Consider the following 72,089-nt stretch of genomic DNA (forward strand, 5'->3'; position numbering starts at 1 on the left):
TGTATATATATATATACATATATACATATGTACTAGCTGGAGTTACCCGGCGTTGCCCGGGCCAATATTTAAAAGTAAATGAGCATCTGGAACTTTGTTATACTAATTTTGGGCTATGCACAGTAAGATTGTGCAATATTTTTGAGTGTTGCACAATAATCCCACAAAATGTGACCCTGTTGGTTGAAGCTATGAAATAACTGAAAGACATTAAGGAAGAAAAAGACATTTTGTTTATTTTCCACTTAAAAACAACAAATTAAGAATTTCCAAAAGAACATTTACTCAAATTTTTCAATTAAATTGTTCTCTCACACTGGAAAAAAAAGTTGAACATGTTACAAAAGTTAAATCATGGGTAATTTCTTCACATTGGATTGTTATTGTTTTCTTTTAATAGGACTTCTTTAAAGAGGATTTCTTTCACTGAAGAGCCTTCTGATAGACGATGTTCTTGGTTTTTTCTTCTGGAGTCAAAATGAAAAGATTTCGTGGAGATCCAACTCTGGAGCATGCAACATAGAGCTGGCCGTGAGAAAAGCAGGGCTGTTCCAAATTGATACCAGCCACTTTGAGTGACTGTCCCTGCGCTTTGTTAATGGTCATGGCAAAAGCCAGCCTGACTGGAAACTGGAGGCGCTTGAAACTGAATGGGAGGTCATTGGGAATCATTGGAATCCTTGGAATGAAGACATTCTCACCTTTGCCACATCCAGTCAGTATAGTTGCTTCAATCAAGTTTAAAAGGATAGCTTTGATGATGAGTCGAGTTCCATTGCAGAGCTTGGGACTGTTGAGGTTGCGAAGGAGAATGATTGGTGCTCCAACTTTCAGGTGACGAATGTGAGGAGGACATCCAGATGGTTCTAAAGAGTTCAGAAATTCTGTTGGATAGTTGACAGCTTCACTGGGGTCCATAACCATGTCAATGGAGTTGTAGGACTTTTCATTGCCTGGGAGCATTTTCTGGATCTGCATATTGATCTTGGTGACAGACTCATTTTTGGGAGCCAGAATAGCTCTCTCACAGATCCAGTCATGTCTGGTGAAACTCTGCTGGATGTTGGGAAACACCTTGACAATGAGTTCCTCTGCAGAATCCACCAGTGTGCAAAAGTTGGCAGGGAATTTAATGAGCCTTGTCTGCACATCAACTGGTGCCTCACCATTGCCCAAGGCAAGGAGCTGATTGGAAAAGGCTCCTGCTGACAGATCACCAGAAAACTTTACCCTCATGTTTGTTGTCAAATGAAGTGTTCTGACACTCCTCCACAGGTAGGAAGCTTTTAGGTTTTGCCAAATTGCACGGCTGAGGCTGCAGAGCCACACTGGATCCCATCTTTGGGCCCCCCTGACCCCGGGGGTCGGGGTACGGGGTCAAAACCCAGCTAAGAAACTTCTCCCCCTCGAGGACTACCTCCATGCCAAATTTCATTGAGATCGGTCCGGCGGTTTGGATTTCTATAGAGAACAAACAAACAAACAAACACACACACAAACACACATTGCTCTTTATATATACCTAGCTGGAGTTACCCGGGCCAATATTTAAACTGGCTTACCTGATATCTGTACACAAAAATGGGCCCAAAAATGGGCCCAAAAAATGGTCCCCCCTAACCCCGGGGGTCGGGGTACGGGGTCAAAACCCAGCTAAGAACCTTCTCCTCCTCGAGGACTACTCCCATGCCAAATTTCATCGAGATCGGTCCGGCGGTTTGGGTTTCTATAGAGAACAAACAAACAAACACACACACATTGCCCTTTATATATATTATTAAGATTATTAAGATAATAAACTGTTGCTATACATCAGTTTCTCTCTAGCAATCTAATTAGCCATCTTTGCTTAAATTTTTAAATTTTAAAGTTGCTTAAATTTGAAAAGCTTTAATATAACAATTTATAATACAATGAAAGATTAAATAAGTATATTTTAGAAAAAGCGCATTACACAAGACACAAACAAAATCACATATCCTAAAATGTCATTAAAAAACTCTAAACTTCCAACTTCTGCTTTCTCCAAAAATTTATTGGCGAATACTTCAGAATTGATTTTACAGCTTCATAAATCCCTGTTTCATCTTGGTATCTTTTTAAGACACTTTCTAAAATATAAAATTCAAACTTCTTGCGTAAATGGTATTTTTAAAAATCTGCATACGTAAAAAGTTTAAACAAAACATATTACCAACTAAAACACGATATAATTTTGTCTTTGAAAAAACTAGCTTTTTTTTGGTTTTGTTCGTGAAATTGGTTTGCCCCTTCATGTTTAAGAAACAGCGCAACTCAATCGTTAGCAGCCTAAAAAGTTAGTAATTATTTGAATCAATATTTACAATATTTTACAATGCGACGTTCATGTTACAGGAAAGAAAGCATATAATGATATGCTTAAAAAAGCGTATAATTATATTTAATATAATAAATATATTTCGCAAACACTTTTTAAATAATCCATTAACAACCATTGCCATTTCGGCAATGGTTGTTAATGGTGCTTGCAAAGGTATAGAAAGTTGACCTATTGCTCAATAACACGTTTTACATTATCTTTTAAGTTAACTCCACTAATTTTGGCTATTTGCGATTTCTGCTTTCAAAAAAACTTTAATCAATGTTTAAATAATTATATAATTAAAGCAATCTTTTATAAAGTCTTATACAATTTTAAACAAATTAAAAAACATTAAAAGTTGAATAAACAAAAAGTAATTATGTATAGAATGACAAATTATAATAATTAAAATTAAATTATAGTGTTTAATCAACTTTTCAGTAAATAATATAAATGAACTTATCATGACAACATAAAAAAAATAATTTAAACCAGCAATAGCAACAGGGCAACTTACCCATTTAGAAAAAATGACACTGTCATTTAACGTAATATCTAGCTCAATAAGTTGTTCTATTGAACTCAATGCATTTATTTGCAGATCTTCAGATACAACTGAAGAAACATTTTAAAGATCCTTTACCATATTTTAATTTCTAAAAGTTGTTTAAAAACCTTTTTCTGAAATTCTAAGAAAAAAAAGCAATTAATTAAGCGTGTATGCTAAATAACCACTTTTTCAGACCTCTCTGCCCTTTCTGTGCAGTTATGACAATTTTCACCTTGCTGCATAAGTACACATTTCCTTAACACAAATTGATACCACCTGTATAATTTTAAAATGTTCAAAACAAACAAGATTAAAAATAATAAATAATATATACCGTCAAAGGGGGTTACTTTGGCCAGCATGGGTAACTTTGGCCACACTTCGGTAAAAAGATTAATTAGCTTATAACTCGATTAAATATATATTTTTTCCCACTTTCATACATGCAAATCATAGATTACACTTTAACTTTAATTATTATGTGGGTATTTCATTTTTCAGCTTTTTTTAGGTTGGCACTACTGGCAGTAAAAGTTTTGTTGTTATGGTTACATCAATATTTACCTTCCAAACTTTTTAATGTACACTTCTTAAAGTCACTGACCTGTCATAAAAAAAGTTGTGTTATGTTGAGAGAGGATAACAATATAAAACTGATGATTTTGGGAAAAAATATATATTTAATGGAGTTATAAGCTAAATAATCTTTTTACCGAAGTGTGGCCAAAGTTACCCACGCTGGCCAAAGTAACCCCCTTTGTCGGTATATATATACATATATATATATATATATATATATATATGTATATATATATATATATATATATATATATATATATATATATATATATATATATATATATATATATATATTTTAAATAAAAAAAAATTTCAATATATCATTTATTGTTTTTGAAATACATAACTTAATTCAATTTATTGCAAATAGTTAACTTTTTTTTTTTTTTTTTTTTTTTAAAAATTTTGTATATTTTTATTTTAATAAATTAAAATGATGTTTATTTGACATTTTATATAAGGTATTAAATTACAACAAATAAACCTCTTTATTATAAAATTATACATACTGAAATGCTATAATAATTTTGAGGATTAAATTTACAACCATTATTTAAAAAAATAATTAATAATATAATGCAATTATAAAATAATATTAATAAGATTGTTAACAAAAAGTGTTAAAGCCATAAATAAAAATATATTTGCTAAATAAGGTAATAAAAGTAATAATTTAGTTAGTACTTTGAAAAAAAAATATTTTTAAACCATAATATAAAGATAAACACGTTTTCTATTGAATAAGCCTAAATTTTAAAGATTATAGCTTGTAACTACCATGATACATAATGACAATGATATAAAATTATTTTTAGAAAAATATATGTATTCAAATAAAGAAAAATCATTTTAAAAAAAACATACGATGGACACAGTGGTTAAAGATCTTAAGAAAAATGCATTGTTTTGTGTTTAAAAAAAGAAATCCTATTTTAGAAAAATTCATAAAAGAGATAATCTGCATACTTCCTGTCTTTAACACCCCTCCTCCTTTTGTATACTTTTGGGTGATTCTCTCTTCCCCCAAAGCTGCATATGGACTAACTTAAAATATGAATTAAAACTAGAACATTAAAAAAATAATACTTACTTTCAGTACTTAAAGGAAACTGAGAAGATGTACCAAACGACTGTGTAGAAGTTCCGGCAATTAGTTGTAACGCTTTTAGGATGAAGAGGTAATTTGGGTGATTTTGAATTATTTATTTCAAAGTTGACTATCTTTGATTGAACAATCGGTGAGCGTGAACGATCTCTTGTTGAATTTGCTACATCAGGATGAACTCGTGATCTTAAATGATTTTCCTGAGTGTTTAATATATATGCTTAGAGATAAAAATTAAATACATATTTATTATTAAATAAATAAAGTTTTTTTTTAATTCTTTATCATATAAAAAACAAAGAAAAGACAAACCCAAAGAGAAACACAATTATTCACAAACATAATTACTCGCATTCTTCTTCAGAGTCCTCCGTAGTTGTGAAATTATATCCTTCACATACTTCTTTATCTATTAGTATTTATTTAGTGAAATAAATATAAACAATAATGTAAAAACTAAAATGCAGAATAAGTGCAAACAGATCACAAAAAATATCTAGGCAATAATAAAAAAATAAACAGATTTAAAATATTACTTATCCCAAATTGGAATAAAAATAGTTTATTTGATATTTACTTCACTAATAATATAAAACATTACCAATAGTTAATGTTTTATATTAATAGTGAATTCATATTAAACAATTAAAATAGCAATGAATACAGTAAAATTTAATGACCTCCAGTTACTTTAATTCTTTTAACTCTAAACTTGTTCCAAGAATCATCAATTGGAAACTTTTTATAGACAAATAGCTTTCCTGTTTTGAAAATGTTTATGAAGCAGACATTGAAAAACTTTACTGCACAGGATGTCTGACCAGAAAATTTTTGTAACAATTTATTACTTGGAAAATTAATTTTAAAATGTCCAAATTTTGCCACTGACTGAATTGAAATTCATTTTGTATAGATATATTTATATATATTTATGTGAAATTAAAAAAAAAAGCATGTAAATTTTATACAGACAAACAAACACATAATGTCTCCAAAATTTAGTCTGTTTACAGAATAAATTTAGTCTAAAATATTTTATTTGATTTGATATTACTTTATGCAATTAAATATTATTATAATTTAAAAAAATTGAGCATTTTATTAAAAGGGTCAACTTAAAATAAAATAAAAATATAGACAAAATAACCTGAATAAATTGAATTTACCCTGAGATATATGTATATTATATACAGTTTGATATAAAATCTAAAAGTTTACAATTAGTCGCAATAAAAATAGGTTATAAAATATAACTTTAAGATATTTTTTATACCATCTGCATGCATTCTATTAAGTTTTCCTTGCTTTTCCATTACGGCAAATTATTTTTGTAATGGCTAGTTAATGAGACAATAATTGTCAATGTGCCACTTCCTCAATGTTGTTAAAGCAACGTTTTATTAACGCTGGCAAAAAAACACTTTTTCAACGTTTTTTAATTACCATTGGTATATGTAACGTTGAATAAACGTTGTTTTATAAATAGCTTAATTACGTTGAAAAAGCAGCTAATGTCTAACGTCGATAAACCTTAAACTTTGCGACGTTTTTTCAGTGATTATTTGCGTACTTTTATTCAATGTTGAATGAACGAGAATTTTTAGGAAGATAATATACGTTGAAATTTATACGCTTATTCAACGTTGAAAATGTGACGTTTAAAAAGCGGTTTGTTTTTAACGTTGATGAAGCGTAGATTTTGAATGGTCTTTAAAGTGGCTTTTTGCGTAAGTTGATTCCACGTTGAATAAACGTTTTTTTTTGAAACGCCTTAAATACGTTACAATTTCAACGCCTACTCAAGGTTTAAATTTACCGCGATTTAGTATACAAAAACAAACATTGATTCAACGTTGAAAGCGCGTTGTTTTTGTGACTGCATCGCTTTTTCTACGCTGCGACCGGTTTTCAACGTTGATTCAACGCTGAGATGTTTGCTGGGAATTCATGTATAAAATAAAACACGAACTCCAACAATATTTAATCAATATTTTTGTAAAATAGGCCATAAATACCCCACTAGATTTTACGAAAACAATTTTGCAACTCCAAAATTTAATCTAAAGTTATGTTCTTATTCCATTCAGTATCGGGGACCTTATTTTGTCGAAAAGTTTTTAACAGATTGTTCATAAAAAAAAAAAAAAAAACACTTCTGCAATTCAAAACTAATTTAAAATATAATTTAGTAAATATGGATTTTAATATTCTAAATATTGCCACTCTTTTTTAGAAGTTATCAAAATAAATTTATAATGATACATTAACTTAAACAACTTTAACATGTTAACTACCAAAAAACTAAAAATAAGAAGAAAATCAACTATTATTATTGAGAATATCAATGTCTTTATCACACTTCTTTAAAAATGTTTACTTTTGAATATTTAGTCTTGAAGTTTAAAAAGTTTTATTCTTTTGTTTTATTTCATCTAAACATGCAGTATCTTTTTGTAAATTATCTTATATTTTTGACACTTTTATATATTTTATGTTGTTGCGCATAGAATTTTATTCATTTTATTATAAAGCGACAATACGAGGCAATATGTGTGTGTGTATGTTTCATGTGCGTATGTGTGTATGTATACACATATATATTTATACATTTTATATCTTTCTTAACTAAGTTTACTTTTAATTTTTTAGTACTTTTTTGTTTTTTAACTTGACGTTTTTTAACTTTATGCTTGACGTTTTGTAAAGATTTTTTTAATATTTTACAGACTTGTAAATTACGATTGTAATGGGGCTCGGTGATAAGGCTAAGTGATGTCTTCTTCTTGCTCCAGCCATTTCCTTTTGTTATATTTGTACGTTGTATATATTCTTAACGGCGAAATAAATGAAACTGATACTAAAACTAATACTACTAATACTAGTCTTCCAACCCTCGAATACACGCCAAAGCTGAACAATCAGGAACTAAATCTAAATGTATAAAACGTGTACTAGCACAAGAAGCTAAAAGTATCTAACACTGAAATATTTCTTTTTCAGAGTATATATTTTTCACAAATAATGGTCGACAGTAATCAATTCCTGTGTACTTATAAACATATCACTGTGTACTTAAAAACATATCACCGTTTACTCTACTTAAAGGTAACGGAGGAACATCAGGATAACTATAAGTTTTGCCTTCGTACCTTCGACACAAAAAACATTTTTTAGTTAATTTTTGAATTAAATTTCTAACTTTTATAATCCAAAATTCCATTCTTAATTGGTTTAGCGTTTCTTTTACGCCGTTTTGCTTAACACATTCATGACAATGTAAAATAATTCAGTAAAAAGTCTTTCTTTTAAAGAAATATTGGAAATTTTATATTGTAATTTATTGGAGCATTTCCCAATGGCCCCCTACATCTTTTATTCCTTCGCTATCAAAGAAAAATCCTAAATCATTTTTTAGTTGTTTATAATTCTTAAAACTATATATATTTTGTTGGATAAATTTAATCCAAATTATTTTGGCGTTTTTTAATTCAAAAGAAGAAAGCAAAAGATTGTCTTTTCGTACTTGCGTTTTTTTTAAGCAAGATGCGAATTTTAGAATATAAGCTGTTACTCGTATTAAACGGGAATATGAATTAAAATAAGTTGTATCAATAAATTTTATATCTATGAACAATTCATTAGTTATAAGTAATATTTTTGTTTCCTCTAGAGGGTTCAATAATTTATTTTAATCAAAGGAAGGCCTAATCTCTGGAGTATGAAGAAATTTGGGTCCATCAAACCATAACTGATTATTAGCTAAATTTTTAATACTAGCACCTCGTGATATAATATCCGCAGGATTACGATCTGTTTCGACGTAATCCCAAAAGGAAAAGTCAAATAAATCTCTAATTTTTTCAAGAAGGTCTTGAATAAATGTTTCATAAATTTTATTAGAATTTTTTATCCAATGTAAGCAAATATAAGAATCTGAAAATAATTTAATTTTAGAAATAAGAATGATTGATGAAAGTTCCTTAACTACTTTTGACATAAGTGTTGCAAGCAGCAAGCAACCTTTTAATTCTAAACGAGGTATTGTACATTAAAAATACATCTTAAATATATATACACCCAAAGGCTTTTAAACTACCATCACTAAAACCATAAAGTTCAAATCGCGTCCAACTCGCACTCGATTTCGAAAAAAAAATAACATCTTGGTACATAAATCGATTGTACAGAACTTAAATCCTTATAAATATCTTGCCATACTTTTAATAAATCTTTATTAATTTTACATTCCCATTCTATTTTAGATATACAAATTTGTAAAAATAAAATTTTTAAAAGCACAATTACTGGGTTTATTAGTCCAAAGGGAAAAAACTGTAAAAATAACCACTTCTCTTTTTGTTCGATAAGGGATGGCAATCTTAAATTGTTCAAAAAACGAAAAAAAAAGTAAATCTAATTTCTTGTTCCATGTTAAGCCTAATACTTTAGTTATTTTTTGACTCTGAAAATTCGTTTCATTTATTAACTTATCTAACTCGACCGAATTAAATTCAAATTTTCTTAAACTAAAACTAGTTTGACCTAGCCGGGAACGACTTTTTTCATAAAACTTAAAATATTCAGTTACAGAATCAGAGCAAAAACTCAATTTGTCAACATGTATAGAATTTAGTAATCGACTTACAAATATTGGATCAGAACTTAAATAACGCTCCGCATGGCTAATTAAAGTTGCAGAAAGAAGAAACGGAGAATAAGTGACTCCAAATAAAACTCGAAATAATCCATATGTTGCTAATTCATGATCTTTAAAATTTTAAATATCTAAATTAATAATATTTTCACACTATAAAAATTGTATGAAATCGCGATGTTTCTCAAATATTGATATGTTCCAAAGAGACTTTTTCAATATCTGCTATAAATGCTATCTTATTTACACAAAAACGTATTAAAACTCCATATAGTAGAGTTGTTAAAGAAGGACCTGAATGTAAAAAATCATTTAGCGAGGGACCTGAGTTTGCCGCACTCGCATCAAATGCAGTACGCATCTTAGTTGTAACTTTATCTTCTTTTATAACTGGTCTATGAGGTAAATAATGAACAAGTCCGACCATAGATTTATTACTTAAAACTTGCTCTACCGTTCCATTTAACAATTATTCTTTTATAATACCATATGAATTAAATAATTTTGCATCATTTAAAAACTTTTTCTCTAATGATTTGAATCTCTTTAAACATAAATTATAATTATCGCATAACAAAGGATGGTTCTCCTTAAAGGGTAGTTCTACAGTATACTTATTATTTTCAACTTTAATGCTTTTGCAAAGATGTTCGACAACTAGATTGTCACTAATATTATCTTGGCTTTTATTCCAAATAGTTGAAAACTTATCTTTTAAAAACGTTTTATCATTATACAATTCTGTTTCGACTATTAAAACATGCTTAGACAAAACAGAACAATCTACTTTATTATCATTCTTAACCGTGATAGGACCACTGACTAAGTATCCTACTTTAGATTTTATTGCAATTGGGCCTTCAAACCCTCTTATTATCTTATTTTCAATTATTGACCAATAGTAATCGGCACCTAATAAAATATCAACTTCTAAATATTTATTATCTCTATGATAATCTGCTAATTTTAGGTACTTTAAATGATTATAATTTTTACACGCAGTTTCTATTAACTGGTCATTTAACGGAGAACAAATTTCTTTTACAAAACATATAATTTCAATATCAACCCCGTCATTACCTTGAACATAAACTTTTACTCTATCTAAAATTTCATTTGTATTATTTTTCCGAAAGTTTTGACATTAATTATCTTTAGAGTCTATTGTTTTTAACTTTAATTTTTTACTTAATGAAGGCGTAATGTAACTTAATTGCGAACAGTTATCAAAGAGATGACAATAATTAAATCGGGAATTATTATTTTTGACTTTTACATAGGCTGTCTGGAGTAGAACACGTTGATTAATATTAGAAAAAACATCAGTAACATCTGATAACTGTTCTGTTTTAGAGTTATTATTAAATTTATTATTCTCTTTAAAACTCACAAAATCATAATCACAAATAGATATACGGCGAGGCTTGTCACACTTAAAACATCGAAAATCTGCTCTACAATTTTTACTCGAGTGACTTTCTTTTTTCAATTAAAATATTTCTCCTAGCTAAAACATTAGTCACTAAATTACAATAATGGGATTTATAATTTTTTAAACAACAAACACATGTAATTAAATTTGTAGAAAAATTTTGATTACGGTAATTATTTTGCCTTAAATTCTGGTTAAACTTGTTACTAAACCGACTATCTGTCCCGTTTGCGTATAAAGTGTTTGCAGTTATGGGGTTTCTAAAATTTTCAAAATTACTACGCGTATTTTCTCTGGCACTTATTTCATTTTTTAATATTTCTAAAACGTTAATTATATTCTAAGCTTCACTTCCTTTTTATTTCTCTATTTATAATTAAATTTAATTCCTCTGGGAATTTGTCTAATAAGATAGGAATTAAAATTGATCTATACATATTTTCATCTACTGATAGATTTTCCAAACTCCGAATTTTTATTTCTATTGTATCAAACATTTTCCTTAATTCGCTTATATTTCTAGCATCCTTAATTTCCTCCAGTGATAACAATTCTTTCATATGAATCAAAACTAATAATTGCCCACGGAAAATCTATTTTTTAATATATTCAAAGCTACTGAATAGTTTTCATTAGATAAGGTTAATCTTGTAATTGCAAATAAGGCCTGACCTTTAACTAAATTTCTAAGATAAGTCATTTTTTGTATAGGGGTCATCCATAAATGATGTCAGTGTTTTTTCTCAATTTTTCGACTTCCCTTCCTTCCTTTGTCAAACTGTCAATTTTTGGCCAACCCCCCGTTATATATGATCTCAGTTTTTGTGTACTCCCCCCTAAAAAATAATAAAAATGCTTAAAAACCATTAATTTTTTTTCTTACTAAATTATACATTTATATAATAGTAGGTCTCATCAAATTATATTATATAATAGTCAATATCTCATTAAATAATCAACTAAGTAAGTAGTATTATATATCTTTAATATAATCTTCCCATAGGTTGTTGAAGTGATCATCGATCAAAGCAATAGGTAGTGAATGCTCTCCGCACTCTAAAAGGATATCGTTTTCTTGAGGTACAATCAAATTCGTTGCGTTAACTTCATTTTTATCTAACCACTCAGCAGTTTCCGAACTCTTCTGCAAAGCAATGACTGCCAAAAATTCTGTCTGACGCTTGGCAGCAATACGAACAGGTTGGACCCTTTTGGTTAGAGGGAGTGTTATAGCAGAAGAATGGATAAAAGCGTGCTTTTTTAACATAGCTTGAGAGGCAAAGTAGATATTGCACTTTTTACAGTTTCTATCAGCTAGGCTAGACTGGATTGATGGACAAAACGCATCGTACGGCAAAATTGGAAATCCTTTGGCAGTACGAGGAAGAATACTTTCAATGTTTGATGCGATGAGCATAAAGACGGATGATGGAAACAATACTTTTGGTCCTTCTGAGACATCTACTGCTTTGAGCCCGTCTCTCGTTTGGTTGAGTAAAGTAAGAGCTTCTAATAGTCCGACAACAAGAACGATTTTCACATTTCACAATTTGAGTAAAATACTGACTTGTACGAAGATGATCGGCAATCCAACGTTGATCTTGTAATAAAAGGCTCCTTGACTCTAGCTCTGATATATCTGGATCAATATACTCTGTAATGGTTGGATAACCATCAATTTGTTGATCAGACCAAATATCAGCCAAAGCCTGTCCAGCAAAACTAAAGTTTTGTTTTTCTAAATTTTCATCTATTGTCCTGCCTGATTTAAAAAGATATGTTGGTTATTATAGGTTCAAAACTATATTAACATTTTTACAAATTAGTTTTTGTCAATGTAATTACCTTGAGAATAAAGATGAGTTCCGTAATCTTCGTGTGGAAGAATCACCCCAAATAATTCTTTACTTAGAGGTGCTATTCGTCGCTCAGCTCTGTTGAATGCACTGCGGCCTGGAGCGTTCGTCATGATGAAAAGAGCGTCAAGGCTATTTTTTAAGAAATGGTGAATCCCGATTTCAATTACTTTCTGGTATCTGGGATTTTCGTCGGGTTTCCATCGACGCTAACCACAACGATAGGCTTAACCATACTAGTTTGAGGATCTCTGGTAATAGAGTCAAATTCTTTGATATCCAAGAGCCGCTGAAAGTCTAATCCATGAGCGAAGGCGGTCGAGGATGCGTGTTTTCCTGATCGAACAGCAGTGTAGGTAGGTCCAGAATAAGTAACAGCATCTGTTTTTCCGAGACCATCTTTTTTGATTGTAGTTCCACCGTATACAGATGGTATAAGCTTGTGTTTAGCAGCCACAACCAAGTCGTGGTCCGGGAGAGTTACCCGGTACTCCAAATGCATCAACAACGACACCTGTTTTTTGGCTGCTGTGATTCCAATTGGCACTCTAGCCTTGTCGTCTTGGCTAATGAAACACACTTCATTTGGCCTTAAAATAGAACAAACTTCTTCTACATATTTTATAGTTAAACTGCAAAAGAGTCCGACAACATGTTTTAAATGAGATTATTATGAGGACTGATCAATCTAACAGGGACTGTTTTGACGTGCCTTTTGCCTTCTAATGTTCCGTAACTTCTCGGAAGTAGACAAGTATAGAGGGCGCTCGTGTTGATTGCAAATCCAATTTTGTTCATCTCGGATGTCAATTCGTCGAGAGTTTTAATACTCTAAATAATAAAGAAATATATTTGGATATAATTAACTTTTTTACAAAAAACGGGATTTACTTCGTAAATTATATTCAAATCAAATCTTGAAATTAGTTGTTAACATTTCAAGGGTATTTACAATAGTGCAAGTACTAATAAAGAGTAAAATTCTAACAAATACAATATTAACAAGCATAGCTAAGTTATCATCACCTGAAGAACCTCTGACCGACGTCTTTTATCAGCGGACGAACCATAGAGAGAGCTATATCCATAACCGTCTTCAAAAGAAGCGGTTGATCTATTTCTAATGAAGGTCGACCAGGTTTCTTTCTGATTTTTAGTTTTTCTTTGACTTCTGGATGCTCCAAGCAGATTTCCTCCATTCTATCTTTTTTCAGTTCTCTAGTTTTCTTCTATTGAGCTTGATTATACTTTTTTTTGGCCAGCTCTTTGCATAGATGATCTAGTTTCTTCTTTTTCTTTTTCAAATCATCCTCTTTAGCTTCAGCAATGAATCTACTTCTCTTTCTAGTCTTCAGTCCAGCAGTTTCACAATTCAAAGCTGCAATCTTAGAATTGAGTCGATCTTGAACCACTGTTCTTGCATTTTTGTGATTTTTCGTGGTCAACAAACTCAAAGTTAATGCACTTTGTTGATCATCAATAACAGATCGCTCATTGGTGGGCTCAACAAACTGTGAGGAATTCTTGTCAAATTAAAGTGGAATATACGTGGGGGCAGACTGTTTTGGAGTATTGGCCGATAATGATAATTGCTTGCTCTTGAACTTCATTGCCTTTTCATTAAATAAATTGATTAAATACATTACTCTTGATTCAAGATCCTTATGCACCAGTTTCTCTTCTTTTAATGAATTCCATATACTATGGACTTCTTTCTGGATATTAGCCTTTTTTTTATCGGGATGAGCATTTCCATACGAGACCATCAATAAGTTAAGTAATGCGGTTTTATCCATATTCTAATATTGATTTATTAGTATTGTTGACATTACAATCAGAATAATGATTTTGCTCATCGTTAGCGCAAGCTTTTTAAAAGAGTTTCTTCAATCCGCTAGGGAGAAATCAGCGATTCTAATTTTCAATATTAGAAACGCTAATTTCTCCCTAAAGAAATTAGCATTTCTAATTTTCAATAGACTTTATGCATCACGTTTACAATCAACTAGAGAGCAATTAGAGTTTCGTATTTGAAATAAAGACAATTTAATTTCAAAAAAAGACAAATTTATGAGTTTACTTTTATGAGTTTACTTTAAACCACATTTTAAAATCCGCTAGGGAGCAAATAACGATTGTGAATTTTATATACAAAGAGTTAATATTTCCAACGTAATTTGATTCGCAGTCAAATGGTAATATATTAATAAAACGATAGTAATTTTTATTTTACGTTAGTAGTTGTTATTTATTTAATGTCTCTGGGAAACTTATTATATTAATTTATAATTTTGTATTATAAATAATTTAATAAAATATAATATCAAATTCCCCGTATTTAATATTAATTTCCCCACAAACAAAACATCATTTCTATACCATTTTGTAGATGTAAATACCGTTAAAATCTGCTCATTAAAACTAAAAAAATAATTTAAATTGACATCATTTTGGCCTCAACATCCCCCTCCCCATTGTCAATAAGTGTCAAACTTTCGTATCAACAAAATGTCCAGTCAAATTGAACCCTCGTAGCAAAAATAATGATAAATAATAATAGAGTTGCTCGAGTCCGTTGTTGTTTGATAGGTTACTTCAAGAGAGCGAGGCTTCGATAAGCACGCTATTTATACATATTCCCAAGATTGACATTAATTGCTTTATATAAGCAACCAATCCAAACGGTTTACGTTTATGACGAGAGATCGTCCATAAAGTACGTACGCTCGGAGAAAAAGAGGGGGTCTACAAATGGCGTATATGAGATGGGGGGGGGGCGAGGGCAGTAGGTCAATTATAAAAGTATGGAGACACTAAATTAAAAAAAAATATCATAAAATGTTAGTTTGGTAGATTAAAAGCGTTGGTACTTTTAGGGATGTAGAGGATACTCAAAATAGCGAATGGCAAAATGCGAGGGAGGAGGGCAGGGGCAACGGAGGGAGCGGCGAAAAAAAAGCTTACGTACTATATGGACAACCCCCGATTAGATTAGCGCAATAGTAATCACCCGTAGGACTGTTGATGGGTAACCGTGTACCCATCAACAGCCCTATCCCTAGATAATGTTAAATGTTTATCATAATTTATGTACAGTGCAGATTAACAATCGTGAATGTGCCAATCCTCCTTTCTTTAACTTTAAACTTAATCTAATTTCACATAGAAAGCAAACTGTTTCTAATAGATTCTAGTATAACAAAATAACGCATTTGATAATTTGTATAAACCAGGGGTTGGAAGTCTTTTAAGAAGGAAGAGCCAAAGTTCACAACTTATAAAAATTTTCCAGTTTTTAAAGAGCTACTAACATCTTGCATTCAATATTATAATAGTATTAATGCATACAATTTGATTTGCGAGCAGCAGGTTGCCGACCCCTGGTATAAGTATTTAAATAATATAGTATAGTGGGGTGAAGTGGGGGCATAACCGCATATGGAGTCGCAATTGTTTTTTAACATTTCCATTTAAACAATGTTATCTAGTATGGCAAAAAAACATACTACACGTTGGTAAAAAAATTTCTTTCATTTTGCTAATGTCAAAAAGGTATGAAACTGTATTCTTTCTAAAATCTGTCCTATGAGGCAGAACCGCATAGACGCACAGAAGGCACAACCGCATACTTATGATATTTATCAAAGTTAGGTAATTACGAATGACAATAATTACAATGGTCACACTTTAATGTGTTCATGTAAAAACTTGAATAGAAATATTTTTTTTTTTTTTTTTTTTTTTTTTTTTTTTTTGCCATATAAATTTATTAAAGTCGTAAAGCATAATATAAATACAAATAGCAGGGGCAAGAAGAAGACATAATTGGTCTTATCACCAAGCCCTTTAGTCTATACCGTAAATATAAGACAATAAAAATTAAAAAACGCAACACTATATAATATAAAACGTTTTTCTAAAGACTTAATAGAATAAAAATCAATCTTTAACAAAAAGTTAAAGTCCTACTTTAACTTTTTGTTTTTGTGTTGGTTAAGAAAAATTAATAAAAAGAGAAAAAAGAATTTGTACAAAGAAACTATATTACTAAAAAGCAAGCAAGTAAATACGCATAATCCTGAAGCTTTCTTTTTACACCAGCATGTACCTTTAAATATGTGAATAATTCTTATAAACCATAATTATATATATATATATATATATATATATATATATATATATATATATATATATATATATATATATATATATATATTTTTTTTTTTTTTTTTTCAAACCTCATTAAAACTTCAGATTTGTTTGAGGTATTGGAAATTAGGTTTCGTATTATATATATCAAATGAGAAAAGTCAGACTGTAAATACAAAGAATGTCAAAACAGTATGCAAACGTGCAACAAAATCAGCAAATATGAGCTGTGAGAATTTTAAAGAAAATGTACCACGAAAAGCGTACACCCAACAATTTTTGTGAGAGTGCTGTTGTGCCTCTCAATGAGGACAAATTTGTGTGTAATAACATTTTTCAAAAACTGTTTTATTTTTTTCTTAATTGCAACAATTTAAAGCTTAAGGTGGTTCACCCCAATTCAAAACGTTCTTTTTACATTTTTTTGAGTGTTTTTTTAAGTGATTTTATGTAATTTCAGTCATTGTAGAACATAATTAGAGCACTTTTTTTAGTTAAATTAGTATATTAGTTAATTAGTATATTAATTGATCTCTTTAGGATATATATACTTTATTTACCTAACAACACCCATAGCAACCGTTTTTCAAAGAGTATTTTAAAGTTAGCATCTCAAGAATCAATAAATACATTACAAAAATAAAACTGTTTAGTCTTACATGGGTTTTTGATAACTTTGGCTATATTTTAAAACCCTATTGCGGTATGCATTTACTGTAAAGTGATATATAGTGACAACAGCAGTACTGACATTTAAAGTTATATTTTAAATAAAAATGCCAAGATCTACTAAATATATTAAAAAAAGAGTATTTCGAGGTAACCAACATGTTAGGAATCATAGCATGTTTTAACCAAAACTGTGTTGAAAACAAAAAAGGAAGTGCAAGTGATAAAAAGTTGCAACAAAATGTTGACTTTAACGATGTAGAAAATGAGCTTGATGAGGATTATTACAATATTATAATAAACTTTAAAGTTTTAAAAACAATGTTTAATAATTGTATATGTAAAGAGTGTTGTTCAAATGATGGAAAGCTGTTACTAAAAAACAATTTACAAAACAAAAATGGGTTCTCATACGAGTTACAGTTATCATTTGATACATGTGAATTTATCTCAAAATACGATACATCTCTTCAAAGTTATAAACAAATCTTAATCTCTCCAGGAAAACCTGTTGCAGCTGTAAATTTTAATGTCATTGTAGCCTTTAGAGAGCTTGGCAAAGGTTATAAATCTTTGCATACTTTTGCAGCATTCATGAATATGCCACCTGCTATGAAGCCAAAAAACTTTAACTATTTGACTAACAAATTATACAAAGCATATGAGACTAATGCTATTCAAAGTACTACTAGAGCTGCATTCCAGACCAGAATGAATCTTTGTGTTGATCATAATGAACCTATAAATTGGCAGGTATCTGTTAATGATACCTGGCAAAAGCGTGGACATCAATCGCTAAATGGTATTGTAAACATAATTTCAAAAGAGAATGGAAAATGCTTAGATGCCATTGTTTTTTCAAAAAAATGCAGAGGTTGTTTGTACTGGAAAACAAAAACCTTTAATCCTGGATATCTTCATTGGAGTTTAAATCATTTATGTGATGCTAATCATGAAAAATCATCTGGAGCAATGGAATCATGTGGGGCGGTGATATTATTATCTCGATTGTTAATGAAGAATAATTTAAGGTACACTTCATATATTGGGGATAGTGATACCTCTTAATTTACTAATGTTGTTTCCTCAAAACCTTATGGCAATATAAATATTGAGAAACTAAAATGTGTTGGTCACGTTCAAAAACGAATGGGAACTTGTCTTCGTAACTTGTGCCAAAGTCAAAAGACAAAAAGCTTATTGATATTAAACTTGGTCAAATTAGTCTAAGTGGCACAGACAAAGCAATAAATTTGTTTCAAAACTATTATGGCATGTCCATACGACAAAATGTTGACAATCTCTACAATATGCAGAAATCTGTATGGGCTGTGCTTTTTCATAACTCTGATATTGAGGATGAAAACATCCGCCATCAATTTTGTCCAAGGACAAAAACAAGCTGGTGCTTGTGGCAGTCTGATAAACTAACTTATTTAAATATCAAAAAAAATTGAGTCTTCCATTAGCTATTCACAAAGTTTTAATTCCTATATTTAAAGATCTATCTAATCAAGATTTACTAAAAAAGTGTCTTCATGGTCAAACAGAGAATAATAATGAAAGCTTGAATGGTGTTATTTGGAAAAGATGCCCAAAAGATATATATGTTAGTAAAAGGTCTTTAGAACTATCTTTAAATTCAGCTATTATTTTGTTTAATGATGGTTTTCAAGGAGTTTTAAAAGTGTTTACAATTTTAGGTGTTAACACTGGGAGGTTTATGATTGATGCTTCTAAATTACATGATGCATTATGTATATCAAAAAAAAATTATAAATCCACCAATAAATGCAAAGTTAGAAGGCAAAAATTAAGTAATTAAAAAAGAGTTCTTAGATAAAGAAGCAGAAGAAGAACCTGTATCATTTTATGAATCTGGAGCTTTTTAAATAAAATTTTATTTTTGTTTTGTGATTTTCTCCACATAAGCTTTTTAGCGAATCAAATAAAGTTAAAAAAAGAGATCTCCTGATAGGCTTTTTCTTTGAAATTTTCCCAGTTTGTTTAAAATATATTGGAAGAGGACTGAGTAAACATGTTAGTAGCTGAAATACCAAAGGGCATTAAAAAGGGTCATTTATTTCCTGAGAAATCTCTTTTTTTTGAAACACACCAAAACAGGGAAAATGTTGAATAAATGAGGCAAATTGTAAGATTTTTATTTTTTTTTAATACTCTTTTTTAGTAAAAAACTACATAAATAGACTAACTTGCAAAATATAAAGTCAATATTAAAGAAATTCATTTAAATTGGGGTGGACCACTTTAATAATGTGGTTATTGAATTAAACTGTTAAAGAAACACATTTTGTCTTCATTTTCATATAACAATAATCCAAACGTTACGGGGGCGGTTATGCCCCCACTTCTCCTACTTACATAAATCTTTATTTCTTTTCACAGCAGACTAATAAACACAAACTTCGAAAAAAAGTGTTACGAGAAGCATCTCTGTGTTTGCTTATTTAGCTCTGTATTTTTTAAGCATATTTAAAAAAAGTAGAAATATAGTTGTCATTAAAGTTCTGAAGTTAGAGTAAATGACTAGACAAACACAAGATTACAAACGCTGCCTAATTTTCATTTTTTTAAGTAACAAAATTTATTTTAAAAAATAGCTTTATTGACGTCAACTTTCCTTGACCAGCCTCTAATTAGTTTGCATAAAAATAATAACATTTTGGATTGCTTTTTTTAAACACTTTTGTAGGTATTTTAACAAATATTGAATACTTAATTTTATCTGAAGATGACCAGTGTTATTCGAAACATGTATTTTTTAGTTATTTTTATTTTAATGGTTATAAAAATTGAAAAATGGTTATAAAAATTTATCAAATTTTGAAAAAATAACGACGTTTTCTATGGGCAGATTTTAAAGTTAATTTACTTGCTGAATCGTCATTTTGTTTTCCATTTACTATTTTCTTTAGGATACACACACACACACATTAGGAGATTTTTTTATAAAGAAATCAGTTTGTTGTTTTTAAGCTCTCTTTTTATTCACCCTTCTCAATTTATTTTTAGATTCGCCGTTGCATTAGATATTAAAAACCTTAAAAATCATAACGACATATTTTATGGGCAGATTTTAAATACTAAAGCTAGGTTGTTTGTTGAATCATCATTTTACTTTCCATTTAATATTTTCTTTAGGATATTTTTTTGTAATGTTGACAGATTGCAAATTTATTAATAATTATTGGCGCAACTACATGATCCCATACATATGGTTTAGTTGCTTTAAACTTTCTTTAGTGTTATTGACACTTATGAATATCAATAAATAAATATCACTTAGTTAAATTAGTTACGTAAGTTAATGAAACATAATTAAAATACATCTATAATGACGTGTTTCGTAAGTTTTTCTCAGAAAGCTACTGTTCCGCAAGTTATTGTTGCGAAAGAATTTATTTCAACATAAGTTTTTATTATAAAAAGTTAATTTTTATATTGTGAATATTTTACGATTTCGAAAATAACATTTAATTAAAAACATTTTAGTGATTAAAGATGTTTAATTTTTACAATTCCATCCAATTAAATAAAATTCCAGGAATTTTGTTGTTCAAGGTAATTTAGAGGCATTGGGCATACTCAAATTTCTAGTACGTTGATACTGGTGTCGAATGAGTAAAAATTAGGGTAATTGGAGCTAAACCAACCCCGCCCCGACCCCTTACTGCCCCCTTCCAAGAACTATGTCTCCTTTAATCATAAAATTTTTTTTTGTTATATCATAGACTAGATCAAAATTCATCGACAGATTTCAAATTTCATCAAAAAATCTCTTTTCGTTTAAGATTTATAACCATGCAAAGCTTAAAATTACCCCCTGAAATAACTTTAAATGGTCACAACTTTTAAACGAAAAATTTTTTTTTATATAATTTGAAATCTGTCAATGTGTTTTGATCTAGCTTAATATAAAACAAGCAAAAAATTGAAAAGTGTTTTTAGGAACTATACCCTGGGGAGGGCTATTTGGGGTCGAGAAGGGTTTGCTACAATTATTCATTACGGTAAAAAAGAAAAAATTCTGGTCTTTATGGTTAGATTATGATTAATATTTTATATTTCAAAGTCATGCTAAACGTTTGTTCATAGGAGGTTTAAAATTTTACTTTTTACAAACTACATTCCTGCAAATAGAAAGCTACTTTAAAAGTGCTTGTAGTTGGAAGCAACAACCGCGTTTTTTAGCGCCTCTATATAGTTTGGGCTGTGCTCCCCAACTTTTCTCATTTTCCAAAACTGATTGAAATCTAGATGAATGGATTCGAGAGCTTGTTCGGTCCCACACATCTTTAACATGTGTGGAGCTTAATGATTTTCCAAAACGACCATGAACTATAGAGATTTTTCAAAATCTCTAAATACATTAACATATTTGGCAGCGGAAACTCCAAGACTAGACTCTTGAAAAAACAGTTGAAACCTGTCTATGTTTTTAAGCAATTTATTACAAGCATTGCCTTCCAAACGATGCTGCCCTTGGTAGGACACTCTACAGATGTTTATTTTAGACAGATAATGGTTAACAAACTGTAATCCACACTCCTTGTTTTCAAATAAATTTTTTTCAATCTCTTTTAAAATTTTGTCTACAACACCTAGCAGTATATGTAGACCAGGAAGTTCTAGTTTTTTTTTTATTTTTGTCGCCTGTTAATAAAGGGGGATTAACAACATTTGTATACTTTTTTGCTTTTTTTAAATTTGCACCATCAGACATTCATTGGTCGTACAAATCTACATTATCTACACAAAGACTTTAGAGTATAATGATCAGCTTTTTGAAAGTCGGGAGATGCCGTCATGCAATACGGACAAGGGTGCTTTGATGTTGCAGTTTGTTTTCACACCATTTGAAGCAAAACCTTTAGATCTTCAGATACTGTGTAATCTAAGGATGAAATGTTTAACTTATCCAAAATTAACCGCATATTATGATATTTTTTTAACTTCCCTCTTCGCTTTCATTTAATTCTAATAGCAATGGAGTTTATCACAATTGAATAATTTTCCAATCATTTCGTTGTTCTCAATCAGTTTAATAATGAAACTAAATTCCACACTTTTCCGTCCTGCCTCACTTCTCAGAAAACGTTCAACTTCAATCATGTTGTGATTACTTAGAAATCATAATGAAGTTATTACAAAAATTAGCTTTAAACTCATAACAAATTTATTTTTAAAAATATTTTTAAGCAACAAAAACTAACCTGGAATGTAGTTTTAATTAAAGTTTGTTCAATTTATTTAAAGAAAAGAAAGGTTTCTTAACCTCAGTCTTTCCGAAAGAGACAGTGAGTTGCTTCGGACCAAAAGTTTTCAAAGCTAATGTGTTTCCTGAGTCATTTGTGCTGAAATCTTTGATGGAGCTAAACAGAACTTTTCCTTGCGTTGTTGAGGATGTTGATTTTACAATGGCAGTTAAATTCTTTTGTCTTTCTAATTTCGTACAGGGATGTAGAATTCCTTGTCCCACTTGGGCATAGCAATCTTGATAAATTAGTCTTTCTGCAGGTTTATTTGAAACATCTTTAGCGCCTTGATAAACAAGTTTTCCCGATACACATTCAACCATAAGGGGCAATATTTTTTCCATTTTTGATTTGCACCCATTTTCACAAATAAAACATTCACATTTTCTCCCTCTAATAACTCTGGTATTCAGGTCTAAATTTTATAGCATATGTGTAGCAACTATAATAGCTAAAATAGAGATATAGTTATAAATACCTTCATAACACGGCCGCATAGAAAAGTAAGAATCAGTCCCTGCAAGCCTTTTTCTACATATATCTTCTGATATGTATTGATAATATTGGCATAATATATCGTTCATTCCAATCAAATGTCAATATAATGGCTATAAACATGCTTTCAGTTCGTATAACAACTCGTGCAAGGAGTTATTATGCTACTGTTAACAATTAGCAACTGCTAGCTTTTACTAATTGTTAATAATTAAAGGTTACTTTGCTTTATTTTTATTTCAATAAAAATGTAAATATAAAGTAATGAAAATTACTTATCCGTCTGTAAATTTCAATGTTAAACAAACATTTTTTAAAACTTTAAAAAAAAAATTGATAAACCTATCACAAACATTTCTGAAAATCTAAATACAGGGGCATGGGCATGATTTTGTGGTGTTTCGAAACGATACCCCGAATCTCCCCTAGGGTATGGTTCCTAAAAACACTTTTCAATTTTTTCCTTGTTTTATATTAAGCTAGATAAAAACTCATCGACAGATTTCAAATTACATAAAAAAAAATTTTTCGTTTAAAAGTTGAGACCATTTAAAGTTATTTCAGGGGGTAATTTTAAGCTTTGCATGATTATAAATCTTAAACGAAAAGAAATTTTTTAATGAAACTTGAAATCTGTCGATGAATTTTGATCTTGTTTATGATAAAACAAAAAAAAAATTTTACGATTAAAGGAGACGTAGTTCTAGGAAGGGGGCAGTAAGGGGTCGGGGCGGGGTTGGTTTAGCTCCAATTACCCTAATTTTTTGCAAGTCATACTCATTCGACACTAGTATCAACATACTAGAAATTTGAGTATGCCCCATGCCTCTTAGTTACCTATCTTGAACAACAAAATTCCTGGAATTTTTTCTTTTCTGGACATTCCCCAAAAATATGTGATTCTCCCCAGGCTCCCACTGAAAAAGCTGTCGTTTACATTTTTTGAATAAGGAAATGTTTTCTAATGATAATCAAAAAAAAATGTCTGGGATTGTGTTGCAAGGTCTTAGAGTATATTCCTATGCACCGTGAGCAAAAAAAAGCTTTATTTTAAAATTCAACTTGCGAAACGCTTTATTTCGGAATCAGTACTTGCGAAATGAACATCGGCAGTTATAAATTTTTTGTTTTCTTCGTTAAGAAAAAAGTTTATTTCTTGTTATCTATATTCGAGAGAATTTTTTTTCCGGATATTTACAAAAGCTTTCGGTTAACAAATTTAACTGTGAAAAGTATTCTCTACCGGCAAAAAAAATATTTTCTACCGGCGAAAAAACATTATACAAGGTTTTATATTTACTGATAGCAAATTTCTCTTTCGAAAGTTTTATGCCAATTTTTCTGAGTAAAATAAGTATTTTTTTTTTATAATTATTACGCAGTCAAAAATTAAATCGTGGACGTTACGTAACTTTTAATTATTTTGATTGAAGAAGATATGGCGAAAAAGCCGTGATAATGTCATCGATATTTGGGTAGCCATGAAAGCTCGTAAAAATCCTTTTTAATTACCTTATTCATCTTTTTTTATAGTTTTTGTTGATTGTCCTTTCACTTATTGATATAAAATTAGTATGTTTATTCGAATGTCAGTTTTGATAAGTAAGCCGTTTCTTATTCCAGAGAATTAATAGTAACAAAGAAATACAATGTGTTGTGTCAGAAATTAAAAATTGCCACATTCACAAAAATTTAAATTTTAAAATTTTTTAGTTTGTAAAGGAGCACCATTCACCCTGTACATAACTAATTTGATATGGCTTTATTTTTACCTAAATAAAAATAGATATATATCTATTTTTAATTAGTTAAGTTTATAACTAAATGAAAGGTTGCATAACTAATCAGTTACGCAAACATTGATTGGTGCAACACCAATAGGTATAAAACAAAATCTATTCAACAAACAAAATTATTCAATTAGATTAGTTTCAAACGTACGCCATTTCTTACATTCAAAACCATTGTTTAACAAACTAAAAATACTATATTTAGTACTAAATCAACTGGTATCATTACACGGTTGTAATTGTTATGTATAAATTATTCCCATTTTTACTTTTTAGTAACAGTACATTTATAAAAGTGTGTTTAGCAAATAAGAAACTTGACGACAAATAAAAAAGACAACAAATCCGTTTTATTTTTATTCTTGCCATCTTTATATTTTTTAATACAAAAAATGAGCAAATGTTTTATGTGCAGTAAATATTATAGTAAATAAATAAATAAAAAAAAATTGGATTTGTGCTCAGCTGTAGAAGCAGATACATCACAGATAATCTATATCCCAAACTAAAGCGTGTTTTCGATAACCGAATATTTTTGCAGATTAAAACTAAATATTAAATTTATCTTTATTTATTTTTGAAAACATTTAATTTTTTGGCTGTGTTGAAAATGGCTTTTCCTATTCATGGAAACTTTTTATTTTGTTTTTAGTAAGGAGTGGAAAAAGTCTCAAGAAACCATTGCTAAGTAAGTAGTAACAACAGTCTCAAGAAATAAAAATGCAGCATCAGTGGCATTTAAAAATTTTACAAAGCTCACTATTTTATTTTAAATAGATGTATTTTAAATGTTTATAAACTTAATTTTTTTTTAATTTTTTTGTTTTTTTAAATTTAACTTTTAAATTATTTTTTAAATAATATTTTGTATATAAATTCATTTTTTAGTGTATTTTAAAATAATTGTATCTGTCTTTTAAAAATATAGGAATATAATAGGAATTCTATAGGAATTCTAATAGAAATTCTTTTTTTACTTAAAAATATGTAAAAAAAAAAAAAAAAAAACTTTTTATAGCAATTTCTAAAGTAATTAAAAGAGTTTCTGTAGAGGTTCTATTTAAATTCTTATAGATCATATGTTTTAATAGTGCATAAGTAATAATTGACGGTAACTAGGCTAAAGAAACCGAAATCTACAGTACGCTTTCTTATTTTGACGTCTTTTTTTACGTTTCCTTTCTTTTCTCCAAATTTATTATTTTATATTTTGTGCGGTATTTTTGTCACAGTTTTTTCGTCACAAAAACTTTTAAAGGCCTTTTACAGTTTTGTTGTCGTTAATTCAATTCTAACCAAGCTTGGGTTTAAGTTCACAGACTTGCACAAACGTTGTGCAATCCATTCAACAAAATAAATTTTGCTTAAATGAATTTTAAAAGCTTTGTTAATATAACAGTTAATGAGAACATTTGATAATGCAGAAAGTTTTGCAAACATAGCAGCTAAAGTTATTAAGTTTTTGGCTGGATAGTAGTTAAAAAACACACAAATAACCACAAAGGCATACGGTGTCCAAAGCACATAAAATAGTACGGTGGATAATGTGCAAACTCTTAAATAGTTTTTTTCCAAGAAGTCAACAGAATAATCTTTTTTTATACGATTTCTTTTTAACTCTTGTTGTTTTCTTTTAGTAATAGCTTTTTTACCGCTGTACATCGTATATAGTGTAATAACCGCTGGTAACATATAGCACAGGATAAAAGTTGTAACAATGTATGATAAGGAATTTGATTTCTGTAACCTCCAATCCAACGAGCAGCGCCTTTCGTCAATATCTATTTCATATTTAGACCAGCTGAACATTGGAAATAACGCCCATATAAATCCAAACATATAACAAATGAATAAAAAGATTGCTTTATACCAGACAACTTTTATAACTTTGAAATAAAAAATTGGAAAATTTAATGCAAAATCCCTAATCAAAGACATTACAACAATATGGTATATATTTGTGATTGTTGAGCCAAATACAAAGTACGAGCTTGCAAAGCAAAGTTGTGTTCCGAGTAATTTCTTAACATGCAGCATCATCATTTCAGGAATAAAACCAAGAAAGCATTCTAAAATGTTTGTTGCGGAGATACTTGCAATAAACAAATGTGTGAATTTTCTTTCTTTAATTTTAAAAATAATAATGTAACATGCAATTACGTTTAAGATTACAGAGGTAAAAAGTAAAACCGCAAAGTAAATGGTAAGCACAAATGTTGATATTTCCATCATTTTGAGTCTAAAAAGAGAAACTAAATATATATATATATATATATATATATATATATATATATATATATATATATATTTATATATATTTTGTTAACGACAAAAATGAGGCAAGATGATAAGACTGTTGTCTTCTACTGCTCCAGTCATATATTTCACGGTAAAATGTTGTACAAACTTATATTAATAATGACGAATATATATATATATATATATATATATATATATATATATATATATATATATATATATATATATAACCTCTAAGTCAATTATAAGGACTGGGCACTACATTATTTACTCATCGGAATTTGCACAACTAGTTTGAGATTATTTTGTAACGTTTTTTGAAATTACAGCAGTTTAAAATCAATTTAAAAATAAATAATAAAAAAACAATTTCAAAAATCATTCACTTTAAAACTATTTTTAGTGAATGATTATACAAATAATGCACGAAACATAGAAAGATAAGTTAAAACACATGCTATACGTAACTAATTTTACGGACCGTACTTCTTCTTAAAAAGAGTTTCTAAAATAAATAAGATTGAGACTTTAAATATTTTATGCGTCAAAAATAGTTTATCTTTATCTATAATTAAAGAGTTCTTTATTTTATTCATTTTCAATAATTATGTCCTGCATACAGTGCCGGCCCTACATCTCTCTAACAACATTAATGGCCTTGTAACGGCCCTACATTTCTGTAACAAAATTGGTTTGACTAATTATTTAAATAAATCAAAATTAGACTTCTTTTAAAAAATAAATAAAAACTGCAAGGGATTTTTTTTTGTATTATTGGACATGTTTTATAATTGTGATATTTTTACTTTTGTAATTATTATTTATTTAAAAGATAAAAACTTCAAAAAATATAAGTTTTTATAATTTTGCAATTAAAATTGCAAAAATAAAAAAATTAATAAAAATGCATATGCATGTATAAAATCTTGGTAAATTTTTTACTTACATTGTATATTTGTCAAGTCTGATCATATACAACATTTATGCTAAATGAATTTAAATGAAACCAATAGTGAAAATTTAATTGTATTTGTTTATTCCAATGGTTGAAGACGAAAAGATGATCACTATATAGAATAATAAATAATGCAAATCCTGTGGTAGATTATATTATTGTATTGTGTTTGTTATTGCTTAGGTTGCGATAAAGGCTTTTAATAATTGCAAACAAAACGGTGACATAAGGTGGGCGTTGTACATATTCTATCAGTACTATTAGCCCGTACCTTTATTCAACTTTTACATATATATATATATATATATATATATATATATATATATATATATATATATATATATATATATATATATATATATATATATATATATACATATATATATATATATATATAAACATATAAATTAAAAAAAAAAAAAAGAGATTTTTTTGCAAGTGTTTGGAACTCTTATTATTTAAAAATTTATTTTCTTAGTGCTCAATTATTTTAACAATTTTTAAAATGATTTTTAAGTGAGTAATTATTGAATTCTCTTTTTACACTAATTTTTATAAAGTTACTTAAAACAAACGCCTGTGGTTAAAAATTGACAACATTGCTTTATAAAACGCAATGTTTTGTAAATGTTGTCTATAATTATTGCTTATAATGTCAAGTATTAAATAAACATTATTAGGCATGTAGCATTTTGTTCAAACGGTGTCAAATACTATCATACAAAGATTATTTCACAACTATCAGGCAAGCATTAAATGATCTCACAACTACCACGCAAAACATTAAATGATCTCACAACTATCACGCAAAACATTAAATAATCTCACAGCTATCACACAAATATTAAATGATCATACAACTATCATTCAAAATTAAATAATCTCACGTAACTTACGCAAAACATTAAATGATCTCACAACCATCACGCAAATATCAAATGATCTCACAACTATCGTGTAGACATTAGGAATTAAAACATTCGAATCTACCCAGTGGTTACGGTTTCTAAACCCAGTGGTAACGGTTTCTAAACCCATTGGTTACGGTTTCTAAACCCAGTGGTTACAGTTTCTAAACAGTATAGAATGTTTAAGCCAGCTATAAGAATTATATTTATTAAAAAAGATCTCACAAACAGTTATTATGAATATTTATTTAAAACATGTATAAAGTTCATTAATATTGCTTATTTACAGTTATACTCTTTAAACATATAATGTAGCAATAAATATATTTGTTCTATCTTTGGCAAATTTTTCAAACAACGGTTTTAACTTCTTCATATTTTAAGTTTGGTTTATTAGCAGGGCATAGTTTCTCGATTGTTCAAAAGTAAAAACAAAAGTTTCATTTATTTTGCAGTATAGGTTTTAATATTTCTTGAATTATGAATAAGGAATTTAAATAGTTCTTACTTTAGAAGATTTATAATTTGAATGCACTGCTTCTAATTATATCTAGCTTTTGCATTATTAACTCATTATTATGAGTTCCGGACCGTAACTAGCAAAAGATTTTTACAATATAGTAATAAAATTAGGACGAACGGACCGGATTCAGGTTGTTGATCTAACGAAAATCGGAATCCGGTTCTAAAACTTTTTGAGTGTTTAACATTTTTGGATTCCGTTATTTTTAAATGATTTTTAATATTTAAAACGTTTTTAATATTATGAGATTACTTAAATATGAACCTTAAAATCTAACTAAAATTGTTATTGAAATTTTTTTTTTAAATGGTAGGATATGATCTAATGGGGCTGATTTACAGATTTTCTTGTTTTGATAATTTAATAAAAGTTGCTTTTTTATTACTTTTTAATTAAAATTTTTAAGTTATTTTTAGTTCAAAATAATATTATTGTACAATTTTTTTTTTTTTTTCCTGTTGATTTCTATTATATGGTGACACTTCTGTTATATGTTGACACTTCTGTTATAATATAATAAAAGTGTCACCATATAACAGAAGTGTTACCATATTATGATGACACTTCTGTTATATGGTGACATTTCTATTGACCCTTATTTAGTGCTTGTTGTTTCAAAAGTTAATCGGGCTAAAAAAGAGTTCCTTTGGAGACGCCATATTTTGTTTTTCATGTGTTTAAGTTGTGCGAGGTTTTATGCTTGCTTTAACCATAAATGCGGCATTAGTAAAGAAGGAGCTTTCTCATTAAATGCTCTTCCGCGATACTCTGTGACAAGACCGTTTGATTTAAACAAATAGAATAATTGAAAAAGAAAAAATAAAACAATTTTTTCATGTTTAATATTTTTAAATATTAAACAAGTAGTAAACAGGCAGATTTTTTTTCTCTACAAAATGATCTGAAAATTGTTTGAATCTTTTAAATAATTTACTTTAATCATGAAAGTTATTTTAAATGAAATTCAAATGTTTTTTACGTTTTAAATCCTGTTGTGTTATTTATGTTTCCAATGTTGTAGAATTAATGTTGTAATAGAATTTATAAAATTTATCAGTAATTAAAATCATCAATAAATTTCTGATTTACAAAAAAATAAACCAGTTTTAAGCTTAATTTAAAAAATATTTTTTATATTTTAAGATTTTTTATTTTTAATTTCTTTTAAATATATTAAACAATAAAAATCATTTTTGTAAAAAAAGATATTCAAAAATTTAAGTCACACAAGTAATAATATTTTAATTGTCATTATCTTTCAGTTGGTATCCTTGAAACATCTTCTTTTTGTTTTTTTAAAAACACTCTATATTTTGCAAAATACTTTGCTATTTTGTAGATCAATTACTTTAGTATGAAGCAACAAATCGAATTGATTTATCTAGTTTTGTTACTCATTTTGGGATCAATAAAAATCAGGACATTTTATAAAACAAAAATCATGTACGTTTACGTCATTTATATATTATAGTTTTTATCTGTATTTTGTTTTACGTAAATTTAATATTGTAAACGCACTTCAAAAAGAGGGGTTTTTTAGCGGTTCTCGGAGATAAGATTATTTGATCTTCTTTGAGTTTCCGCTTTCTGTTATTTCTTAGAGCATTAATATCTTTTTAAATATTTTTAAAAAACGGAATTATTATACAATTAATTTTTTTTATTGAAAAATATATTCATAGTTGAACTGCAACAAAATTTTCAAAATCTTTACATAATAAATTTAAATAAAATTATACTTTAATATTTGAAAACTTCAATTTAAAGGTTTTTTAGTAATTTATAACTTAACGTCAATAGAGTAACTAAAACCGTTATAAACCGTTATTTACGTTTTAAAACTTCGATGACGAATTGGCTAGTCTTCATAAAAAGAAAATATAAAAAACAAAATAAAAATAAAAAATAAAATAATAATTTGCAAAAGGATTCTCAGAAAAATGGACAAACAAAAACATATAAGAACAATATGAGATTCTGTTTAAAAAAAATTTAAAAAGTAGAAAATTATATCAGTAACACAGAAAAAACAATATATATATATATATATATATATATATATATATATATATATATATATATATATATATATATATATATATATATATATATATATATATATATATATATATATATATATATATATATATATATATATATATATATATATATATATATATATATATATATATATATATATATATATATATATGTAAAGAACATCTTTATAGATGAACTTTTTATATATATTTTTTTAATTATCTACAATCAAACAAAAGCTCAAGGCATTATGGCATTAACGCAAATTGTAAAAAATGTCAGAAGTTATTATATTTAGAGTTACCAGGCTCCTTTTACGAAGAAGATCACGGTAATTTTCGATTGACTAGATTCAATAAATATTTGCTCCCAGTTGTTAAGTACATTTAGTTCCTAATTTTAACTTTTGTCGCTGTGTGTTTTAATTATAGTATGATTGTCTGGGACTTTAGCACACTTTCCTAAGCAAACGGAGGGTGTTTGATAACATTAGTTTATTCTACTATTCCTAATTAATAAATAATTAGTTCTACTGTTTCTAATTACAGACTAATTTCTATTTCACAGCGTTTTTCAAACATATTAAAGTATATAATCCTCAATAGAATCTACAATTATCTGGTAAATTGCCACCTTTTAAATAAAAACCAAACAGCTTTTTAAAAACACCAGTTAACAGATCACGCTATAGTAAAACTTAATGAAAATATTAAACAAGTTTAGTTACAACAAATACATTTTATGGATAATCTTTTGAAAGCGTTTGACACAATTTACTGCAAAATCCTCCTTTTTAAACTGGATACTTATGAAATAAGAAATAACAACTAAAAGTGATTTTGTTATTAATTTGATAACTGGCGTATTACTGTTACACCACTTGTGAGTATTTATTTATTCTTCTTACACCACTTGAAAGTATTTATTTATAATTCTTACACCACTTGAAAGTATTTATTCATAATTCTTACACCACTTGAAAGTATTTATTCATAATTCTTACACCACTTGAAAGAATTTATTCATAATTCTTAAACCACTTGAAAGTATTTATTTATTTAACAATATCAACTCAACAATATCTACTCAACAAAATCTACACAACAATATCTACTCAACAATATCTACTCATTGTCCAATAAAAACAATATCTAGTCATCTTCCCATATATTAAATTTTTATTTTCTTTGATGATACGCAAGTATTTTTTTAGTCAAACAAACATCAATTTAATATTTTTTTACGATCTATCAAAAACGAATGGTTTAAGAGTGGATCTGAGCAAATGGTTTAAGACCAAAAAACTCTACCTAAATGTCAAATATGCAAATATACTCTTTTTATAAAATTATACAAATTAGACACTCTCCTCTTGAAGATTCCTGCTAAATGATAAATTTAAACTTAAATAAAAACAATTAATCGAATTTTTATTTTTATTATTAGCTGGTGTAATCACATCAGAATAGTAAAATGTTATATATCTAAAGTTATTGGGTTTATCTATAAAAACAAAATATATCGTTAACAAAATTTGTATAAGAAATATATATATATATTTTGTTATTAAGGAGCCCCAAGAAGACCAAACGGTCTTGTTACAGAGCATCGCGGAGGCGCATTTAATCAGGATGTTCACGCCTCCTTCCTTACCGTGACGCGAAAATATGTCCAATGCTCGTTTCAAACCTCGATCTCCTGCTTTTAAAGCAAGCGCTCTAACCACTACGCCACGACCGCACATTTTTATTTATCATATATTTACAGCAACGTCAGTTACTGTAACGTAAACTGGGCAAGTATTTATCCATCGAAGTTAAATCTAGAGAATATAAAAACTATCAAGTTAATTAAAACAAATACACTAGATCCATACCTCCAGTAGGAGAGTTTGTAATACTCGACAATATACGTAATGAATATTTATATACTTTTTTTTAAGTTAAAGAATGTCATGCTACCAAATATTTTACAAATATCAAATTAAGTACTAAATCAATAACTTTGTTATACCAAAAACTTTATATATATTTATGTTATACAAAAACTGATTTTTCAATTCTAACATGTTAATTAAATAAATTTCTAAATTAAAAAAATAAATTTCTAAATTATACTCTTTATTTGCAGTATTGCAGAACACAATTCTAAAATATGTTAGTTCTTGGTTATAAAAGTGATGTAAAAACTTTAAACAAACATTTCAAAAGTTCAACAAAATAACTTTTATTTTTGTTGCAAATTACTTTTAGAATTTTTTTTGTTTTTTTGTATTGATATTTATATCTTATATATTGATGCAATGGAACTGTCCATAAATTACGTCAACAAAATAGGGGGAGGGGGTTTGAACTTTTTTAACACTTGTTGATAGGGGGGAGTGGGGGAGATCAGGACAAGTTGACGTCAACAATGTTACATTTTATAATAAATAATGTAGACCATGTACTTATCTTTTTTGATTGCTTAGCAAAGTAAAACTTTGTAAATTGCAACTTTTCAATAGGTTGCCGTCTCAATAGGTTGCCGACCCAATGGTTTATACAATTTGTTAAATGCATTTTTCGTTATAGTATTTTCTATTAAAAATAATTAGCTTTTACTGTGAATTGAATTAGGTCTAAAGTTAAAGTGAGGAGGTTTAACATATTGAAGTGTTGCATCAGTTTGAAATATGATCATAATTTAAACGTGTAAGGTGTATACATTTTTGTTTACCCTTTAATCTTTACTTTTCGTTCGAAGTAAGTTTTTGTATTTATAAACTGGAAATATGTTCTTAAGGTAAAAGTTTAATAACTTTTTTTCTGTACCTTTTACTTTTATTCACCTTTTGTTCAGAGAAAACATTTGTAATTTTAAATGGGCTTTTAAATAGTTTACTTTTAATCTCTATTTTGTTTAGTTGTAAGTTAGTTGGAGGAAAGGGAGGTACAAGTTGCCAGAAAATTGTTGACGTAATTAATGGACAGCTCCAATATCTATATTTATTTCTATAGTTTTTAAAATACCTATTGGCTAAGATATTGTTTTATTGTATTAACATAATATGTAGATGCAATTTGTGAATGCATATATGTGTATTCAAAGATAGTCAATTGTCTGTTGAGATATAGTTCCCATATATTTTCTTCATTTAGCCTATATTGTGTATCTTTTATTGATTTTTATGTTTTAGGAAGATAAGGAAGGAGGCGTGCACTTCATGGTTAAATGCTCTTCCGCGAAGTTTTTCATGTAGCACCTTAATAACTAATATATGTTATAAAAATAATAAATTGTTATAAAAAAGTGTATGTATGTATAGCACAACTAGCACACATGTTCCAATATTTAACCATTTCAAACGTCGATTGATTTTCCTGATACAAATCCAACGTTGATCCAATGTCGCATGTTTAGCATTGATAAAAATGAAAAGATTAATACAACTCAATGTTGCGAGTGCAATATTGTATAACTTAAAGTCTTTCGTGATTATTGAAATACAAAACCACAGGCAAAACAAACGTGATTGATATCGATATAATTGATGAATTGAATGAATATCTCATTGTGGTTTTTTAACTCTCGCCTGTCCTATTTTTATTTTATTTTTTTTATATTTTGATTGTTGCTTTTTTGCTTTCACCTGTTATATTTGCATTATCTATCTATATATTTAAATATTTTCGATCAAAATATTTGTTCTTTATAAAGTATTAAGAATATACTTTATTTTCTTTGCTGATGATACAAATTTATTTTTTTCTTACTTACATATAAAAACAATCTTGATTAAAGTTAATTGAAAGCTAGTACATGTGTACTTGTGTTGGGATTGCGTCTGGTATTTCAGCTTTAAGCTGATTAGCTTCAAGCTGAAGCTGATTGGGTCAATTTAATCAACTTGAGAGCTGCTAAAAAAAAAAGAGTTAGTGGCTGTGGAGGAATTACACCATAATTAAAGCATGAAAATCTAAAATAGCTGAGAAATGAAAATCTAAAACGTTATTTAAACAGCATGCAGCAGTAGTTGGAATACCCGAGTATGGTTAATTGAGCCTATTTAGCCTTGATTAGCCTGCACAACGCATAATTTATTCCAATAACAAAAGAAGCATATGAGCATGGCGAACCAACCATTAAAAAAGCTTGCACATCATTGGTTTATAATTTTGTAGCATCAATTCAGTTAAAAGATTATATAAAAGATTAACAAACATTTTTATTACTAAAAAGGAAAGCTGTTACTGTAAATTAAGACATACTAAATCGATGATGGTACTGGATAGATGGTGGTGATTAACTTTTTCTATAGTCGAACAACTATTCAAATTAAGAACATATATTGCAACAATTCAAGATGTCCGTGAAAGAATAATAGCCAACCTAACTTATGAAGAGTGGGACACAAAAAATATATTACATCTTTTTAAGCTGGATGAAGAGTTTTTGAGTCAAAAGTAAGTTACTTTTAGCTGTATACCATTATAATATCATTTATCAAAAAAAGTTTAATGATCGAAGAAGGAAAGAATGCAATTCTTTGAGCAAATTTTGCGTTGAGCAATGTTCTGGCAACGTTATTTGAATACTAGATTTGGTTGTAGGTGAAGATGATACTGTAGTGAGCTTTTATAAGTTGGTCTATGCAATGGCCCAAAAGGTTTCATACACTCTTAGTATTCCTATACCATTTTAAGTTCTTGATCCAAGAACCAAAAATGGTATTAGATTCGGACCTAAGAACATATATATACATACATATATATATATATATATATATACATATATATATATATATATATATATATATATACATATATATATATATATATATATATACATATATATATATATATATATATATATATATATATATATATATATATATATATATATATATATATATGTATATATATATATATATATATATATATATATATATATATATATATATATATATATATATATATATATATATATATATATATATACATATACAGTATCGGACAAAACGAGTGCAACCAAATAATGCTAATTTAGTTTCTTTATATAAAAACGCTGCATTTTTTCAATTTAGAGAAATAACTATGTAACTGTATAGAGACAAAGTTCTTCAAGTTTTATTCATCACAAAGTTCATTATTTGTACACGAAAATTAAAAAATTAATCAAAAGTATTAAAAAAAAGTTGATTTTCTTCTGGACAAAACAAGTGCAACTCGACAAAATGTTGACCAAGCTGTATTTCGCTATCAATATTTCGTGGCGAATCCTTTGTTGTCGATCACAGCCTCGCATCTTCGTGGCATAGATTCGATCAGGTGATCAATGAAACTTTGTGGATACGCTGCCCAGGCCTTTTGGATTTGTTCAAACAGTTGACCCTTATTACGAACACCTACACGATTAATTCTGCGGTTGACGATTTCCCACAGGTTCTCGATAGGGTTGAGATCCGGAGATTGAGCGGCCAATCCATCACCGATAGATGGTTGTCTTGAAACCACTGCTTGACTACCTTTTTCAGTGTGTTTCGGATCGTTGTCTTGCTGAAAAACCTATTTTATTGGCATATTCCATTCAGCATGAGGTAACAAACAACTTTCAGGATATTTTTATACATGAAATGGTCCATTATTCCATCGTTTCGATGTATTGGACCTAGACCGTTAGCAGAAAAATACCCTCAGACCATTACATTGCCTCCACCATGCTTCACGGTCTTATGGCAGTAACGTAAATCGAGGCGTTTTCCGGCCGGTCGACGTACACGGCAAATGCCATCGCTCCCAATGATGTTGAGCTTCGATTCATCACTGAACAGGAGAGTTTGCCATTTCTTCACATTCCAGTCAGTATGAGATGTAGCAAACAGGAGTCTTTTCTTCTGGTTTTTTAGTGAAATCAGCGGTTTCTGTGCAGGGCGTCGAGAAAACAATCCAGCTTCAACAGCACGCCGTCTAATTGTTCGGTCCGATACAGGCAGCTCTAATTGCTTTTGTGTCTCGTCTGATGATATCCAGGGCTCCTTCTTGACGGATCTGACAATCATAGAATCCTCTCTAGAAGTGGTGGAACGCTTCTCAAGGCTTACCGTGTTACATTTACCTTGTGATGATACAATAATGCTTTGTGGAACACAACGTCTTGGTTGGATGTGGACTGTATTGATGTAATGAAACACTTGTTGTATTTTACTTCTTGTATTGATGTTCTTCGATAAAACAATTTGATAAAACTCACTTCGATAAACTGTCTTGATAATACTGACTGATTGACTTCCATATACTGACTGAATTACATGTCGATTTACATGTCTCTTATATAGTAAAATGAACCTGTGTGAAACTGTTCTGGAAGATTCTAGATGCTTCGTTTCGATGCTTCTGGAAGCTTCTGGATGCGTCTGGTTGCTTCTGAATGTTTCTGGATATTTCTGGATGCTACTGGATGCTTCCAGATGCTTCTTCTGGAAACTTCTGGAAGCTTCTGCATGCTTCTGGAAACTTCTGGATACTTCCTTTAATTATTAAAAAACTTCCGTGACGTTGACGCGGACCAGACTTAAGAAAATGAAACAAACCAAAAAAGTTGCACTTGTTTTGTCCGCTGCAAAATGGCACTTGTCAACAAAATTCTGCCTGTGTGCTGTCACCTGTCAGCTGATGTCATGGCATGCTATGACTCCAGACTCCTGAACTATTTGCTGTGGTAGTATAGTTCGTTTCGTTTTAAAAACATGTAAAATTAGGAACACTTTTTAGCATTGTTCGATGTTGGTTGCAAATGTTTTGTCCAATACTATATATATATATATATATATATATATATACACACATATATATACATATATATATATATATATATATATATATATATATATATATATATATATATATATATATATATATATATATATATATATATATATATATATATATATATATATATATATATATACACACATATATATACATATATATATATATATAAGAAATTGAAAGAATGAGAAGTTATAAAATCCAACACCAGAAGCACATTTTGGCGCTATTATTAGAAGGGATAGCTTTCAAAATATGTTTCAAAATATGTAAGGCTGTAGATGAAGATGATGATGATGATGATTATGATGATAATAATACTGCCAATATTCCTTGTCCTGTAATTGCTGAGATTATGGCTCATATGCTAAAGAAAATATTGCTTATATCCTGCAACATCAGTTCAGTTCAACGCTTCAGTTCTCCACATGAGATAACATTATTGTAACAAGATTATTACCTGAAAACGCTGAAGATTTAATTATCTTACTTAACGCATGGCCAAAATGGGAAAATATGTTATAAAATATATATAAACTAGATAATAAATATAAACATATATGTTATTCATTATATTTGTATTTACCAATAATATATTTAGAATATGGCGCTGCATGAACTGCAAAAATAACTAAAAATTATTTTATAATTTTTATAACAGTTATACTTTCCTGTATTAAAAAAATTCTTTTTTTTTTTCTCTTCGTATTTTTTTAACGCCATAGAAACCACTTGCGCCCGGACGAAAGTTGAATTGCCCATACCCTTACTACTCTACTGGATGCATGTATGAAAGGGTATGAGTTATAATACTTTGTTTGAAATATATATATATATATATATATATATATATATATATACATATATGTATAGATATATATATATATATATATATTATATATATATATATATATATACTAAATATATATATATATATATATATATATATATATATATATATATATATATATATATATATATACTTAGTATATAATATATATATATATATATATATATATATATATATATAAATATATATATATATATATATATAAATATATATATATATATATATATATATATATATATATATATATATATATATATATATATATATATATATATATATATATATATATATACTAAATATATATAGAGAGGTTTTTATAATCAGAAAATAATTTTCACTTTGCACTTTTTTTATTACAAATCTCTGTTACAGGCTAAGTTTATCAACTTAAAGCTGATTAACTTAGTTAGCTTCTAACTTAGTTGAAACTGAAGTTGACGTTGGTTGCTAAGTGACTAATTCAAACTAAAACTCAATAAATTCTGTTTACAAAACCATTTAACACTGATAATTAACAACTTCAACATCCTTATGGTAAATGATTACAACATCTATCCAATACCATCTGTGGAGTAGTTCAAAATCATCTGTACACGTCTGTTCAAGATCATCTTTATTTTCCTTTTACTCTAATAACATTTGTCCGATATCATCTGAAAATTCAATGACCTCTTAGAACATCTTTAGGAAGATGTAACTACATCTGGTAATTTTTCTCCAAGTCCAATAACATCTGGAAGAATTTTCTCCAGATGTAGTTACATCTGAAAAAATTTCTATATGTAACTACATCTGGTTAAAATAATGCATTATTAGTTAATTTATCTTAAAAATAACTTCATCTTAAAATCTACAGATGTAGTTGCACAGATGTTATTACACTTTGATAATTTAAAAGGTGTAACTACATTTGTAGAATCCACAGGTGAAGTTGAACGGACGTTATTACACTTTGATAGTTTAAAAGATGTAACTAGATCTTTAATATTCATTTAATTTGTGCACAGATGTTATTAGACACCAATAAAATTTCAGATATTTTTGGGCAGATGTTATTATATCTCCATATATTTACAGAGGTTGTTGGACAAATGTTATTAGACTTGGCAAAAACTAATGTTGTTACCCTGACCCTTCCTTATTTAATCATTGAAAATATTAATATAAAAAGAGTAAATTGATAGAAAATTGTAAGAGTAATATTTAACGAAAATCTTAATTTGAAGAATCACATCTTACACATGACCCAGAGTGACGAATATTGCAAATCTTATTAATATCTGTAAGATCTTTCTTATCTTTAATTTAAAATTTAGTAAGAACTTATGAGTATCTTAATAAGTTTTGTCAGAAATATTTCTTTGAATAACTTGTTAAGATCTTATTAAGATCTAATTAAGATCTTGTTATGATCTATTAAGTTAAATTCAAATTACCTTCTCCTGTCCTTATGAGATTTTACTAATATCTCTTTTGGTCGTCGGTAATTCCGCGCCAATTTCTCTCGGTCTTGACGGAAATAAACCATAATAGGGTTTTTTCAACTAGTGATATTTTTTAAATATTTGCAAAGAAAAATTTTATATCTAGTCAAGAAATATATGTACCTTTTTAAAAAAGATACTACTTTATTTTATTGCGTTTCAATAGAAAAACGATATCTGTACCTTTATCAATAATCAATCTGTCTATTTTTAAAGTTATAATTAATTATAACTTTTTAAGGAAATAAAAATAATATAAATTATAAATAAATAAGTGAAAAGTAAATATATCAAATAAATAAATAAAAATTGATATAGTTTATATAAATTCAATTTTCATTTTATGATGTAACTTCATGGTGTATTATTTTAAATGCAGATTTTATGCTACGATATATTTTTAAGATGTGAGTTTTATTAAGAACTTTTTGATATTCATATTAAGGTAATATATATATATATATATATATATATATATATATATATATATATATATATATATATATATATATATATATATATATATATATATATATATATATATATATATATATATATATATAATACTATATTATATACGTATACGTGACAATTGCGTTTTACGGAACCGAATTTTGTGTTTAAATTTTGTGCCACGATTTTCGCAGTCTCTTCAAAGTTAGCGTGCTTGAGGAAGGCTTTCTGAAATAACTTTTTAGTATTCGTTATCAACATAGATTATTTTTAGAAAGAAGAATAGTTGAAGCTTATTTTCGATTTGGTTTTAATTATACTCAATTGATATATTAACGAGTTTATTGATGTCAAAGTTTTAGTTGTACTTCTGTGGTGAAATTAATGTCCAGGATATAGTCTATATTTTATCTATTCAATTTCGATTTTTAAGTTATTCATTTATCTATGCACCTGCCAAATTTCGTTGAAAAATATTATGTAGCAGTTACCCTATTTCTTGCTGCACTTTTGTTACCTAATTTACATTTTCCCTGATGTTAGCGCGGGAGACAGAGGGGTCCATTGATTATTTGTATATGTATATTTTTTTATATATAACATTCATATTACTAATATTATTAACAATATTTAACTTATTTCATAAATTGATATTATAAACCTAGATACTTTATAGTGAAAATGTGATTTAAAAATTTGTAAATTTAAACGAAATTGTTTTATTAAAAGGATTTTTAGTAAATAATAAAATAAGACTTAAATTTTATATTTCATTTAGAAACAAAATGGAGAAAGAAAATAAAGGTTTCACATAGTATTTCATATCATATTCATTATATAATTTAGATATGAATCAAATTAGTTATGAATCATATCTAATTTGAAGTTTGAACGTTGTCTTTATTTAACAAGGAATGCCTTTAGATTATAATTTATAACTAATAAATAAGTTATTTTTATATAAATTTGTTAAACTATTTTTAAATTATTATTTGGCCACTATCTAAACCTTTATCTATAACTTAAATATTTCTTTCGCTGTTTTAGATGCTGTTTTAGTAGTGAAATGGCGTCAGCCAACAACATCAGTTAGTTACTTTCTCTTTTCAATAGCTCAGTAGTTATTTTTATTATTATTATTATTATATATATATATATATATATATATATATATATATATATATATATATATATATATATATATATATATATATATATATATATATATATATATATATATATATATATATATATATATATACACATATGACCTACTCTATGCAAATTTTTATATTACTTTGTAAAAATAAAGTTAATTTAATTTGTCTAGATGAACTTGCTTTAGAGAGGATCAGTCAGTTATATCCCTATTATATGAATTAATTTAGTATTTAGTCATTTACTATTAGTTTTCAAATACAGTTCTTTATTATGCCTATGTAGATTGTTGTTAGTTGTATTTTTGTATCCTAATTCTTACATTTTATTAGGTCACTTTTTTTTTCTGAAGACAAATTAGAACAAACTATCAGTAAGTTTAGTTTAAATTGTTTTAGTTACTATATCATTTAAAAGTATTCGTATGCTGTGTTAGTATTCCTTGTTAGCTTTGAATAAGGTTTATATATTCTTACTTTTCAATATGATTATAATTATCTTGAGGTTATGTTGTGTATTGTTTTTTTAATTTTTAGTATCATCATCGTCCATTACTGTTGGCAAGTTTTATATATTATTATTTTTCAGTATAGTTTTAATTATAAAATAATTGTAAGGTTGTTTTGTGTATTGCCTTTTTATTTTTTAGTATCATCTTCATCCGTTACTGTTGGTAAGGTTTATATATATATATATATATATATATATATATATATATATATATATATATATATATATATATATATACATATAGTGTATATGTATATATATATATATATATATATATACATATATATATATATATATATATATATATATATATATATATATATATATATATATATATATATATATATATATATATATATATATATATATATATATATATACATATATATATAATAATACAGCAAGTGTTGTAACTTCCCTAAATAATACAGCAAGTGTTGTGGCTTGCATAAATTATATAGCAAGTGTTGTGACTTGACTAAATAATATAGCAAGTGTTGTGACTTGCCTAAGTTACATAGCAAGTGTTGTGACTTGCCTAAATAATACAGCAAGTGTTGTGACTTGCCTAAATAATACAGCAAGCGTTGTGACATGTTAAATTTTTTGATAGACGGCTCTGGCTTACCTTCACGTGGTGTCTATCGTTAAAAATGATTAAAACATAGTTTTATTTTTGGAATTAATTATTTTAATCATTCACTTAAAGCCAAGACAAAAATATATTGTATTATCTTTAAAATAGTTATATATTATTATTATTTTTTAATATTTTATTTATTATTTATTTTGAAACAGGAAATTTGTTTGTTAACCAAACAAAATTGCCAGCTCGTTAACTGTATGGTCCTTACTTCTGTTAATGTAATAATCACATGAATGACTTTATTATGGGTTTTTGCTATCCTTGGTTAGAAAGATGAAATGTTTTTTTTACAGTCAATTGACTTATAGCCCCACATTAGTTAGTTGTATAATTTTTTTTTGTAATATATATCCAATTAAATAATAATTTTTGATAAGAAGTGGAAGGGGCATTAGAATGCCCCTTTCTTATGACATATTTGGATACGCCCTCCCTTATACTCCACTCTCTTATGACCATGGATGCACCACTAATGTATCTTTTAATCTAGTGGAATTTGTTTTTTACTTCTTTGTTGTTATACTTTAAATATTCAATTAGATATTTCAAGAATTGAAACATTTTTTTGATATTATAGTACTAAAACATCATCAACATATCTACTGTGAGTTTTACATTCACCTCCCATATTTGGTGGTTGTCTGGTATGAATTTATTTTTTAATTTATTTCCAATTTTTTTCCAATTTTTTAATTTGTTTTTTAAATTTATTGTTCAAATTTAGAAAATAATAATTTTTTTTTAGGTTGGGTGGAGAGGGGGGGTAGGCAGGTGGTGGGCATACGCCCCTTCGTAATAGAAACACCACTTTTATACGTAAGATTGTATAACATAATTTTATATTGTGTACTAATTTCACTCATTTTAGTAAAGATATAAATATTTATAAAATCAACTCGTTTTTGATCCTAGGATGTGATACACCAATCACCACCACACCCACCTCTATTGCTACAATTCACCTCTCGTATATTTTGGTGGTTTACTATAAATTTAAAACAACTTTTTTGTGTATTTATATTGCTTAAGTCTTTGAAAAAAAAAAAATTCCTTAAAAAAGTGTTCAGTTTTATACGGGCGAGGTGGTGGTTTGGTGCCCCCTCTGTCCATCCGATACACCCGGTGGTTAGAGTTTAACATAAAGTTGTAACCCACTCTTACACCTATCTTTTGACACCAAGATATTTGTATTTTGATAAGAATTGGCAAAGTTATGACAATTTAAGTGAAGAAAAACATTATTTTGACCACAGTTTCTTCAACAAATCCATATATAGAAAAATCGCTACTTAAACCGTTATAACTTTTGAACCAATTCTTCGATTTTGATAATTTTTTCACCTTTAAAATACTGTAATTATCCTCTTTCTAATGATAGGGAAAGGCGCCTATGATGGCATACTTAACTTTGAAGCTTCATTATTCGGTATCCTTAAGACCAATAATAAAAATTTTGATATGGATACATTCCTTGTTACATCTAGAACAATAATTACCTTGGGAGTTTTCATCAGTTTTATTTTTTTTATAAGTTATTCTTATTGTAAAAAAAAGCACAAGTATGCCATCATAGGCAACCACTGCTCCTATGATGGCATTGGGGAGGATGGGGCTAGTTAGGATCGAGGGTAACTTAATAATTTCATTTAACCTTAGAGTCTTCCCTCAGAAAAGTCAGAAATTACTCGAAACCATCCTAATTTACCATTTCATGCTACACACCAGCATTGTAAAATTTTGCGCATGCGCATTGGATATATTGCGTTTTACGTATTTTTTTGACCAAAAAAAAATGTTGGAGCATCGCTTTCTTTTAACTTTACGTAAAAATAAGTTTTTCTTATAAAAAAAAAAGGTTTTCCCAACTCGTAAATATTTCAACACCCCCAACTCGTCAGTATGCCATCATGGGTAAAAGTCATCATTTTCATTAAAACAAGCAGTGTCTGCTTTGTTCAAAAGATAAAATTAAAGTAACTATTCCACTAAATGCACAAAACTTGAATATAAAATGCATGAAAATTTCATTTCTGCACAGTTAATAGTAAAATCACAATCTTAAATATATGAAGGAAATAAAACTACAACAACGCATCCCAAAATCGATTTTTGTTGATTATAAAAACAATATTTGTCCACAAGGGACGTTTTTTCACTAAAACTAATGTAAAGTCAGTATAGTCATGTAGGTCTAATCATTTTTTTACCAAAACCAATTTTAATGGAAATATGACCGGTATGCCATCATAGGCGCTATGCCATCATAGGCGCCTTTCCCCTATATAACATTATAGTATTCAAATAATTTGAAATTTTTTACTCACGTACCATTCAAAAATTTAGCTCAATAATTCTTCAATAATAATTCAAATAATTAATAACAAATAATCTTAAACAATTAATAACAAATAATTTCAAATTTTTTTTTTTTAAATGTAATACAATAAATATTTTTAGAAGATTTTTTAAACTACTTTCATGTTACTTTAAAATTTGCAACATTTGACTTCCTTTTTGTTAACCCAGAAGAATATACTTTTTGCATACTACAAAAACACATATATAAAAATATATAACATTTTCTCATATAGTTTGCCAACTAAAATTTTTTTAATTTGCATAACTAAATTGAGTAACTTTTATTTAAACTTATTATTGCATATATATATATATATATATATATATATATAATATATATATATATATATATATATATATATATATATATATATATATATATATATATATATATATATATATATGTATATATATATATATATATATGCAATAATAAGTTATATAAGTTAAATAAAAGTTACTTAATTTAGTTATGCAAATTAAAAACATTTTAGTTGGCAAACTATATGAGAAAATGTTATATATTTTTATATATGTGTTTTTGTAGTATGCAAAAAGTATATTCTTCTGGGTTAACAAAAAGGAAGTCAAATGTTGCAAATTTTAAAGTAACATGAAAGTAGTTTAAAAAAATCTTCTAAAAATATTTATTGTATTACATTTAAAAAAAAAAATATAGAAATTATTTGTTATTAATTGTTTGAGATTATTTGTTATTAATTATTTGAATTATTATTGAGAATTATTGAAAAAATGGTGACAAGCAGCTGCAACAAGCCACTATTAATTTAGAGGCATAAATTGAACAACACCAACAGTTCTCCTGAAACTGTTTATTATGGAATGTGAATTAAGATAAGATAATACTTCTTTATGTTTTGCGCAAATCTAAACAATTTCTGTTGATTTAATGATATTAAAATTGTAAATTTTTTTAAAAATACCCAAAACTGTCCTTATGTAATTTGCTTGCTCTAATATAATACTTGATCTAATAATAATACTTGCTCTAATATAATACAATTTCCAGTTAAGTTTGATACGTTTTCAGAATATAACGAACATGATGAACACAGAACCCAAAACTTTGTAATGGTTGCAAAAACAAAAATACAAGTATGTTAATTGTGGCGAAATAATATAATTAAACACCAGTGCATGATGAAAAGGATGCAAATACACAAATTAGTTCATCTGGGTGCACAAATTTATGAAACTGGTTTTTCCTGTACAGCCTTCAACAATGCGTAAGAATCTTACTCTTGAGTATTAGTCTTAGTGTTGAGTAAAATAACAGTTAAATAAAAATAAATACAATAATTTTTCTTTCTTAAACTATAGATTCAAGAAGGTGTTAATCTATGCATCATTGTTGATTACGAACTGTCATAAAACGATATTAATTTTGCAGAAAATATCTCAGTGCAGAAAATTTAAAGTTTTACTAAGTCGATCAAAAAATAAATTATACTGGTAAAAGCGCTAAAGAAAGGTACCCTAAACAATTTTGTGTAGTAGTAGAAAATTTAAAGAGGCCATTGTAAAATACTTTGTTGACACAGCTGTAAATATCAACCAGATGGAACTTGATCTAAAATGGAACTATTTAAACAATTAAACTGTTTGCAATTTTATATTGTATAGTTTTAAAACTTGCTGAGCATCAATCTAATCAAAGTTGACTTGTATTTATATTTTTATTTCATTTGTAAACAACAGAAAAAAAATTTAGTCTATCAAATTTTTATGAGTATTATTCTATCTAATCTGTAATACTTTATTTTTTTGCAATTTTCAATTGTGTAGCAGTATGGAATAGTCTTGCATAAGTAATTTGTTGTATTATATATTATATGTATTACATATACTGTTAAGATGAGCGCTGTTATATTTTTAGTTATACTTTTTTTTGAGAACAAATTAATTAAGTAAATTGTTTTAGTTGTTAGTATGCTAATGATTAACTTTTAGTTGTTAGCATATGCTAATGATTAACTTTTAGTTGTTAGCATATGCTAACGATTAACTTTTAGTTGTTAGCATATGCTAATGATTAACTTTTAGTTGTTAGCATATGCTAATAATTAACTTTTAGTTGTTAGCATATGTTAATGATATGCTACTAAATAAAACAATTAAGTACTTAAATTTCTTCTCGATAAAATTTAACTAATAAAATAATAGTGCTTATATGTAATACATGTAATATATAACACAACAAATTACTTATGCAAGATTATTTCATATGATCTTAAATGATCGTGCAACCAAAAGATCTTATAAGATTATTTTGTAGTTATTCTGACCCTACCAAATATTACCACTCATATTTTCGCGATAGGATATTCTACCTCTACGCAAAAAAATGAGTGGACTTTAGTAATAATTACATTAATACTAAATTCTGGTCGGAATAATTACAAAATAATCTTATTACAAAATAATCTAAGATCTTACAAATCTTACTAAGAATTCATATTATAACTTGAAAATCTTACTAAGAAATTATGATATAGTTTACGTATGAGGCGTTGCGAACGAAAGGGGCACACCAACCAATTTTCAAAAATCCGTTTTCGTTAACCATTTTTTACTTTAGTCTGTCATCTACAATTTAACACAAGATCAACGTGTCAGTGGGCCTCTTTCTGACTGAAAATTTAAACAATTTTTATACAATCTTTAGTGAAAGTGCTATTATTATTAACTTCAAACGCGATTTACTCAAAACTTGATTTTGGTTGGTGTGCCCCTTTCGTTCGCAACGCCTCGTATCTTATTAAGATCTTTCATTTCTTACAAATCTTACTAAGAAATCGTACATAAACTTACAAATCTTAATAAGATCTAATTAAAAGCCTATTCAAAGCAATCGAAAAGAGAAGACTTTTTGTCATGACACGAATATTAGAGTCATCAGCAAAAAGAGCTAATTTAGATGTAAGTTTGTTGGAAAGATCAATAATGTCAAGCACTTATTAAATACATTAGAGAGAATTGAAGAGACTTCTGGAGGACAATTTTGTAAGACTATGACAGGAATGTTGTTTGGCCTACAAGCCGTAGGAGAGTTTAATTGAGATATGACTTTAGCAACGGAAGCTGGGGTGGTTTGAATGTCTAACAATAGGTTAACCTGTTTAATTGAAATGGAAGAGAATGATAACAATAGGTTAACTTGTTTAATTGAAATGGAAGAGAATGAAGAGAAATAAAATTCAAGAGTCAAATTAGAAAAAAAGTTTTTTGCAAATATGCCTTATTCTTGGGAGTTATGCCTTATTCTTGGGAGAGGTAAAAAGATCAGTGAGATGGAATGTTAGACCTAACCTTGTTAATGATGCTGTTGAAGATTTTCCAAAAGTCTATAGACCCTAGCTTCTGAGATAAGGTGCGAGATTTAGTGAACTAAGAGTAATGGAGCTTAGCATCAGACAGCACCTTTTTACATCAATTTCTTGCCGCTGTATAAATTTCAATGATAAATAGCTTGCAATAGTAATACTAGTCTTCACTTTGCTCCTACTACTTTTATATACTTTTAAAAATGTTCAATGCATGTTAAACAATATAAAATGTTATTGAAGAAATATATTAGCTGAGCAATTTTATTTTTTGATAATATAACGATAAATAATATAACGATAAATAAATAAAAATAATAGAGAGTCAATAGGGGAATTTAGAAACTAAGATAATGATCAGACCCTAAAACAACTGTGATGATTCAAATCAATTTTCTGTAGAGTAAAGTTCAATCCCTGGAAAACATTAATGGAAAGTCTTCTTCCAAGCTCAATACATTAACATATATTAATAATATTAGATTATAATATGATAATATAATTTAATAGATATTTTAAAATAGTATAATGTAAGCAAATAAAGTGTTTTTAAATTTTATTTGAATATTTTTCAAATAAAATACCTTGTTTGTTTTTTGTTTTGAAAGATAGCTTTATGTTCAAAGCAATTTTAACAACGTTATAAAATTATTAACAATATATATATATATATATATATATATATATATATATATATATATATATATATATACAATATATATATATATATATATACAGGCCCGGCTTGTGGTTTTTTTGTGTGTATGCAAAAAAAAAATTGGCGCCTTTGATTTTTTTTCAATAAAGTACTAAAAAGCCATATTATAAGCAAAACCCGGCCACTATTTTCTATGGTTTTATATAATTATCGTTTAAAAGTAAAGCGAAGCCATTATCAATTTTTTGTATGTTTTATAATTTCTGTCAATTTATTTTAAAATAGGTTTATAGTTTATAAACTATAACATTTTGATTATAATTTTTAGGCAGATTAAATTCATTTATGACAAAAAAATTAAACAACAAGAGTTGTGATTAAAACTTATTTCTTTATTATTCAAAAAAAAAAAACTAACAAAAATTAAATAATCAAAGTAATAACAGTAGAAAAACGAAAATAAATTTAATTAGAAAAACATGACAAAAAAAATTGTTTAAATAAAACATAAAAAATATTGCATAAAATTTTAAACTTTACTACTAAGGGATTCGCCTGGCTTTGATTTTAGCAAAATCTTTACGCAACACATCGAGGTTAATAGATTTGGCAATGTCCGATTCTATGGAGATTATTGCCAAACCATTCAATTTTTCTTGCCACATAGTTGATCGCTGGTAATTTTTAATCATTTTTAATTTAGAAAAAAATCTTTCACCTTTAGCAACAGAAACGGGCAAAGTTAATAGCACTCTTAATGCAATCAGTGCATTTGGAAAGAGTTCTTCAACGTTATTATTATAAATCCATTTCAAAATGTTTTCTGGGTTAGTATCATCTTCAATTTTTCAAGACAACAACTTCAGCTCAATTTGTAATTCGTTTGCGTCAAGATCTTTGCTTTCTTTATAAGTTAATGTTGTTTCTAATAATTTACATTTATCTATGAGTTCATTGTTCTCCATTTCATCACATTTTTTAATATCATACAAAAGTTCAAAAGGTAGTATAACACTTTTAAATGATTCAAAACGTTCTTTCATTGAAGAAATTGTAAATAATACGTCGAAAAAATTCCTTTTGAATTTCATTTTAGGATTAATGGACTCGGGTGCTTCAGGCTCCTCTCCAAAAAAAAGCGTTCTTTTTCGGATCCGATTTTCTACCTCAGGCCTAAAATCGTTAGTTAAATCCGCATCTGTAGCGCATACTTTAGCTTCTGAAATATATTTAGCGAAAGAAACTTCGGAATTACGAGAAATCAAAAATTCAGTTGTTTTTTTTAACACAAGACCTGCTGATCTCACATCCATGTTCTGTGATTGTAATAATTTGCTCGTACAATTTATTTCTATTTGAACATCTTGCCAGATTATTAGACCACAAATAAATTCAAAACTGTCTAATTTTAATGCGACTGTTATGCGTGTAAGTGCATCTTTTTTCAATTGAACGACTTCTTTTAACGCTGAATAAATGCCTTTCAATCCGCTTTTCAAAGCACTAGCGGCATTAACATGGCTTTCCTATCGCGTATCACTTAATGATTTCACTGTCAATTTATAACACATGGATATGAAAATATGCCAACGCTTTGGCAATCTTGAGAAAAAATTGTAAATTGTTTGGATGATTAAAAAAAATTAATAATTTCAATAGTTCTTTTTACTGCATCAACAACGACTAAATTTAAGGAGTGGCAGACACATGCAATTAAGAAAGCCCATGGATTTATGTTTTTAATATGAGCCTGAACACCGTTTATTTTTCCACGCATATTGGCTCCATTATCGTAACCTTGACCACGAAGATTCATAATTGATAAGCTTTTTTGTGTCAATAAAGTTAATATTTCTTCAGTCATTTTTGCTCCGGTTGAATCCAAAATGTTAATAAATTCCAAAAAACTTTCTTTAACTTACACACTAGCATTATTACCTTCGGTTAATTTTGTTATGTAGACGTAACGCATAACAATTGACATTTGTTCTTTATGGCTGGCTTCAGGCGCACAGTCTACAATAACAGAAAAATACATTGCATTTTTTACCATTTCCAAAATATTATATATCCTTTGTAGCTTTAGCAATCAATAAAATATTTTCTTGCTGGATATTTTTTCCCAAGTAATGAGGCTTTTTTGGATTTTCAACTGCTCGTTTAACATGTTTCTCTAACACCGGATCAAACTTTGAAAACAACTCAACAATTTTAAAAAATTTACCATTATTTTCGGTGAATATTCTGTCTGAAGATCCTCTAAATGAAATATTTTCTGAGGACATCATTAAAATAATTGAGATTATTCGCTTGAGCACTTCATCCCAATGTTCTACTTCACTCAAGTATAATTTATTAGCTAGATAATCAACGGCTTGACCAAAAAGCCGTTTTTTAAGCTTAATCCACTTTCCATAGCAGTGAAAATGCTCAGTACTTTGCTCATGTCTTTTTAAAATTATTGTTATGTGGCCCCAATCATTTGTTCCTCCTTTTGCTAAGGCAAATTCATCGCTACTAAATTTTTACAACAAAAACAGAATACCCGATCTACTTTAGATGAATATACGAGCCAGGTTCTTTTAAATAATTCACCATTTGCTGTTTTTCGATGAAAATGTATTTTGTTAAATGATCGACCCAAACTGTCTTTTGGGTACTGGTTAATATTAGCTTGTATTGGACCTTTGGAAACTATATTTTGAATTTGCAAACTCTGCCAATTTTCTGGCCAATCCGTTATATTACAAAAATCATTCGAGCTAGATATATTCTCAGCACTTTTTTCTACCTCATTATTTAAACATTCATCTTGATTAGCTGTACTAGTGCTAGCATTTATTTCAACATTAACGTTAGTTTCGTCAGTTTCAGATTCAGACTTCTCACCAGTTACAATATATTCATCATACTCACGCTCATGTGTATCGATTTCTTCAACTATCTTATCAGAAATGTCTTCACTTTGCCTAATTTGCAGAAAGCTGTTCAACATTTTTTGATTTTTAAATTGCTCTTTCAGCCTGTTTCCCCTATTTTGTTTGTTTTTCCAACCAGACAATTTCCGTTTCCGATCCATGTTACAGCAAATAATTTTTAATATTTAATTTTTCAGTATTATAATTCAAATTCACTTACAGTGAGTTTATAATTCAAATTCACTTACTTATAAAGTTTAAATTCCTTTTCAAAGGAATTTTGAAAAAATAGAAATTAAGATTCCTTTGGTAATAAAAATTCATCTGGAGGCGCCTTTTCATTTATAAAAAAAGGAAAAAATTACTTTACAAAAATTAAAAACTAAAAAAATATAATTCCATATTGTATAAAATTTATATTTCCTATAATCTTGTATTTTCGGCGCCTGCGGCGCCTGTGCGTATATATATATATATATATATATATATATATATATATATATATATGTGTGCGAATAAACAATTTTTAGGGATCCCTACTCATAATCCACTTAGATATTTGGGGATCCGAAATTTTTTCTTAAAAACACAGAAGTTTTAAAAAAGTAGCAAAAGTGCTTATATTACCAAGACCACTTGGTAATATGAGCCTTTAAATTAACTCAAAAAAATACTATTAAGTAAAAAATATACCAATCTGATAATTAGAAATTTTTGGAATATAATGATTTGTAATTAATAAAACTCATCATTAAAAGAACAAACTATTAAAATTAAAAGATGAAATTATTAAGGTTAAAAGATCAAATTATAAAGATTAAAGATCAAATTATTAAGATTAAAAGATCAAATTATTAAGATTAAAGATGAAATTATTAAGATTAAAGATCAAATTATTAAGATTAAAGATCATATTATAAAATTAAAAGATCAAAGTATTAAGATTAAAGATCAAATTATTAAGATTAAAGATCAAATTATTAAGATTAAAGATCAAATTATTAAGATTAAAGATCAAATTATTAAGATTAAAGATCAAAATTATTAAGATTAAAGATCAAACCAGGGTTGTTATCTGTCAAATATGTCTGAGACATATTTTCTGCCGACATAAAATATGCCCCACATATTTTCTATCGACATATTTTGACATAATTTTATGTCAAAATATGTCGACAGAAAATATGTCTGACATATTTTATGTTAGCAGAAAATAATTCAGGCATAAAACTATTTTAAAATATGTCGACAGAAAATGTCTGACATATTTTATGTCAGCAGAAAATAATTCAGACATAAAATTATTTCAAAATATGTCGACAGAAAATATGTCTGACATATTTTATGTCAGCAGAAAATAATTCAGACATAAAATTATGTCAAAATATGTTGACAGAAAATATGTCTGACATACTTTATGTCAGCAGAAAATAATTCAGATATAAAATTATGTTTTATGTCTGAATTATTTTCCCAAAAACTATAAATAATTACATGGCAAAATATGTCTGAGACATATTTTGCCATGTAATTATTTATAGTTTTTGGGCAAAAAAAAGACAAAAATAGTCTTATCACTAAGCCCCGTAGTTTACAACGTATTTTTACACTATAAAGCAGTAGTTTTATAAGATAAATATTGTATTATACCGTTAAAAATTAATTGAAGTTTATTTATATTTTATTAACAAAAGCCAAAAAACAAAAAAAAATAAAAAAAACAAAAAAATATGACACAATTTAATAAAAGACAATAAAAACCTCAAGGTGTACAAAAAACAAAACAAAACAAAATTATATATAAGAGCTGATTTAAAATAAAGTTATAAAAAGAACTATTCGTTGAAATAATTTTATTGATTGTTTATCAATAATTATAAATAGGATTAAGTTATTTTTTACACTGTTTAAGTTAATAATATCAAGTACAGAAAAAAGCAAATCAGGTGGCTTGTTCGCATAAGGAAATTAAAAAGATAAAGAAAATAAAAACCAAAAAATAATAAAAAAGAAGATAAAAATAAAGTTAAAAAAAAACCGATGAAAATTCAGATTTTTTGAATTTAATTTACAGAAAATTATTTAGTATTGTTAAAATAAATAAATTTTTTATTATGTTATGTTTTTATTCAAAAAGCAATTAAAACCACTACTATTTTAGGGCTTTGAACTAGGTAATTTCAATGAAAAACATTGCGTAATTTCAATGATAAACATTGCGTAATTTCAATGAAAAACATTGCGTAATTTCAATGTAAAACATTGCGTAATTTCAATGAAAAACATTGCGTAATTTCAATGAAAAATATTGCGTAATTTGAGCATGCTCATACACAATAAACAAAAGCAAATCGACTCGTATTATACAGCATTTGTTAAAAATGGTACTTCACTATTAAAAAAAGTTTAGCAATCTTTTTACTTTTATAAAAATTAAAAATCTGATAGAGAACAACCAAAAATAAAATTAACATTAGGAAACCGTTTTACCTTTATTGACGAATCTATTTGTTTTTGAGATTTTGTGGAACCCATCCTCAAGAAACTTCTTGAGGATGGGTTCTCAACAACAACTGTATTTTTGATACAAGCTTTATCTATTCTGCACCCTGAGGACTGCATTTTACAGTTAGATAAAGGTTAAATTTATTAATACGGGTGGTGTTGCATTAATTAGAACTAATTAGAGATGGTTATGGAATTGACATAAGTAATATGAGCAAGGTGATGAAAAATGAAAAAAGCTTCAATCTCTACAACTGGATTTTGGATATGTAAAATGCCGTAAAAAATATAAGTTGTTTTACAAAGATGTCCTTCAAATACTTATAAATAAAAAACCCGAAAAATTTAAGCAAAAACATTGCCTATATAAATGAATATACAAACAAAAAAAAAATGAACGAAAATAGGAGAATTGCTATCTTTAAATATACATGTAAAAAAAAAAAAAAAAAAGCATTCAAAAAAATTAAAAATTAAAGTTTATAAAAAACGAAACTAATGAACTTTCTAGTTCCAAATAAAATAATTACGTATGCTTGCTACTAAGTTTTGATTTTCTTTTCTTATTTAATAAATTTATTGTTTCACCTTTGTATTTTGTGCATGTGTTTTGATTTTTGATTATAATATATTCTTTCTCTAATAAAATTCTAACTTTATTTTTAAAATTTTTGAGTAAATTTTTTTTTGCCGAAAGTTTTATTTTCATCATAACTTCTCATTCTATAAAAATACATTTCTGCAATACGAGTCTCTAATAAAAGTTATTGCAATGAGGGTATTCATAAAGGTAGAAATGATCAAAAATATTAAGTTAATAAAAATTAAAGGTTGTACTTTTTTGCATTATATGCGCTGTAGTTTCACCTTTTTTTTATTGGATTGCGGACATTTATCTCCTCTTGGTTTTATATTAAACATTTTTTTATTTGTTGGTAATAAAAAATGAGATATTTTAACTGCAATTTCACAAGTTTTGTTGTTTGTAATTCTATTGTACACTTTTTGAAAAAAAGTGTACAATAGAATTGCAAACAATAAAACTTGTGAAATCGCTGTTAAAATAGGAAAATTTAAATAATGTAGACTTTCCAGTCTACATTATTTAAATTTATCATACTGTGACTATAGTTTGAAGCCCAGTTCTTATATTTATAATCGAGATTTATTTTTGGTTTTTTTAACAGTTAGTACAGTAACGTTTCTGTATTCATTCTTTGCTTTTGCTTGGCAATGAAAAAAGAAGCTGTATCAAAGTCATATCTTTGCTCTTCCTGTAAAATTTTAACTTTACAATAAACAGTTGCAATAAACAGCTGTAATAAATCCACTCGGGTCTTTCTCAGATATGACTATTATGCTAGGGTGGAAAATTCCTGGTTGTAGAGTTATTAGCATAACTTATGTCAAAAATTTTAATAAAAGGTTCCATCTGACAAATAAGTTTTAGTTTTTCAAATTTCAAAAAAACAAATTTTTTTTAATGGCTTTATTTGATTTACAACCGATAAGTATTTGTATTGATAATCTATCTTTGGAGTTTGTCTTGATAATCTATCTTTGGAGTTTGTCTTGATAATCTATCTTTGAAGTTTGTTAAAATGCCAGTAGGCCACTTCAAAAGTTGAGGCCATTTTAAAATTAATGACATTTTTTTTTAATGACCTTTTTTATTTTATGAAAGTTATATTAAGTCATAAATGTTTTGTAATTATCATTTCATTGCAAAAAAAAAAAGTATGACTTATTTACATTTTATTGACTTGACTTATTTACATTTTATTGATTTTATTGATTTTAAAAATAATTGCACTATTTAAAAGAAAACGCACTATTTATAAATTTCATTTTGTGCGTAAAGATTTAAAATACAAACGGTTTTTGAACAACAATTTTGTTTTTAGCTGATTTATTTATTTTTGATTTTTTGAAACTTGAAATTAAATAGAAATTTTTAACTTTGTTGTTCTGACCTTTCCCCATAAAGCGATGCATTGTGGTATTTATATGTACAAAAAATAGTAAATCTCATTGGTCTGTTTTTTTTTTTTTAATTTAATTCGTGGCTCGTTTTAACATAGGTATTAGTTTTCTCGCTAATAATTTCAATCAATCAATCAAATCAATCAAAATTTATTGACAGGCTCGAGGCCCAATAAAATAAATATACAATGGGTAAAATAAAGTGGATTAGAATATAACAAAGACTAACGCACTTGAATATAAACAAAACCCCAAAAAAAAAAAATAAAGATAAAAAAAAATATTAAAATAAAGATAAGAAATTAAATTAAAGTATTATAAATATAACTCAGCTCTCCATTTAAACATCAGTGGAGACTGCAAGAACCTGTCTGAGTTAACAAAAGCTTTTATGACGAGGTTCTCACTATTCTGCAGCAGTAATAGTCAGGAGTATCGTTGCTTGCGAATAGCAACATTAAGTGAATAAGCACCATGTTTCACAAATAATTCACTTGCACTGTTCCATGGTGGGTTGTTTAATATCAAGTGAAGTGCATTATTATATGCAACACATAGGCGATGGAATGAGTCTTTTCTCCAAAGATACCACAGCTGACATCCATATATTGGGCTGCAAAAGGCATTAAATAACATGATCTTTGTTTGTATTTGTGTAGGGCTGAACTTTCTACGGATGAGATTAGCTTTAGCATGCATAGAGCGCACGTGTTTTAAAATATCTTTGTCATCCTGCATATCGTTTGAGATCAAGTGACCCAGGTATTTATATTGACTAGCGTATGTGAGAACCATGCCAAATAATGTGAAACGAGGGCTATTTATAAGGGGTTTATAAATTTCAAAAAACATTATTTGAGACTTAATATTGTTATAAACTATATCATGTTTCACAGCATAACTAGAGCATAAATCAAGTAAGATCTGGAGACCTTTGGCTGAGGGTGCACACAGAACAATATCATCAGCATAAAGAAGATGGTTAACAAGAGAAGGACCCAAGCAACAGCCTACGGTAGTTTTATTGAGTAAAACACTAAGATAGTTAATATATATATATATTAAATAGAAGAGGAGACAGTACACCTCCTTGTCGCACTCTATTACTGATATTAAATGTTTTCGATAATATTCCACCCCAAAGGATCTGAGCTGTTTGACCAACATACCAGACAATGAGTAAGCGTAAAGTTACACCGGAGATAATTTTAGATGTCAATAAATGCCACATGCATATTTGAGCCATGTGATAAAAATTTAAAATATTTTTGAAATAAGAATTAGCATAAAAGTGCTATGGTTTTTCCTAAATCCGAATTGGTTGGGAGTCCCAGTGAAACTTTCATTAATGCGTGAGACAAAAGTATGTTACAAAATCTTGGAGAAAATTGTCACCAAAGCAATTGGACGATAATTAGCAGAATCGGAGATGTCACCATTCTTATCTTTAACCACAGGAGAAATAACAGAGTGTGAAGCACCAATAGGCATGTATCTATGGCAAAACATGGAGGAAAAACACAAAGACAAAATATTAAAGCAATTTGGGCTAGCATAGAGATAATGCTCCAACTGAAGTCCAAAATGGTCAGCTGCTTTTTCCGCAGGACATACTATTTATGATAGATTGGACTTCATCAGGAGTGACAAGATAGGCATCATCTTTAAGAAGGTTAAGTGTTCAACTATAAAGTTGTCATTTATATTGCATGTTGGCTTGACTGAGTTGAACAGGGTGGAATAGTTATTATACCACATGTGGCATACATTATCAGGACCTGAGGCAGAGTCAATAGAAGGTGGAAGACTACATTTATCGCTGCGAATAGAAGTCACGATAGACCAGAAACTGGTATAGTTCTTATTTGCTAAACTGTTCGCAAGCTTTTTGGCTTTTATAGTATCTTCTTTTTTTTTTGCAGAAACGAATGGCATATTTATATAAGGCTCTTGAATTTTTAAAAAGATTGAAGATTGGGTCAAATTTTGGTTTATTCTAGCTACGCCATAAGCAGAACGCATCTTTAGCAGCTTTATGAGGATCTTTAACATAATCTGTCCAACCTGTCATAGGTTGTTTTCTATTTAAACTTGATTTAGAATAATTAAGGCACTGAGATGAAGATTGAGTAAGACATTTATTCAGGATAATGTACAGATGGTTAATCTGCTTAACATGCTCATGTGAGTTACAATGTACATTATTACAGTTAATTACTTCAAACTGACCCCTGTTAATTGAAGACACTAAGTTAAATACAGTGGAAGTATACTCCTTTATCATAATAATCGACAAAGCATTAAAATTTATTTTAGGAGATCTTGTCGAAGTAGGGGTGAGCAGTATAGGAAGAAGATATATTAGTTTTAAACGAGATATCAAACGCTAAAGGTAAATGATCAGATGAACTAGTTAACTGAATTATTTCAAAGTTATTAACATTGCATAGAGAACTTTGGGAGACAAGGCAGTGATCAATCCAAGAAGAGGTGCCCCATGCTTCACTAACAAAGGTAAAGGAATCATGTGGAAGACAGATATCAGCTGTAACAAGATGTTCATATGTGCAAAAATCAACTAGGAGACTACTACATGGAGACCGAAATCTTGGATCACAATTAAAGTCACCAGTAATAACAAATTTACCATTTAAATCTGAAATAAGAGCTGAAAGACTACCAAGGCATTCAAGATACTTATCAACATTTTCATATGAATCACAAGGCATGTAGACATTGATAATTGTGAACTTATCAGAAAAGTTATTTACAAGTTGGATAGCAACAGACCATGAATTATCAGTAGTAACAGCTCGAGTAATGCAGAAGACAGAATTACGACACAGAATAGCAACACCACCAAACTGTCTGCCACAAATAAAACCTGCTGAAGAATCAGTTGGAGACACTCCAAAGCCAAAAAAACCAGATACAATGTTGTTCAAGAAACTAAGTTCAGTATTGAGTAACCAAATCTCTTGGAGACAGATGATATCATATGTTGCAGACAAGAGTACTAATTCGTGTGAAGAACTTTGTACACCACGACAATTAAAGCTACAATTCCTTACTGCCATTTTCAAAGAAACGACGCACAAGCGCATTTTCTGGCCATTTGCTACAGTCGTAGAGCCTGACAGCATCTCCAGCAGAGACAGATACTTTAAAGGAAGAGTGATATTTACTTGTGACAATCTTTAAGCAAGTGGCTTTAGTTTTGAATGTTATGTTGATAAATTCAGCTAATTCTTCAGCAGAGGCAGTTGGCGATAAACGAGAGACAAATAAAGAAGTTGTTTTAGAGCAATCATACGAAGAGAGTGGTTTTAGCATACATTTAGAATTTTTCCAGAACCAATAAGCATTTTTTGCTTTCGCTTTTTTTCTTTAAATGAGTAACAGTTTGGAAATCAACAGTTTTCAATATTGGTTGAGAGGTCTCATAAGATAAAGGATGACCAGATAAATGAAAATCGTTACCACAGTTATTAGCATGATCAACAAACACGTGCGCATCAGTAATTGAGCCCTTTGGTATCTAATTTAGCTCAATTTTGTTAGTTGAATTAGATGAAAAATTAACTTGACTTTGAGGGTAGGGATCAAGGATGGTTGATTTTACATTATCAGTTGGAAAGAATGGCCATTCATTGACAGGAAGCTGGGTCTGCTCGTTATAAATAGGAAGTTGGGTCTGTTTGTGTTTTTTGTTAATGGATTTAACAGGTTTCTCAAGATCAGTGAATAAATTATGTAACCTTTTACTGATCGACTCCATGAGTTAATTCGAAAAAGATTTTAGCTCAATAGTCATATTATTAATTTGCTCAGTCAGATACGAAGCAAGGGTAGAACATTCAACAGAGTGAGAACTTGTGGAATTTAAGTTGCTATTTACATTTATTGGATTACCTGTGGCACAAAGATTAAGAATGTCAGCCTGCATGCGGTGTATCTGCTGCGATATAGTAGTGACATCAGTAATCAGTATCCACAAAGGGAAGACGTGACAAATCTTTTGCATGGATTCAGGACAGCATCGTTAGGAGAAGTTATGCCAAGCATCAGTCTACAGATATCTTGGACATCTTTTGTTTTTTTATCGGGACCTTTATGTTTCGACAATCGCTTGGATTCAGTTATCTTTTTAACAGGATCTATCAACAAAAGGGTTGAAAGTGCTATTTCAATTTGTTACATTCGTGACAAAATCTTTAACAGCTCTTTTATCTCTGCAGCAGAATAACTATATTGTACTATAAACAAATTATTAGACGTTAATTTAGTTGATTAGTTTCTAACTTATAAAAGTATAATAAAAATAAAACAATATATAATGAGTTCTATAAATATTTCTGTTGGTTCTAGCTTTTTTAAAAGCCCTCGCAAGGTTCCACTACATGCAACATTTCGTCTAATTACAAACGAGGAATTTAATAACGATGAAAACGAAATAATCTCTGAAAAAGTAACCGAATAGTCAAGAGATATAACACTCCTGCCTCCAATAACACATTAACATATATTTAGTTATATGATATCTGATACAGTATCAGTGGATAATTTTGAACGGAATGCTACTAAACATAAAATAGCAGGTTACCAGTTATTTAAAGAGAACTGTGTAAAAATGATTAGAGTTAAATGAAATATTCTTAGTGATAAACTTTTATTTTTTGTAAAGTGTAGCGGGTGATGCGGAAGTTATCGGACAAAATAAAAACGTCAATATTTATAAATAAAAACTTATTTATAAATAAAAAAACAAACTTCTATTATATTTTTTTTAAATAAAGAATTTATCTTTTAATAAAAATATATTATTTTTTATATGAAAAAACACCACCATCTGCAATTGATCTCAATTTTGCTCTGACGCCTTTCATTTGCGACTGTAAAAAGTTTAAATCAATTTCTTGTAGTTTTAGTTTAATGCGATCAATCAAAACTTGCTCTGTTGAAGCTTGCCAATCTCCCTCGTAAACCTTCTGTGCCAAATGTCCCCCAAAATTTTCAATTGGTCGTGCTTGAGGCACATTTTGGAGGATTGGATTCTTTATCAACGTAATAGACATATTGGTCCATCCAATTTAGAGAATCTTTAGAATAATGAGAACTTGCTAAATCTGTCCAAAATAAATAGTTAAAGTCTCCATGATACTTGTGAATAAATGGAAGAAGTCGTTTTTCTAAACATTCATTAATATAGATTTATGAATTGATCGCTACAGCCTTGGAAGTGCGAAACAATGGCTCGGACATACCATGGTCAGATGGCTATCCACATTAATAATTTTTTTGGAAATTTCTCTTTTCCTATAAAACGAACACTTTCTGGGCATGTCTTTTTGTTTTTTGAGTAGTATCCAGAATTTCCAGGCATGTTGTCCTCTGCAAAACAAAAGTATTTTTTGTCATCAATGACTAGAAGCGATTTTGTGTTATAGAGTTGGTTAACTAGTTTCCTGCTTCTTTTCTTTGCCTTTATTTGTTGTTCTATAGTGTATTTTGGAGTCTTTTCACGTTTTCTATATTTAATATTCATTTTTTTAAATTGACGACCAATTGTCGATTGATTTACACCGAATTTAATACCTATTTTTCTCTGACTGACCCCTTTTCGATTGTCGACATCCTGGACTAGAGAAAAGAAAGTCTTGTTAATTCGGCTTTCTTTTCTCTAGTCCAGGATGTCGGACGACCAGGGTGCTTTCTATCAGAAAACGATTGAATAGTTTCAAGTCTTTTTAGGTTATCATATATTGTACTTCGAGCAAATCCTTCCTTTTCAAAATGGTTTACGATTTTTTTTTTTATATTAGGTTTATTTACAAAAAACATTTTTAGTCGCTTTCGAAAAGATTTTCGTTCAGCTGCATTTAACCTTATTTTAAATAATTGTGTTTCAAATAATAAAGTTTATATTTTATAGAACGTTTATGCCTACGCATAAAACCACAAAAACTAATTATTATGTTCAATTAATGAAATTAGGATTTGTCCGATAACTTCCCCATCACCTGTTAATGTTTCAGCCTTAATGAAAAAAGCATATGTTATGCAAAATGTAATTTTAAATGTGGTGCTGTGGGTGCTGTAAACATGTAGCTGCAGCCCTATATCAACTTGTTAAGTATAAGCAACTTAGTTTAAAAAGTGTACCTGACGAAAAAATATGCCCTGATAAGTTACAAAAATGGCACAAATCTGGTGATTCAAGGTGTAAAATCAGAAAAATTGATTCAAGGTGTAAAATCAGAAAAATGTGATTCAAGGTGTAAAAAGGTGATTCAAAGTGAAAAATCATAAAAATTGCAAAAGTTTACTGAAAACCTGATTGTCTGATTGACAATGGCTGAGTTAATTATTGGAAATAGTTTTAATCAAAGTCATTTTTATGACATCCATTAATAAACTTGCCTCTGAAAATAAAAAAAATGTTGAAGATTTAAGACTAGTTGCAATGGATAAATTTCTACGTCGTTTGGACCATTTAATTGAAATTAATTTGACTGAAGAAAATTATAACTTTGTCACAAGTCACTTGTCAATCAATGTCGAAAAAATGATTTAAATTGAATCAGAAACTGTAAATCAATCTAAAAACAATAAATGGTTTAAAGAACAAAATAAAAGAGTTACTGCATCAAATTTTGGTACAGTTATAAACCGCAGAAAAAATACTCCTCCAACTTCATTGTTAAAAATGCTGATAAAAATACTGTGATAGTAGTTTACGATCACAAGCTTGTCAGTGGGGAATTGAAAATGAAGTAACTGCTTGTAAAAAGTATAAAGAAAAATTTAATTGTGATATTAAAAAATGTGGCCTTGTTGTAAATCCTAAATGGCCATGGCTTGGTTGTAGCCTTGATGGGTTGTGTATTGATAAAGGCAACTACAAAATGATTGAAGTAAAGTGTCCTTTTTCGAAAAGAAATTTTTCTGTACGAGAAGCTTGCACCAATAAAACTTTTTGTATGGAAATAGTTGGTGGTCAGCCAAACCTAAAAATCAAACATAGTTACTTTTACCAATGTTAAGGTATTATGGCTATTACAGAAACTAGTGAAATAGATTTTGTTATATACACTAATAAAGACTTTTTTGTGCAAACAATACAATTTAAACATAAAAACTGGTTCAACAAGATATTACCATGTTTAAATACATTTTATTTTCAATTTATGACTGAAAAAATATTTGCAAGTATGTAAATATTTATAAATTATTATAAGAATACAATATTTTACTTTATTCTTTAACATTTTCTTTGTCAGCAATGAGTGGTGGCAAAAAGTTGACTAAGTAGAAACCCATATCTTATTAAGTTGAGCTGCCATTGTGATTGAAAAAATTGTTTGCAATTGTCTATAATTTTTTACTCTTGCTTTAGCTCGTTCGACGTGTACCCTAAGAAAGACAATTCTTCTCTGTTTCATCTTCTTTTGGGTGTGATAATTGAGGTTTTCCATTAAGAAAAGGGGTATGTTAAGAGAAACATTTTCAGGCAAAAGGTCTTCAATTTCAAAACCGCGATCAGTCATAATAGAGTCAGCTGGTTCCATAAGGGACATTAAATTAAAATGTTTTGCAATTTTGAAATCAGTAGACCTACCTGTATATAAGTCTGAAACAAATATAACAGCACCTCCCGGTGAAATTCCAACTAACCCTTTCGCAGTATTATGGTTTTTATACGATGAAAACAGAGCTGATTGACTTTGAAAGTTGGCATTTCTATAAAAATCTCTGTACAGCCTATTACTACCCTCGTGAGGGATAAAGTTTTTTAAAACAATTAGGCATGGTATCATCTACAGTCTTTCTAGATGCCCATATAGGCAATGCTCTTAGTTGCGAATGCAAAAAATCAATCCATGTTATTAATATTCTGCTGACATGACTAGTTGATAATTTAAAACGAACCCCAAGATCTTCAATAGGAAATGCACATTTCAAACGAATTAGCACCATATTATTATATTCTTCCTCGGGTGTCTAGACTCTTTTTTGTCCTCTCTTTTTTACTTCTGATTCAGCTTTTTTATCAGCTGTTTTAGTTGAGCTATAATATATTAAAGCACTAGCTGTATGCTGAAGATATTCAAACACAACTTTAAATAGTTTGTAGTTTTCAAATCCTGTATAAAACCTGAAATGTGTAGTGTTGTGCTTAAATCAATCAATTGTAAAACTAGTATCTGCCACATCCTTTTGCATAGAACTTACTTCTATATGATGCTCTTGGTTTTTGACTTTGATCTTATTTTCAAGTTCAAGAACTTTAACTTGTAAAGTCGCCACATCTACTCTTAGTTTACCTTCTTTTTTCGGCAGGATTTTTCTTAATCCTTTACTATTATAAGTTTCCCTCGCTTTTCCCACTTATGGTTTAATAGTTTTAGGTAAGATAGTTGGTATTTTGTTCATGTAAGTTTTTTTGCCACCTTCAAAATGTTTAGAACATACCCTGTGAGTTAAAGTCGGTTTAAAGTCTATTCTACTTATTTTGTGAAGCCATATTTTTCTAAGGTTCTTGTCTTTGTTAAGAATTACATAAAATGATAAATTTTTGGCTTTTGAAACTATTTTAAAGCAGAGACCCTAAACTGACATATTACCAGAAAAAGAAAATAATAACAAAAATTCTCTTAAAACAAATGGGACCGCTAAAACTGCGGTACCTAGGAACATAGATCCTCCCTCCTTAAGACAGCACCACACAGCTAGAAGCTAATTTTTTAGAAATGCTGGTAGGCCAGCTAGAGCTAATTAGGTTACCATTTTAGATGGAGGAAAAGATACCACTCTAAATTTGATTAAAAATGCAGTTATTGAAAGGTTTCATTGAAGAATAAAAAAATAGGAAGCTTTGACTTTTAGTTTTAGTTATTTTATAAAGTTATAATGTTATATCTATAATATGTTATGCAATGTTATACAAAATTTATTCAATATTGAGTTTAACTTGTTCAGAAACTTTGGACAAAGTGAAACATGGCGTAAAGCGTTTCAAAGTTTGTTTTTCTTTCCTCAGTAGACTCAAACCGGACATCTAATCAAAATGAAAATAACAACAACAAAATATAAATTACATTTATTTATATATATATATATATATTATATATAGAAAAGTTTTTAATAAAATTTCTAAAAAAATCTGTAATAAATTCTTATAAAAAATTCTTATAAATTATTATAAAAAAATTTCTTACAAATCCGATAAAAAAATTTATATCAAAATATTTTATTTAAAGCTATTGAGCTGTATTCAAAAAACGAGTATAAAAACGTTCCATTTGCAAATTGCGTTGTCAGCGCATTTTTATCATACTCGTTTGAACAGGTTTTTATTCGTTATCAATCAGCTATGCTTCATTACGTGACTCCACGAGGTTCAACAAGAAGTGAATGGTTGTATAACTCATCTTGGTCAACTGAGATACCAAAATTAATCAAAGAACACATCACCTGTATTACATAGAAAAAACATTTATATAGATCAAATTAAGAGCGGATCTAAGACTTTTTGGTATATGAGTTTAAGTAACTTCAAGGTAAGTTGTAAACTCTAAACCTTTTCATGTTCACACTTATGTCGTATTACATGTTTTGCCGTACTTAATTATGTCACATTATGTTTTGCCGTACTTATGTCATTTTAAATTAGCGAAATAACAATTTAAATTTGCAACATAACTTGAAAAAAAAACATGCTTCAAGCACATAAACATTGTCTAATAAGTCCGGGGGTTGGAGACAATGTGTAGAGCTTGTTTTTTGTTGTTTATATTATAAAAATGAGTAGCCTCTTTGACTGTGGTAGTACCTTCCTAAAGCTGAGGGTGCTACCGCAGTAAAGGAGGATAATCATTTTTATTTATTAGTTTTTATACAACTCTCTCTCAACTCTTAACACAAGCCGAATAAAGACGTTACGCAAAGAAATAAGTTAAGTGCAGACGTGGTGGTCATTGTATTCGTAAGCGATTAGCTTATGATGCAAGCGCTCTACCATTACACCACTATTGCATTTAATTAATCAGCCGTTTTGGACTTTACTTTCACAACAATACATCCTATTAAGACAACTCTCCTCACCATTCCACTGAAAAAAAAATTAATATTATTATAAATTAGTAATTTTTTATAAAAATATATATAGGTGAAAAATGTTTTCTTTGTATATTACGGGGTATCCAAGTTTTCTTGTATTTCTTGTATTTACGGGTCTATCCAAGTTTTCTTGTATTTTCCTCAAGGCAATAAATAAAAAAATTTAGATGCTTCAATGCAAGATAAGTAAATGAGGTCCTATGTGACAGAATTTGCTTTTATCCAAAGGTCAAATGCCGGCTGCACCAACCTAGCTAGAGCCCTGCCTTGTTAAAACATGATAGTTAATAAAGACTATACCTAATGCCTTTATTTAGTATTTTTGATTTTAAAGAGGTTGTAAACGTTTGTAGTTGTAAATGTTTATTCTGCCGTTTATACACTCTAATCTGATGTCCAAAACACTTTTATTATTTTTTTATTTGCATAAAATAGACTTCATCTGGAATTAAAAAAAGAATAGGCAGCAGATTAAACAAATTTACATTTTACGAATTATATATTTAGAGCTATATTACTCTTAGGTGCTTAATGCACAAAAGAGAACTTTTATCAATTTTTAGAAAATTTTCCACCCACCCCAGGTTGTTAATAACCCTCCTTCCCCCATTTAATAATTATATATATATATATATATATATATATATATATATATATATATATATATATACATATATATATATATATATATATATATATATATATATATATATATATATATATATATATATATATATATATATATATATGTATATATATATATGTATATATATTTGTATATATATATATATATATATATATATATATATATATATATATATATATATATATATATATATATATATATATATATATATACATACATGAAAAGAATAAAATTTTTTAGTGTAATCAGGCTTTAAAGATCGTCAGTCTTAAAGAAATCTGTTAAATCTTGATTTGTCAAAAATTAGGTTTTTTTCATTTGTTTTTCACGATAGTATAAAACTTTTATAAACATATTCGATCTTATTGAAACTATGATAAAACAGTTATTAAAATATGCACATGTGACCGCAAGCCACACTAGAATTAAATTGCTTTATTTATGTTCTGTGAAAAATTCTTAACTTACAATTTTCTTAAGACTCAACTGCAGCTGATGAGGCATGAAATGATAGCAGTATAAATGCAATACTCTGTAAAGGTTGCCCTCTACAGAATGCAGACCACCAATATAATGGGTCAATGGTAGTTTCAACTGCTTCCCAAATCAATTTATTGCTGTAAACCTTTCCAGATTAGAGTTTAAAAGCCATAGAATCTTTCATAATCTCCCCCATTTAACAACTGAAATTCTAATCCTACATAAACAATTATTGAAAGACCCTGTATTTTTTTAGATTCTATCAAATCATTTCCCATGAATCTAGGATCCAAAAGATTTCCAGTTTTTTGAATATCACACTGAATTTTCTACGCCTTTCAACAGCCTCAGTTATCAACCTTATTTCATCTTGATGAATTTCACAGTCACTATTTAATAACGCATCTTTGAAGTTGTTGGCAACGTAGTTCTATAAACAAAGCATTAAAACGCCCGAACAAGATCTCCTTCTGCAGGTTTAACTGCATTTCGAAGTGATGCGAGTAGTTTTTTTCAAAACACACTCATTGACCAAAATGAAAGTGTCATGAAAAGTATTCTTTAAAGAATTTAGTTTTGCTTTATCATGTGCACTTATAGCATAAACTCGAACATCTGAAATTCAAATATGCAAAACATCATGTAGAATTATTTCTTTTGATCATAGTAAATGCAGTTGACCATCTTGTAGACATGCTTTGTAGGCAAACCAGTTTAGACTTTTTCAATGTCATTTGATGTTCCAACATCACAAACTTTAGAACTTGCTTCTTTCGAAAGAAACCACGCACTTTCTTGTGTTGAAGGTGGTTAAACTGAACAGATGGAATCTTAAGTACATATGTAGCCAGGAGCTCCAGTGCATATGCCCCACATCCATAACAAAAAATTTCTGGGTGTTGTTACAGCTTCCATGTCATATTTATACATATATAAATATATATATATATATATATACATATATATATATATATATATATATATATATATATATATATATACACTAAGGCATATTCGTTTAGACGCATCAATTTTTTTCTCTTTATCTTAATTTTTTTCTATGAATTGTCAACTGATATGCATGCAAGATACTATCAAAATAGTTGTTGTGTTGTGGGCTAATATAAACCACAAAAAATTTTTTTCTATGTGTCTTTATTAACATGAGAGTATGTTTGATATACAAAAGCACATTTTTTAATTGGAATATATCTATAGACGCAATCAGGTTAATAACGGTAATTATTGATTTTTAATCACTTTTACACAAATAAATTGATAAATTTTAGTGTAATTTGATCTTTTGCTCTGCCAGTATCGTTTTTATTGCATTTTACGAAATGCCTAAAGGAAAGTATTTGACAGATGCTGAAAAAATACAAATTAATTTATATCGTGGCTCAGAAATCTTACCAGCACTTTCTATACGTGAAATAGCAAGAAAAATTGGAAGATCTGACCATGTTGTACGAAACTACATTGCAAAAGGTGACAATTACGGTGTAAAAAAAGCAACAAACGGCAACAAAGTATAAACAAATCGGCAAATTAATTGAATTCGCTTCGAAGCAACCAAAAATAAATTGAATGCAACACAAATAAAGGATAAATTATTATTGCCTGTCACCAATAAACATGTTGCACATATTCTATGTACAACACCAAACGTAAAGTGGAAGAAACCACACCAAAAACCAATGTTAAAAAACACCATAAAATTGCTAGATTACAGTTTGCTAAAAACCATATGCATTGGACTCATGAGTGGCAAAACGTAATATTTTCAGATGAAAAAAAGTTCAATTTAGATGGTCCGGATTCTTACAGTTGTTATTGGCATGATCTAAGAGGAATAAATGACCCACAAATAAAACGAAATTATGGAGGAGGAAGTTTAATGGTTTGGGGTGGATTTTCTTATTCAGGAAAATTGACTCTGTGTTGTGGTTTACCTAAAATGAACTCGATAAAGTATACAGAAATGTTGGATGATGTTCTCATAACTTATATGTATGAAAACATGGGCGATAATGCCATGTTTCAGCAAGATATTGCTGCAATTCACACACCTAGGCATTCTATGAAATGGTGTAAAGACCACAACATCCTGGTTCTCGAATGGCCAGCTTGTAGCCCGGACTTAAATCCAATCAAGAACGACTTGTGGAGTCAATGAAAGGCAGAATTTTTGAGGTGATCCAGTGTAATGGAGGACATACGCATTACTAGTTTCCATCTTTTATTGTCAAAAATATGACTGCGTCTATAGATATATTCCAATTAAAAAATGTACTTTTGTATATCAAACATACTCTCATGTTAATATAGACACATAGAAAAAATTTTTTTGTGATTTTTATTAGCCCACAACACAACAATTATTTTGATAATAACTTCCATGCATATCAGTTGACAATTCATAGAAAAAATAAGGACGAAGAGAAAAAAATTGATGCGTCTAAACGAATATGCCTCAGTGTATATATATATATATATATATATATATATATATATATATATATATATATATATATATATGTATATATATGTATGTATGTATGTATGTATGTATGAATGTATGTATGCATGTATGTATGTATGTATGCATGCATGTATGTATGTATGTATGTATATATACACATATGTATATATATATACATACCTGATATTGCCTGATATTGATATACATATATACATTATATTCTGATATTGATATATATATACATACCTGATATTTTTTATTGCATATGTATATATATATACATACCTGATATTGCCTGATATTGATATATATATACATATATATTCTGATATTGATATATATATACATACCTGATATTTTATATTGCATATGTATATATATATACATACCTGATATTGCCAACAAACAGGTTGATCCATTGCTTGACATTCATATCACTCCAGCATCTGTATCTAAAGTGATTTCCTGCCTAGACTCTTCTACAGCTTGTGGCCCGGACAACATACCTGTTATTGTCTTGCAGAAGTGTGCTCCGGAGCTGTCGTCTATACTCTCAAAACTATTCATCAAGTGCTTATCAGAGTCTTGCTTTCCAGCCTGCTGGAAAGCGGCATCTGTTATTCCTATCTTCAAAAATTCTGGAGAGCAATCTGATTCGTCTAACTACCGTCCCATAAGTCTTCTTCCTATCATAAGCAAGGTTTTTGAATCTTTAATTAACAAACACTTAATTTCTCATCTTGAATCTAATAACTTACTTTCTGACCATCAATATGGATTTCGATCTTCTCGTTCTACAGCTGATTTGTTAACAGTAATAACTGACAGGTTTTATCGTGCATTAGATAAAGGTGGAGAGGTTAAGGCCATCGCTCTTGACATTTCAAAAGCTTTTGATAAAGTTTGGCAAGCTGGTCTTCTCCATAAGTTTTCTTCTTATGGTGTATCCGGCAACATCTTTAAGATCATTGAATCCTTCCTTTCCAATAAAAGTTGTCCTCAATGGACAACACTCTTCTTCTTATTCTGTAACTTCAGGGGTTCCTCAAGGTTCTATCCTTGGCCCTATACTCTTTTTAATTTACATTAATGATCTTCCAGA

The 72,089-nt window shown here is 28.3% G+C and overlaps 2 protein-coding genes and 5 long non-coding RNA genes across 8 annotated transcripts in view; 2 read left to right on the plus strand and 5 right to left on the minus strand.

Moving 5' to 3' along the window:
- Nucleotides 1-1,914: 1,914 nt before the first annotated feature.
- On the minus strand, nucleotides 1,915-2,311 carry LOC136090347 (uncharacterized). Its single transcript, XR_010643375.1, has 2 exons — nucleotides 2,195-2,311; nucleotides 1,915-2,111 (listed from the first exon to the last, which is right to left on the minus strand). It is a non-coding gene; the product is annotated as an uncharacterized LOC136090347 (long non-coding RNA).
- A 553-nt stretch (nucleotides 2,312-2,864) lies between these two features.
- LOC136090138 (uncharacterized) lies at nucleotides 2,865-5,344 on the minus strand. The gene is made up of 3 exons (XR_010643198.1): nucleotides 5,259-5,344; nucleotides 4,564-4,987; nucleotides 2,865-3,033 (listed from the first exon to the last, which is right to left on the minus strand). It is a non-coding gene; the product is annotated as an uncharacterized LOC136090138 (long non-coding RNA).
- A 19,102-nt stretch (nucleotides 5,345-24,446) lies between these two features.
- On the plus strand, nucleotides 24,447-47,593 carry LOC136089426 (uncharacterized). 2 transcript variants are annotated; one of them, XR_010643046.1, is made up of 5 exons: nucleotides 24,447-24,600; nucleotides 25,552-25,587; nucleotides 44,072-44,138; nucleotides 46,904-47,099; nucleotides 47,194-47,593. It is a non-coding gene; the product is annotated as an uncharacterized LOC136089426 (long non-coding RNA). The 2 variants fall into 2 exon arrangements; XR_010643045.1 differs by lacking the exons at nucleotides 24,447-24,600; nucleotides 25,552-25,587 and having other exon boundaries at nucleotides 43,272-44,138.
- On the minus strand, nucleotides 26,441-28,192 carry LOC136089428 (uncharacterized). Its single transcript, XR_010643048.1, has 2 exons — nucleotides 28,105-28,192; nucleotides 26,441-27,138 (listed from the first exon to the last, which is right to left on the minus strand). It is a non-coding gene; the product is annotated as an uncharacterized LOC136089428 (long non-coding RNA).
- On the plus strand, nucleotides 38,607-42,292 carry LOC136089427 (uncharacterized). The gene is made up of 3 exons (XR_010643047.1): nucleotides 38,607-39,190; nucleotides 41,959-41,984; nucleotides 42,228-42,292. It is a non-coding gene; the product is annotated as an uncharacterized LOC136089427 (long non-coding RNA).
- Nucleotides 47,594-51,917: 4,324 nt separating the features above from the next.
- LOC136089786 (uncharacterized) lies at nucleotides 51,918-52,933 on the minus strand. The gene is made up of 2 exons (XM_065815874.1): nucleotides 52,450-52,933; nucleotides 51,918-52,351 (listed from the first exon to the last, which is right to left on the minus strand). Exons 1-2 carry the CDS (start codon nucleotides 52,931-52,933, stop codon nucleotides 51,918-51,920), a joined length of 918 nt encoding a protein of 305 aa, XP_065671946.1.
- Nucleotides 52,934-66,494: 13,561 nt separating this feature from the next.
- Nucleotides 66,495-72,089, minus strand: part of LOC100202895 (ras-specific guanine nucleotide-releasing factor 1) — an 82,858-nt gene continuing 77,263 nt past the window's right edge. Inside the window, exon 25 of the mRNA XM_065815523.1 lies at nucleotides 66,495-66,734. Within this exon, the coding sequence (XP_065671595.1) occupies nucleotides 66,642-66,734 (93 nt within the window). The 3' untranslated portion in view covers nucleotides 66,495-66,641. The remainder of the gene's footprint in view (nucleotides 66,735-72,089) is intronic.

The sequence above is a fragment of the Hydra vulgaris genome, chromosome 13 (assembly GCF_038396675.1).
Source record: "Hydra vulgaris chromosome 13, alternate assembly HydraT2T_AEP".
NCBI classification, from domain to species: Eukaryota; Metazoa; Cnidaria; class Hydrozoa; order Anthoathecata; family Hydridae; genus Hydra; species Hydra vulgaris.

Excerpts from the sequence above, each read along its gene's own strand:
- LOC136089786 (XM_065815874.1), bottom strand. The coding sequence starts at position 52,933 with ATGGATCGGAAACGGAAATTGTCTGGTTGGAAAAACAAACAAAATAGG. Across the intron at positions 52,352-52,449 it reads TCATCGAAAAACAGCAAATG|CAAAAGGAGGAACAAATGAT; the intron begins GTGAATTATTTA and ends AATTTGCCTTAG.